Source organism: Eubalaena glacialis, chromosome 13 (assembly GCF_028564815.1).
Source record: "Eubalaena glacialis isolate mEubGla1 chromosome 13, mEubGla1.1.hap2.+ XY, whole genome shotgun sequence".
NCBI classification, from domain to species: Eukaryota; Metazoa; Chordata; class Mammalia; order Artiodactyla; family Balaenidae; genus Eubalaena; species Eubalaena glacialis.
Genome location: NC_083728.1, coordinates 21,911,282 through 21,966,547, shown reverse-complemented (window position 1 = coordinate 21,966,547; position 55,266 = coordinate 21,911,282). Strand labels below are relative to the sequence as shown.

Here is a 55,266-nt window from a genome sequence, read left to right as displayed (position 1 = left end):
TCCTGGAAATGAACGTGGGGTCTCTTTGTGGGAACGGGGGACAGAGAGTGTCACCTGGGCCCAGGCCAACCCATCCTCTCACCCGGGACGGCGACAACAGGCTTTTAAGTATGACCCATGACCCCAACAGTGTCGCAAGCAGGTTCCAGTCACTAGGCCTCCCCTTCGGATTCCAGGAACCCGCCCCACTCAGGAGCCGCCCCAGGCCTCAGGCCTCAGTTACTTAAGGGAGCTGGGCCCAGCCTGAGGCTGCGACAGACCTGGCCCAGCCCTCTGGGAACCCAGGATGGGGACCTCGGCTGGGGCCCTGTCCTCCCTCCTGCTGGGAATGATGCTCACATACACCCCCGGGGCCCTGGGTGCCAACCCTGGCCTGGTCGCCAGGATCACTGACAAGGGCTTGGAGTATGGTAAGGAGCTGCGGTTGTTGGCTGGACTTGGCTGACCCGCTTGGCCCCAGGCTGCTCTGGGTACGGCGGGGGACACAGAGGGGACTCTCTCCCTTCGCGTAGTGCAGACTTCCCGGTCAGGCAAACCTGGCTCGGGTTCTAGCCTCGTCACCCAACCCCTGGGCCACTTGGGCACGTTACTTGTCTTAGCTGGGTTCCCCACTAGCCAACAGAGATAAAGATTTGGGTGCGAGTAGTTGATTTGGGAGATGGTTCCAGGAAACACTGTAGGAGAGTAGCGATGTGAGATGGGAAAGGCAAGGTGGCCAGGAGAGGCGTATGATTAAACCAGCTACCGCCTCAGTGATGGGAACAGTTCCGCTGGAAAATTTTTGCTCAAGTTTGAAAACATATGCCTTAAAACTAGATGTCAGGGACTTCCCTGGTGGCGCAGTGGTTAAGAATCCGCCTGCCAATGCAGGGGACACGGGTTTGGGCCCTGGTCCCGGAAGATCCCACATGCTGCAGAGCAACTAAGCCTGTGCGCCACAACTACTGAGCCTGCGCTCCAGAGCCCACTAGCCACAACTACTGAGCCCGCACGCCACAACTACTGAAGCCTGCGCGCCTAGAGCCCGTACTCCGCAGCAAGAGAAGCCACCGCAATGAGAAGCCCGCGTACTGCAACAAAGAGTAGCCCCCGCTCACCGCAACTAGAGAAAGCCTGCGTGCAGCAACGAAGACCCAACGCAGCCAATAAATAAATAAATTAATTAATTTAAAAAAATTGATGTCAGAATGGTGGTTACCACCCAGAAGGGGCACAGGGAGCCTGAAGGGGTGCTGGGAATGCCCTGCATCTTGCTCTGGGCGGTGGCTACATGGGTGCATAAACATGTAAAAATTACCTGGCAATACCTTTAAGATTAGTGCCCTTTAGGTTATACCTCTATGGATGTTATACCTCAGTTTTAAAGAATGGGCAAAAGTAGGACTATATTTTATTTTTTATTGGAATATAGATGATTTACAATATTGTGTTAGTTTCAGGTATACAGCAAACTGATTCAGGCTTTTTTTTTTTTTGCAGATTATATTCCATTATAGGTTATTACAAGATACTGAATATAGTTCCCTGTGCTATACAGTAAATCCTTGTTGCGTATCTATTTTACGTGCAGCAGTTTGTATCTGTTAATCCCATACTCCTTATTTATCCCTCCCCCCACACCTTTCATAGCCATGTTTGTTTTCTATGTCTGTGAGTTTGTTTCTGTTTTGTATATAGATTCATTTGTAGTATTTTTTTAAAAGATGCTAAAACAAAGCCTCAGAAATAATCTGTCCAAGGGGCAAGGGATCTGGGGTATTTATATACCGCTCCCCTCAGTACTAGATGGAGGGCTGCTCCTCACATTTATGGAGGCTCAATTGCCTTATCTGTTCACTGGGGTGATAACATTCCCTCAGGTAGAGTCGTTGGGAGCCCAGATTGGCTGGGGACAGAGAGGGAAATCAAGGAAGGGTTCTTGGAGGAGGTGAGGTAGAAAAGATACGTTAACCAGGGACAAGAGAGAGCATTTTGGCAGAGAGACTGGCTCATGCATTTGCTGGAGGGAGGACTGCAAAGTGGAATGAGGCGGAGTCGGGGAGACCCCCGGTCATCTGTGTACACACACCCTCCCTGAGGGCAGAATCCTGGGTCTCTCATACCTCAAATAAACAGAAGGTCCTAGCGAATGCTGTTTATATTTAAACCCTAGATCAGGCAAAATTTGCCTTTGGCTCCTTTCCACTGTGTAAATGTAACCAGTCCTCCAGAGTTGGACATTTTGGTCCTTTCCATATTTTTAATGACATAAACCCTGCATTTACTGAGTACCTGATGTGTCAGGCACCAAGCAAGGGTGCTTTTTAAAAAAAATTAAATTAAATTAATTAATTAATTTATTTATTTTTAACATCTTTATTGGAGTATAATTGCTTTACATTGCTGTGTTAATTTCTGCTGTATAACAAAGTGAACCAGCTATACATATACATATATCCCCACATCCCCGCCCTCTTGCGTCTCCCTCCCATCCTCCTTATCCCACCCCTCTAGGTGGTCACAAAGCACGAGCTGATCTCCCTGTGCTATGCGGCTGCTTCCCACTAGCTAGCTGTTTTACATTTGGTAGTGTATATATGTCCATGCCACTCTCTCACTTCGTCCCAGCTTACCCTTCCCCCTCTCCGTGTCCTCAAGTCCATCTCTACGTCTGTTTCTTTATTCCTGTCCTGCCCCTAGGTTCTTCAGAATCATTTTTTTTTTTTAGATTCCATACATATGTTAGCATACGGTATTTGTTTTTCTCTTTCTGACTTACTTCACTCTGTATGACAGACTCTAGGTCCATCCACCTCACTACAAATAACTCAATTTCGTTTCTTTTTATGGCTGAGTAATGTTTCAGTGTATATATGTGCCACATCTTTATCCATTCATCTGTCAATGGACACTTAGGTTGCTTCCATGTCCTGGCTATTGTAAATAGAGCTGCAATGAATATTGTGGTACATTTATCTTTTTGAATTATGGTTTTCTCAGGGTATATGCCCAGCAGTGGGATTGCTGGGTCGTATGGTAGTTCTATTTTTAGTTTTTTAAGGAACCTCCATACTGTTCTCCATAGTGGCTGTATCAATTTACATTCCCACCAACAGTGCAGGAGGGTTCCCTTTTCTCCACACCCTCTCCAGCATTTATTGTTTGTAGATTTTTTGATGATGGCCATTCTGACTGGTGTGAGGTGATACCTCATTGTAGTTTTGATTTGCATTTCTGTAATGATTAGTGATGTTGAGCAGCCTTTCATGTGTTTGTTGGCAATCTGTATATCTTCTTTGGAGAAATATCTGTTTAGGTCTTCCGCCCATTTTTGGACTGGGTTGTTTGTTTTTTTGATATTGAGCTGCATGTGCTGCTTGTATATTTTGGAGATTAATCCTTTGTCAGTCGCTTCATTTGCAAATATTTTCTCCCATTCTGAGTGTTGTCTTTTCATCTTGTTTATGGTTTTCTTTGCTGTGCAAAAGCTTTTAAGTTTCATTAGGTCCCATTTGCTTATTTTTGTTTTTATTTCCATTTCTCTAGGAGGTGGGTCAAAAAGGATAAGCAAGGGTGCTTTTTATCCTGTCAGCCCCTTTTTGCTTTGCAATGATCTCTTTTAACCCTCATGCCACCCCAGTGAGGAAAGTATTATTATCATTGCTATTTAACAGACAGAGAACACCAAGGTTGAAAACTTGCTCAAGGTCACCCACCTAGAAAGGTGCCAACACCAGAATCCTAGCCCTAAAATCCTTACAGTCGCTTCTACACAGGCTAGATGCCATGAAGGACAGGAAAGAGGGCCACCCACCAAGCACACAGCACCCCTCCCTCTCGGAGCTGCTGACAAAGGCATTGTTTCCTCATCCATAACATGGGCATGAACGTAACTACCCCACCAGAAATGCAGTGATGCTCCTGAGTGTTTCTCTTGCTACTTGGTGCTCTAGAGGGGCTCAATAACCTGCAACTGTAATTAATGCTAATCAGGAAGTCGACCTCTTTCCCCAGGGCAGGTGTGAGCCACTGAAGGGTTTAGAGGGAGGCAGGCTGACTAAGCTGACTCCCAGCTTTTTCCCATCCACAGTGGCCCAAGAGGAGCTGGTGACTCTGCAGAGTAAACTGTATGATATCACACTGCCCGACTTCAGTGGGGACGTCAAGATCAAATACATCGGCAATGCGCACTATGAATTCCACAGGTGGGGCTCTGAGGTGACTGGGCAGGGGCCAGGGGGGTCCGGAGAGGAAGGGAGGGAGAGCCCCAGGACTGGCTCAGGACTTCTCTGGGGCAGATGGTGGGATGGTTCCTCGCAGAATTCAGAGGGAAGTTCTGGGAGGAACTTGGGCCCCTTCATTCATTCATACAACAAATATTAATGAAGACCCACTAGCTGTGTGACCTGAGCCTCAGCTTCCTTATCTGTAAAATGGGGATAACTTGCTACCTCTTTGGAGGGATAATCCAGGCTCTGGCCTGGCCACTGGATGTAGCCTGGAAGGGAAGATAGACCTTAAACATTGTTTTAAATAAACCTTAAATTTTAGATGTAGTAGCCCTCTTAGCCCTGAGGTTGGCACATCTGGAGGAGTCAGCTAAAGTTTCCTGGACGCGGTGGCATTTGAGCTGAGTCTTCAAAGGATATTTAGACCTGAGCAGCTGATGCTTTTTTAAAAAAAGGCATCAAACACTTTTTTGAAGGATTGACAATGGAGCGGGGGCAATTGAGCCCACAGCTCATCACGCACTTCTCTGCTCACCACTGATGGCTTCATTCAGTCCTTTTTTTATTCAGTTCATCAGTAAACATCTATTGGGCACCTACTGTGTACCGGGCAAAGAAGATGGAACTTGACCATTCTTTTCCCACTGATGGCTCCACAATACATGTCATCTTGGTTTGCTTCTCCCAGCCCTTCTGTGTCTCTTCTTGAGGCTGCCTTCAGCCTTCTCTGAATCTGATTCCCCCACCTGGAGGTGTGGAGGAAAGGGATGATGGGGTGCATCTATGCACCCTACTCAGGACCCCAGCCAGGGGCACATGAGCTCTGATCCTGACTGTGCAGCTCTGGGCAAATGCATCCCTTCTGAGAGGTTCTATGTCCCCCTCTGTGAAAAGGGAGCCTGAACAGTGCTGAACCCCTCTGTGAGACAAACTGACATAATGCATGTAAAATACTTGACATGGCTGCCTGGTCAGTGCAGGGCACACAGCAGGTAAGTGTGGGGAGCCAGAAGCCTGTCTGATGCAGGCTCAGCTGGCCTAGTCCCCGTAGGATGGGGGCGAGAGCAAGACCCCTGCTGAGGCTGGACCTGCCTCTGCCTCCGGGCTGATGCCGCTTCTGTGGGTCTTTCTCCAGCCTGGACATCCACAGCTGTGAGCTGCTCGGCTCTGCTCTGAAGCCCCTCCCCAGCCACGGCCTGCATTTCTCCATCTCCGACTCCTTCATCAGAGTCAAGGGCAAGTGGAAGGTGCGCAAGCGGATACTGTAAGTTGACTCTGCTTCCAGGCCCTCGGAACCTTGGCTTTGGCTTTCATTCCACCCTTCTTGGGTCCAAGGTGTTCCTAGCTTCCCCCATAGCAGACCCCAAGGCAAGAATTCAAGTGCAAGTACTTTATCTGGGGAGCGACCTAAGGAAACATAGAGGGGGTGTGCAGAAGTGAGGTGGGGAAGAAGGGGGTCGGCTTGGCAGCTACTGGAGCTCAACCCTCCCGGGGACCCCTGGGGACAGTGTAGGCAGAGCACACCTCTGAGGTACCCCAACCTCCTGTTTGCCATTGGTCAGGGGTAGCTCTCAGGGGCATGACCTCTCCAGCACTTTGAACTGTTCTCTGACCTCTGAGGTCCTTGGATGGAAGGTGGCTTAGTCTCCTTGGGCTGCCATAATGAAATGTCACAGACTAGGGGGTTCAACAACTGAAATTTATTTTCTCACACTTCTGGAGGCTGGAAGTCCAAGATCAAGATGTGGGCAGGTTTAGTTTCTTCTGAGACTTCTTTCCTGGGCTTGCAGATGGCTGCTCTGTTGCCATGTCCGCACATGGTCATCCCTCCATGAGCCTGCATCCCTGGTGCTTCTCTGTGTGTCCAAATCTCCTCTTCTTAGAATGACAGATTGGACTCTAGCCCACCCTAATGGTCTCATTTTAACTGAATCACTGTCTCAAATACAGTCACATTCTGGTTACTGAGGGACCTTCAACATTTGAATCTGGGGGGACACAATTCAGCCCATAACAGGAGGGCAACTATGGGCGACCTGGCCATATTGACACTGGAGACCTGCCCTGTCCTACACAGTAGCCTCTGGCCACATGTCCTTACTGAATACATGAAAAGTGGCTGGAACAAATGGGGATCTGTCGTAAGTGTAAAACACCAGATTTGAAGACTCAGCACAAAAAAGAACATAAGAAATCTCATTAATAATTTTTACATTGATCACATGTTGAAATGATAATCATATTAAATGATGATTCACTTTTAATGAATCATTAAAATGATTCATTTTAATCACTATTAAAATGATTCTCACCTTTTTCCTTTTGCTTTTTTTAATGTGGCTACTAGAAAATTTTAAATTACCCATGTAGTTCACATTATATTTCTGTTGGACAACACTGCTTTAGAAAGATGCTCAGTATATAGGTCACCTATATTTGCATATTTATTCAATTTCCATGACAGGAATCAGGCCATACTCTTCAAGATCTCTTATATGAGCATATGACTATCTATCTCATTCTTTTTTTTAAACTTTTTTTTAATGTAACTTTTTTTAAGATTTTTTTTTGATGTGGACCATTTTTAAAGTCTTTATTGAATTTGTTACAATATTGCTTCTGTTTTATGTTTTGGTTTTTCGGCCACGAGGCATGTGGGATCTTAGCTCCCCGACCAGGGATCAAACCTGCACCCCCTGCATTGGAAGGGGAAGTCTTAACCACTGGACCTCCAGGGAAGTCCCTGTAATATTTTTATTGAGGTGAAATTCACATAACATGAAATTAACCATTTTAAAGTATACAATTCAGTGGCATCTAGTACATTCACAAGATTGTGCAACCACCACCTCTACCTAGTCCCACAATATTTCCATCACCCCAAAATATGCTCCATACCTATTAAGCACTAACTCCCTATTTCCCCCTCCCCCAGTCCTGGGCCACCACCGACCCGCCTCTGTCTCTATGGATTTGCCAATCCAGGACATATAAATGAAATCGTATAGTATGTGACATTTTGTTTCTGACTTTTGTCATGTAGCATAATATTTTTGAGGTTCATCCACACTACAGCATGCATTAGTGCTTTATTCTTTTGTATGGATGGGTAATATTTCACTGTATAACTAGACCACATTTGGCTTCATTCTTTTTAAAGGCTGCATAGCATAGATGCCCACAACTTATTGAACCTATCCCAACTAGCTGACATTTAAGGTTGTTTTCTCATTTCTTGCTATTAGCCATGATGCTTCAGTGAGCTGCCCCACACATATATCTTGACTGGACGAGCCATAGAGTAAAGACTTAGAAGTAAAATTACTGGGCCAAAGATTTGTAGTTAAAATCAGGATAGATCCCACCAGTTTGTGTTCTAGATGTGCTTTCCCAACCAGTGTTTTGTTTTCCCATATCTTCACAAGCACTGGGTATGAAAACTTCTAAACTTTTTAACAACCTGTTAGGTGAAAACTGGCATCTTTGTTATTTTCATTTTTAATAACTTCTCATGTGCTTATTTGCAATTGAACTTCCTGTTCCTATCTTTGATCTCTTTTTTTTCCTTTTGTCCTTTCCTTATTTCTTTGTATAGGCTTGTTCTTTGTGTAGTAAGGAAATTAACTCATGTATTAGCTCACATGTTACGGAAATTAGCTCTTTGCCTGGATCAAGATGCAATTTGTTTTTTTACTTTGCATATGGCATTTTTTTGTTGTTGTTCACTAAAGTTTTAATTTTCAGTGCTGGTAAGTTTATCCACCATTTCCTTTATGGCTTCTGAGACCTGGATCTAACCGAGAAAGGCTTTTGCCCATCCCTGACCATAAGTAAAAGAACCCAAGCTTTCTTCTTGATCTTTTATGGTCTTATTTGTAATAAATCTTTGCTTTGTAATAAATATTTGTAATAATTTTTGTAATTAAATTTTTACTGCAGCTTCACTTATTTGGGGGTAAGAATTGAGATTTATATTTTCCCCCCAAATGGTGGTCGACCCTAGTCTAGGAATCAATTACTACTTCTCTTATCTCCTCTAGGAAACTAGACGGCTCCTTTGACGTGAAGGTCAAGGGCATCACCATTTCAGTCAATCTCCTCTTGGGCAGCGAGCCCTCTGGGAGACCCAAGGTCGCTGTTTCTAGCTGCAGCAGCCCCATCCATGATGTGGAGGTGCACATGTCGGGAGATTTGGGGTAGGTCACCATCGGGACACTGACCAGCTTGACCCCTGGCTGCAGCCAGAGGCCCATCCAGCCCAAGGCCTGGCCACCGATAAGCATGAGGGTCCAGGCGTAATGCATGGGTATATCACGTGCACTTGGAGGTAATTCTTTGGGGGACCTGCTGAAATTAACAGAAGCAGATTTAAGCTCGGAGTATTGGTGTGCCATTTCCACCAAAAAACAAACTTCACCACCAACAGGCAAGTGCAATTTGGCTACTGAAGGAACACAAAGGCTTTTGGCCAAAGGAGAGTTTGTGGAAAATATATAAACCCTTGAGCAAGTCTCTTCAAGTCTCAGTTTTGTTGATTAGAAAAACATGGATTCTCCAGCCCGTCCCCCAAATCTACTGACTTTGGGGCACAGCAGGGGGCTGGGATGCCAGATGCACTGAATCAGTGAGTGTGCTGGAACTGGGACTCTGCATATTCGTCCCATCCAGGATTCTGGGACCCAGCAGGGGACCAGAGTGGGGTGGGGAGGGCTCCCTTGGGGACTGGCCTGGCTCTCCCTACTGCCCCACTATCCCTGCATTCAGTGGCACACAGCTGATCGTCCACTGTGCTTCTCTCCCCAGGTGGCTGCTGAATCTCTTCCACCATCAGATCGAGTCCAAGTTCCGAAGAGTATTGGAGAGCAAGGTAAGAATGTCCAAGTGGCTGGCACTGCCGAGCCACTCAAGGGGCTGGGCCCAAGTCCTTAATGGGCTCTGGCCTTGAACAGCCCTAGGGGCTGGCCCAGGCACACTTGGGCTCAAGGCCCAGAGAGGACAAATCAAGGTCATGAAGCTGGTGTGCGGCAAAGCTGGGGGCAAAATGTAGGTCTCTGGACTCCGAGTCTATCCAGTTAGGCAGAAAATGGTTAGATGCTTGGCCAAGGGTAAAACAGCAGGGGCCAAATGGAGACACCTACTTGGACTTGCTCACTGCCCGCCCCGGCCCTGCAGGCCACAAACGCAAAAAAGAAAATCAACACTTAGGTGCCTGCAGAGACTAAGCAGGAAACTTTGGGAGTGTGTGGACCAGGTGGGAGTTCTGGTTCCTACCTGGGCGATGAGCACCTGCTTTGTACACGCAGAAGCAGCAACAGAGTGTCAGTTCTTCCCATTAAAAAATTATGTGAAATCTCCAAACTTTGGAATCTCTGGCTCAAAGAAAGAGGTTTCATGTTAACTTTCAGTTCTCCCACTCACTCACTTCACCCCAAGATCCCATTTCTGGGGTATCATATAGCTGGAGCTGTGTGTGCTTGGGAAGGAGAAAGTAACAAAGGAGGAAAAAACACGCGCACACACCGCTCTCGGTTCAACATCTGGTTTGGCTTTGAGTGCCTCCTGGTGGTTGAAGAGAGAATAGCATGCAGACCCCACAGATTGGATGTAGCAAGCTGCCTTCTGTTCCTTGTCTTATCCTGGTGTCCTGGGGTCTAGGTGAGCTTGGGAAATATGCCAGCCTCCTTCTCAAGCACCCCATTGCCATGTTGCCATGCCTTTCTGAGTGGGACATAATATTCTTCAGTGGTTTGGATTTATACTCCCCTGTTGATGATGGAGATAATAATGATTAATAATAATAATGCATAAAATAGTACCATATTATAATTAATAATAATATAATAATTATCAGGGTAATAAGTTACTCTGATAATTATTATTTTGATGAATTAATATAATTAATGTTATACAGAATGTGTCACTGTATAACTATTCTTATTTATAATAATAATGGTGGCTATTTGTTGAGCCTGTGGTTTGGCTAAGAATACTGTACTAATCACTTCACGTAGGCAATGCCGCTGGATCTTAACCACAGCCTCTGAAGGAGATACCATTTCCCACATTTGACGGAGAAGGCTCTGAGCGTGGAGTAACTTGTTCAGTGGTCACCTTGACAAGAGGCTAGATCAGGATTTGAATTTCCTGGAGCTTGGAGCAGCTTGTACCAAAGGCCTTGCAGGGGCTGGTGTCTCAGGAAAGATGGAGATCTCCCCTGACCCCTGATCATTTTTAAAAAATTAATTAATTAATTAATTTTGGCAGCGTTGGGTCTTTGTTGCTGTGTGTGGGCTTTCTCTAGTTGCAGTGAGCGGGGGCTACTCTTCGTTGTGGTGCGCGGGCTTCTCGTTGCGGTGGCTTCTCTTGCTGCGGAGCACGGGCTCTAGGCGCACGGGCTTCAGTAGTTGTGGCACGTGGGCTCATTAGTTGTGGCTCGCGGGCTCTAGAGCGCAGGCTCAGTAGTTGTGGCACTCAGGCTTAGTTGCTCTGCAGCATGTGGGATCTTCCCAGACCAGGGCTCGAACCCGTGTCCCCTGCATTGGCAGGCGGATTCTTAACCACTGCGCCACCAGGGAAGTCCTGACCCCTGATTTTTATAGGGTTTCAGAAATCTTCTCCCAGGACAACTAAGAGCCTGGTGCAGTACCGTTCGGATTCCCCATTCAGGGAGGGATGTGGTATCTGACTAGCAGGGCTAAGCATAATGAGTCCTTGCTGAGTGCTTACTCTCTGGGCGCTATACACTCATCATCTCATAACCTCACCCCACCCCCCCCGGCCAAACACCCTGGAAAGCACTGGGCCTTGTCACTGTATCCTGAGGTGAGGACCCCAAAGCAGAGAGAGATTCTACAAAGGTCACACAGCCAGTGGAGACTTAGCAGGATTTGAACCCAGGTTTTCAGACTTCCCTGCTACACCCTTAACCACTGCCCCAACCTGCCTCTCTGGGAGACCTTACTGCGTGTCTGGAGCCGGAGCACCTGAAGACCTCCCTTCCCCCACTGGGTGAGGTCGACAGGGTTTCCTGGCTCCTTTGAAACCAACCATGAAGGTTCCTCACCACCTCTTTGCTTTATTTCTGGCAGCTCCCCACTACCAAACTCTTCTCCCAGAAACTGGGCCAGCTGCAAAGGGAGGTGAAGATTTCACCCCTTGTCTGCCCAACCCCCAGCCTAGTCCTTCCCCACAACCCTGTGCCTGGTTTATGCCTGCTCACCGTTTAGCTTGCCCTTAAAATGCCACCTCTTCAAGGGAGCCGTCGGTGACCCCCTCACTAGGCCAGGGCCCCATCCATGCTCTTGGACACCCCTGCCCACGTGCCCCTCCCTCCGCTGTATTCCGTTTGCACCACAGGTGATAGCTGGTTAATCAAAAAAGCTGTTTAAAGTGCGGACTCACTCACACACACCTGAACAAAGAAAATATTTACATATGAATCCAAATGTTTTAAGATACAGTAAATGTAAATTCAGTTGACCTAGGCCCAGAACTGTTCTTTGTAAACAGTCTCTTGATTGGCATTGCACTGTCCCTCTTTCATTCAACATGCATCTGTTACAAATTCCAGCTCAGACTTCTTTAACCGCAATGAGAATCTAAAGACATTTGCAAAGCAATCCCAATGCAGAATCCTTCTCGAGTTTTATGATTGTCTTCCTTGTAAGCTTTTCTGGTCCACACCAATTTACCAGCATTTTCTTTAAGCAACTCACCTTTCCAAAACACTTACCATAGGTTTTTGGGAATTCCCTGGTGGTCCAGTGGTTAGAACTCCGCGCTTTCACTGCCGAGGGTGTAGATTTGATCCCTGGTCAGGGCACTAAGATTCCTCAAGCCATGAGGCATGGCCAAAAAAAAAAAAAAAAAAGAAGGAAAGAAAACATAGGTTTTCAGAGAAACAACTCTTGTCTCAGTCGTATTTCATGGGTTTACATAAGAAATAATTTGAGTGATTGCAATAACAAGGAAAGCAAACAGGTTAGAGAACACACATTTCCTTTTCTTGAGAAGCACGCAGCTCAACTGGGGCAAAAAATTCTGAGTGCTTAGTGTGTGTGGTAGTCTGCTGGATGGGAGGGTTCCGTCTTCCATGGGCAGCAGGGGACATGGGGACTAATGATCAATCCAGCTAACCTGTTAAGTGATGACATTTAAGAAGTATCTGCGTTAAGTATACACTTATTTGTGTGGCTATTGCTACTTATTGTCTAGTTCTGCTATTTCAACTCTAGACCCTGGGAGACCAGGGCATCCCAAAGGAAAAGGTCCTTCATGATGGAGTTTCAGGTGGTGCCTCTAGCCATGTCCCCTCATCCGCTGCTTAGGTGACTACCTAGCTCCGATTTCCAGTCCTGGGATGGACTTTGACAGGTCCAACTGGACCCTATTGGGGTCTACATGGGGGCCGACATGTTTTTGATCATTTCTCCTTTCTCAGTACCTGGCACATCATAAGCACTTATACATTTTTGTAGAATCAATGACCAATTAGCAAATAAGTGAAATAATGGAACTAAAGCAATTAGCACAGGGCCAGACCAAAGCCAGGGAACTCACTCAGGCTTTCTCTTCCCATATTTTTCAGATTTGCAAAATAATCCAGGACTCGGTGACCTCTGACCTACAGCCTTATCTCCAAACTCTACCAGGTAGGACACCCCACCCATCCCTGGGATACTTGATTTTTACTAATGTTTATAAGTGCATACATGTACCTTTTAAAACCTTACATGGAATAGAAGTGTTGAAAGTTAAAATTAAAATCCTCTTTTCTCCCCAAATTTTCTTCCAAGAGGTAACCTCTGTTTTGGGTGTATACTCTCAGATATTTCCTTTGAATGTACAAATATAAATATACACATACATAAGCATATGACTATACATTCACATATGTATTCCTTTTGTTCATGAATATGCATAATTATGAATATATATATTAGTCTATAATAATAGAGACAGTGTTCTTTTGTAACTTGTATACTTTGGAGATCTTTTTACATCAGCACATATAAATTGATCTCATTTTTTTAAAACTTTTGTGTAGAAGTTAATACAGAGAGAAAAGTGCTCAAATCATAAGTGAAGAGTTTTTAGAAATTTTTCACGAACTGATCACACGCACGTACCAGCTTCCAGATCAATATACAGAACACGACTGTCCTTTCAGAGTCCTCTCGTGTCTCCTTCTGACACTACCCACCCCTCAGGGTGACCACTAACCCAGCTTCTCCCAGCAAAGATTAGTTTTGCACTTTGTACATCAATGGAACCATACAGCAGAGTCTTTTATCAAGAGCTGGAGGCTTTCTCTATTCAACTTTTTTTTTTTAAAGGATACACATTTTATTTATTTACTTACTTATTTATTTATTTTTATTTTATTTATTTATTTTTGGCTGCGTTGGATCTTTTTTGCTGCGTGCGGGCTTTCTCTAGTTGCAGCGAGCGGGGGCTACTCTTCGTTGCCGTGCGCGGGCTTCTTATTGCGGTGGCTCCTCTTGTTGCGGAGCACGGGCTCTAGGTGCACGGGTTTCAGTAGTTGTGGCACGTGGGCTCAGTAGTTGTGCCGCACGGGCTTAGTTGCTCCGCGACATGTGGGATCTTCCCAGACCAGGGATCGAACCCATGTCCCCTGCACTGGCAGGCGGATTCTTAACCACTGCGCCACCAGGGAAGCCCTATTCAACTTTAAAATATGAGGTCAATCCATATTGTTGCATATCGTGAGTTCATTCATTCTCCTGCTGTGTAATCCACTGTGTCCACGTCTCTCCATTTATTTATCTATTGTACTATTGAAGACCATTTGGGTAGTTTCAGTTTTAGACCATTGTGGGTAGGTGCTGTGAACATTCTAGCTCCTGTGGATGCACGTCTTTGGGTACATACCCAGGAGAGAAATTACAGGTTCTTGTGGTGCGCATAGGTTCAGCCTTACCAGATCCTGCCAAACAGTTTTCCAAAGTGCTTTTAATAGACCTAATTTTTTTTTTTTTTTGGCTACGCCACGTGGCTTGCAGGATCTTAGTTCCCTGACCAGGGATTGAACCCGTGCCCCCTGCAGTGGAAGCACAGAGTCCTAACTACTGGACCACCAGGGAATTCATTTTAATAGCTGCATAGTGTTCTATCTTAACGGATGTCTCCATTTATTTAATAAGTCCCCAGCTGCTGGATAGGTAGGTTTGCTGCCGTCCTTTGCTATTGCCAACAGTGGGGCAGGGAGCGCCTCACACCACCTCTTCCCCTTCACATGTAGCAAGTGGAGGCCCCGGATCTAGGCTACACACATAAAGTTGGCAGAAACAGGCCCTGGCAAATTGTTGAGGTGTTCTCTCATGCCTTGGCCCCCAGGTCCTCCACACTCACCTGTTGACATTCCCCTTCGGCAGAGACCCAGGCAGGCACAGACACCCAAGTGCTTGGGACAGAAAACTCCCGTCCCTCCAGGGCCTTGGAGGGGAGTCTCTGGGCCCTTTGGACATGGCCCAGCCTTCCTGGTTATTTGGTTCGTACTGGTAGGAGGCTGGTTTCCCGGAAGATCAAGGTCTCGGTTGTAAACTTGGGGAGCAATAGCTTCGGCTGGAGAGTTTTTCCTATTGTGTGGCTTCCTAGGTGTGGAAGGGCGACCAGACCTGAGTTCCTCCTGCCCTCAGGGTATGTGTGTGTGTGACTGTGTGTCTGTGTATGTGAGACTCCGGAAACTGCTTACCAGCCCCCTTGTGGCTAAATCACCAGTGGAACCGAAGAACCCATGTCATCTCTTTCTTGGCAAAGGAGCTCTTTGCCCCCAGCACTGGGCTGGGTGGAGGGGCTTAAGATGGAGGGGCAGGGGGCTCTGAAGAAAGTCACAGAGAGTGTGGGTCAGCCAGAGCCCTCACCCCTTCTCCCTCGCCGGCCTCCTAATTCTGCCCTTCCCCCCCCCCCCCCCCCGTTCACAGTCACCATGGAGATGGACATTTTCGCTGGGATTGATTACAGCTTAATGGAGGCCCCTCAGGCAACAGCGGAAATACTGGACGTGATGCTTAAGGTAAAAGGGGTCTGGGGCGGGGGCTTGGGTGGGTCCAGACCCGGTGTGTTGTCGCCTCAGGGTCAGCCCTTCCTGGGGCCTCTTGTTCTCCTGGCTTCAGATCTGTCCTCATCTCCCTGTGGCTCGCACTGTGTCAAGGGCAGGGCGATATGGATTGCTGCGGGGTGTTCCCAGAGCCAGGATCCGGGTCTTCGTTGTGGGGCGCGGGCTTCTCATTGCGGTGGCTTCTCTTGTTGCGCAGCATGGGCTCTAGAGAGCAGGCTCAGTAGCTGTGGCGCACGGGCTTAGTTGCTCCGCGACGTGTGGGATCTTCCCGGACCAGGGCTCGAACCTGTGTCCCCTGCATTGGCAGGCGGATTCTTAACCACTGCGCCACGAGGGAAGCCCTCCCAGGCTGTCTTACATCACTTAGGCCTTGAAACTTCCCTTCCCCCTCCCTCCCCTCTTTCACCTTTCCCACTATGCAGGTGAGGTCAATCAGAGCTGGCCCTCAGTGGTGTAGAGGAGCCAGCCAGGAGGTCCTATAGGTTAATAGACCAAAAGCTTCTGCAGATCGTTTCATTAAGGGATTCTGGATATACACTTTGATCCAAAGGAAAACATCCTTTTTATTCTTTAATTTTTATTGGAGTAGAGTTGATTTACAATGTTGTGTTAGTTTCAGGTGTACAGCAAAGTGTATCAGTTATACATATACATATATCCTCTCTCTTTTTTTTTTTTAAGATTCTTTTCCTATGTAGGTCATTACAGAGCATTGAGTAGAGTTCCCTGTGCTATACAGCAGGTTCTTATTAGTTATCTATTTTATATATAGTAGTGTGTATATGTCAGTCCCAATCTCCCAATTTATCCCTCCCCCCCTTATCCCCTGGTAACCATAAGTTTGTTTCCTACATCTGTGGCTCTACTTCTGTTTTGTAAATAAGTTCATTTGTACCCTTTTTTTTAGATTCCAAGGAAAACTTATTTAATGGTGGAGTTTCAGGCAGTGCCTCCCGTCCATGTTCCCTCATCAGACTCTATAGGCAACTACCTAGCTCAGATGTCCAGCCCTGGGATAGACTTAGAAAAGTTCAAATGGATTCTATCTCTCTCTCCAGGGTGAAATTTTTAGCCGTGATCACCGCTCCCCGGTTGCCTTCCTTGCTCCTGTCATGAGCCTTCCTGAGGAACACAGCCGAATGGTCTACTTTGCCATCTCTAATTATGCCTTCAACACCGCCAGCCTAGTTTATCACAAAGTGGGATACCTGAACTTTTCCATCACAGATGACATGGTGAGAATCATAGCACAATAGCTCCCACAAATGACACTGTCTCCTTCCTTCTTTCCTTTCCACGCATTTACATCAGTGAAATAGTAAATTATGACTAAGGAGAAAGATCAAGAGCAGGAAAATATAAGTTAGCACGATTTCCCTTTTCACTTTGGCTGCCAGAAAGCTCAAAGTCAAAGTTCTTTCTCCCTTAGAACAATTGTGGAAGACTTTGTGGCTTGCTTGTCTGTCTTTTACTCTTCCCTTCAGACTAGATCTGTTATTCTAATTCATACTTTCTTTCATCCTGATGGTCTGTGGAGGTTTAAAAAAAGATTTTAGTGAATGAAGCAGGACAATAGATACACTGATAAATGCATAAAGTTACATAGATTAGAAAATAAAGACCAAGTTAAAAGTAAAGCACAATTTTATAAAGACACTGGGCCCCAAAATTGATTTTTTTAAAAATCACGAATCTGTGCAGGAGCTTCCTGTAGCCAAAATGGAAAGGGTACATGATTTAGTGATTCACAGCAAAAAGGAGAGACGAAGTCTTCCGAGCACTTAGCTCTAAAATAACTGTCTCAGATGTGGCTTCGTATAAAGGTTACTAAATTTGAGAGTGGATCACATGGTTAATATTTCTTTCAGTTTCATTAATATTTCTGGGGTTTAGATGGATGTTTCTTGTAGCTCTTTGTAAAAGCTGGGCCTCGTGAACAATGTAGGGATGGTGGGGGAAACACAACGCAGTCCAAATTGGATGGTCCAGCCTACCCTGGTAATAAATTGAGGACCAGCAGTGATGGATGGGGTGACATTTGTCCTTTGACTCACCCACACCCAGGCCTTTTGCTTCTATTGCCATGTTTGAGTCACCCTTCCCACCTGTGGTACAGTCCTTTCTTTCAGTGGGTGGGATCACGGTAGCTGTGTTTTATTGAGCGCTCACTGTGTGCTAGGCCTTGGGCTAGATGCTTTGTACCCACCATTTCACTTAGCCCTCACAGTGACCCAACAAGTGGGGACTATAATTATCTCCATTTTATAGGTGAGGAAGTTGGGGCTCAGAGAGGTAAAGGCACTCACCTGAGATCACATAGTCACGAAGCCAAGAGTCAAACTTAGATCTGCATGATTGCAAATCTCACCCCTGTGGATCCTCTCATTGAGTCCTGCATGTCACTTATGGCCCAAGAAGAGCAGTCAGGATCCCAAGGACTCGTGTGCTCATGGTGAATGCAGAACGGGCATCTCGCCGTTGCCATGGTAACCCTGAGCAGTCAAGAAGCTACGTTATTGAATATCCCCCCACTTCCCCATCTCTCTTCAGACCTTCGGCTCTGGCCGGAGCACCTAAAACTTCTTTGTGTCCCTTTGCCGCAGGTTCCGCCTACTTCTAACATCCGACTGACCACCAAGTCCTTCCGTGCCTTCTTCCCCCGGGTAAGGCTTCCCTCAGCCCTCAGGGTGCAGGCTGAGCCCCCAATACTTCAGGGGTCTTCTTTAAAACCTCCACACTCCTCTCAGCTTGACCAAGAGTCAGAAGGCCAGCAGTGGGACCCCCAGTGAAGGCCATGGCGCTGCAGGTTTGGGGACTCCCTTCCCTTCAAGGCCCAGATAACAGAGGCCTGAGCCCTGTGTCTCGTGGGACCACAGGCTGCCCAGTCTTTTGCTGATGATCTCTGACAATACCAAGGAATGCCAACATGTCCCACAAAATGTATCCTAATTAATAACACCAAGCAATTACAGAGGGTGTACTAGGGGTCAGGCACTGTTCTTGGTGCTTTAAAAAATTATTTTTTGAATGGATAATAAATTCTCATTGTTCAAGATTCAAAAGATATAAAAGGTTATAGAGTGGAAAGTCCCATCCACTCCTGTCGCCTAAACATCCAGTTCACACCCCGAGTCTATCAATATTATCAGATCGTACACATCTTTCTGGGGCTATTCTATGTATATGTGAACAAATGTATGTCTTTCCTCCATTTTTTTATACAAATGGAGGTATATTTTACACTCCATTTTGTACCTTACTTTTTCCCTTAGTATACCAGGAGATGATTCCATGTAGGTAGATAAAGAGCTTCCTCACTCTTGTTTTCTTGGGAATCCAGTCTGCCATTGTATTATGGATGGACCATAGTTTGGGTAAATCAGTCCCCCATGGAAGGACATTTACGTTGTTTCCAGTCTTTTGCTACATCAGTGTTGCAGTGAATAACCCTGTAGCTTGGTCTTTACTGGACTAAGCTCTTCATGTTCAATATCTCATTTAATCCCACAGAAATCCACCTGTCCTGTCCCCTCTCCCCTACCTTCTGAGTCCCCCCAAGACACAGCTCAGACAGGTGGTAGTGTTTAAGTTCCTTGCAGAAGGCTTGATGATGGCTGAGAGGAATTATAATGGTGGGAAAATGGTTGAACTTTAAATACTGCGGTACCTGGGTCACGTCCTTCCATAACATACCCTCACAGCAGGCCCTTTCTCTCCCTAGAGCCCCACAAAAGCCCAACCTTCCACCATGTTGTCGGCGCTAGCTTTAGAGGGACCTTGGCTTCATCCTGGTTCCAACATCCCTTTTGCCCAGAAAGAGGAGGAAACTCTCCCTCTCCCTTCCTGCTCACATCATAATCAACCTGACACAGAAGCAGCTCAGGTCACCTTCTTAGTCAAGTGGTTTACCTCCTCAACCTTCTAAAGATCTCCCTTTTACAACTGAATGTAGATTTTATATTTGCATAACCAAAAGGCTCATGGGACTGTCGTTCCTCCACCAACTTCCCCCGTAAAAGGAACAGTCTTGACCCCAAATTAAATTCTAATTAAAAGGAAAATTGCCAGCTCTTTGAAATGGTGGGATCTAGGTGTGCTGTGCTTCAAAAACATTGGTGTCTGGTCTTTGCGTGTGCAGTTACCTGAGCGTGATGGGGGTATAGAGAAAAATATAGCTCTCACCCATTGCCCAGGGAGGGGTGTGGAGTGAAAAAAAAAATCAGCCTAATCTTTCTGGAGGACAGTTTGGCAATCAGTAACTGGCAGAAGCTTTAAAAATATCCCTGCCCTTGGACTCAGCAATTCCATGTCTAGGAATGTATCCCCCAAAATAATAGCCAAGGGTATACAGAGAGTGGTCTTTAAAATGGCAAAACCTCGGAGACAACTTGATGTGCAATAATGTTAGATCAATTGCAGTACCCATGCACAGTGGAATACAATGCAGCCATGAGATAAATGACACAGACTCCATATGTCTGACGTGGAAGGATGTCCAGTTATACCTTCAAGAGAAAAAGGCACAGAGCATTTTGTGGAAATTAAACCAACCAAGAAGTGTTCTCAGCTTGATCTGACTCCCTCAAGGTTCTCCCAGCAAACCTGCATGTTTCCTTCTCTTGACATAATTTCTTCATTCTGCCCTCAGTTAGCCAGACTGTACCCCAACATGAACTTAGAGCTCCAAGGCACAGTGGTCTCTGCCCCGTTCCTGAACTTCAGCCCTGGGAATCTGTCCTCAGCTGCCCAGTTGGAGATTGAGGCCTTTGTGCTCCTGCCCAACTCCGTCAAGGAGCCTGTCTTCCGGCTTGGTGTGGTAAGGTTCAAAGGCTTGGCAAACATTGTTCCCTTTTCCTACATGCTTTTTCCCCCACTCCCCACCTGGCTAATTCCTTAAGATAGATCTCAACTTAAGTATCGCTTCCTCAGATAGGCCTTTCTTGGTTGCCCTTACCCCTGATCTACCTTAGGCCCCTTGTCATTTTTTTTTCTTGTGGCACCCTATTATTTTTCCTCATAGGACTTATTGTAAATATACCAATGTAGCTGTTTGCAGGTTTATTTGCTTAATGTATGTTTGCCCAACTAAGTGAGTCTGGGCTATTGTGGGGAGGAAGGCATAGGGGATCTTTGACCTGTTGCTCTGCTCTGTATCTATATCTGACCCCTGAAGACTACATTTCCCAGGCTTCCTTGCACTGACTTCCAGCTAGGTCAGCCAACGGAAGACACTGTCAGGAGAACAGAGGGTGGGAGGAAGGAAGAAGCCAGAGTATTTCTTCTTCTCTCTTTATCTTGGACAGAGACTCAGGCACTGACTGTGTCTCCTCCAGGGTGCCTCCCCAATTCCTCTCTCTGTTCCTCCAGTCCTGGGGTGGAAGCAGCTTCCCACCTCTGCTCATCTCTGAGTTGCCTCTCCAACTCTTTTTTAACTTCTCAGCAATTCCATCATTTGTATAACCAATCCCCTGTATGAAATTCCCTCTTGGTTAAATATTGAGAGTTGTGTCTCCTTTCTCAATGGACCCTGTCAAACAGAGAAGGGATTCTGAGTTTTTTTGGGGTCCTGCTCACAGGATGGAGAACTTTGCTCTCTTGTTCCAGGTTTGAAACTCAGCAAGACAAATTTCTAGAAGAGTAATTGCTCCCAGATGTTATATCTGCAATTTGATATTGTTGTTATTGTTATCAAAATTGTTGTCAATATATTTTATTTTATTATTTATTATTTTTATTTTTATTATTTTGGTAAAGTAGAAAAGGATAGCTTTATTGCTTTGCCAGGCAAAGGGGAACACACCAGACTTCTGCCTTGAAAAACTATGTGTCCCCAATATATTTTAAACTAAAACATAAGCTATTATTATTACTATTATTATTTACTAGGGCTGAATCTTGGCCCTGAGATAGCTGGAAATGGTCCCTTTAGAGATCTCCAGGGATAGGCCTCTATACCTTCTCTAGGTAGTATGTTCAAAGTTTAATTGCTATCATAGTCAGCAATTTCAAGTAAAAATGTTCAAGTCCAAGTTCAAATGTTTGTTGAGCACCCATGATGAGCTTCCTGGGAGTCTAATCTGGTGGGCAAGTTCCTGCTTTAACTCAGTGAGATGTTTACTTAGAGGAGACAGCCAGTCCTCATAGTTATCCATTCTGTACATGACAACCTCCTTCATTTAGACCTGTTTCTTTCTACTGGAATTACCAGGCCACTAATGTGTCTGTCATGTTGACCTTCAACGCCAGCAAGATCACTGGATTCCTGAAGCCAGCAAAGTAAGTCAGCCTTGTGACTTACATGGGGGGCGCTCAACTGGGCTCCATTTGACACTGTAGCTGATTCCCTGTAGCTGGAGGTGGAATGTAACCAGATCCCCCTGTCAATGTTAGGGGCCCATGGTTTGGGAAGGAAACTTAAATTTTACCCCAGTTGGCCCAATTTCTTGGGCCAACTGGATCTGCCTCCATAAACTTCCTTTTCACCTAACCCCCATTACTTCCAAATTTCTAAAGAATTTACTAATGCTGCTTTTTCTTAATCTATGAATTTTAGACATCAGCAATATTGACTTCCTGAAATTATAGAGACTGAGTTCTTTTATGCTACACACTTCCCCTCTGCAAGTCTTCCCAATAAGGTTGTATCATTGTTTTTGGTTCCTCAATCATATTTTTCACTCTCACTGCTACCACACCCTTGGCCCTGTACCTTCTCAAGCTGGTGTCTCCTCCTTTCTGGGGATCCCTACATTGCTTAGGTTTCCCTTGAACATAATGCCCACATCTCTTAATCTTCTCTGATTTGTTATAGGATGCAAGTGGAACTGAAAGAATCTAAAGTTGGAGTATTCAATGTAAGTTGTTATTGTTTTTATTTATGAAATGATTAGGCTAATAATTAATTTAGAGTATTTACTAAGCAATGCTTTGGCACCTGTAATAGAAAATAGAAAAGGAGAAGAGTTACTCTCTGCCCTAGAAAAACATAGAAGTTCTTGAGGACAGGAACCATAGGGCAGAGGAAGAGTTACCTCCCAATATAAGACAATATAATTAAATCATCTATTGGACAGAATTCTTTTAACTGCAAAGAATAGAAAGCCAACTAAAAGTGTCTTAAGCAAACAGGAGGAATGTATAGGATCATAACCAAAAAACAAAAACAAAAAAGCTAAGGCTAGAGGTTTCAGGCATAGCTGGATCCAGGTGTTCAAATTAGTACACCAAGAATCTCTCTCCAAGGGAAGGGGAGAGGGGCGATATAGGGATAGGGGGAAAACGGTTATTATGGGATTGTATAAAATCACGTGTGTGAAACTTTTGAAAATTGTAGAGCACTACACAATTTAACGAATCTTTCATTCAATTTTTTAAAAAGAAAAAAAGAATATATTCCAAAAAAAAAAGAATCTCTATCTCTCCATTCTGCTTTCATCTGTGTTGGTTTCATTCTCAGGCAGGTTCTTCCCACTGGTGGAAAACTCACAAATTTCCTGTAGTTTCTTTTTTTTTTAACCCACCAAAAAAAAAAAAAAAAAAAAGCCCTCGTTGGATTAATCTTAGTCATGTGCCCATTCTTTAGCCAATCACGTGGTCGGAAATTGGACAAGGTCAATTGGCTGAGCATGGGTTTAATCTACACTCCCAGAGCCAGGGTTTGCAGTCCCAAACCACATGGACTGAGGAGTGTTCCCCAGGAGAAAATAGGGACTATTATTAAAACAAAAGGAATTGAGTGCTGGGCAGCCAAAACCAAGAGATGATTTCCACAAAGAGGAAAAAGTGGTGAAATAGATGGCGCCATATTAAAGGAGGAAAAAGAATGGGAAGTTTTGTGTGGGCTGAAACAATCGAGGAGAGATTTCTGAAAAGAGGGAAGGTGGGGTGATGGCAGCTGCTCACAAGCCAAGGAGGAGATGGAAAGACTTTATAGTAGTTGGCTTCCTTTTTACCATCCTATGGATACTGGTTCCCTCTGACCACACTTTACCTGCCCTCCACTTCCCAGACTTTCCCTCAAGTAGAAGTGGAAAAAATACATCAAGTGTGGGGAGAAACATTGCCCACAGGGACCCTGAAGGATGACTCCTTTCAGAGAACGAAGGCTAAAGTGAATAATGACACACTAATATTGTATCTGTGCATGGCATGTAAAAATCTTCTATGAAGTAAATTATTCATATGTAAAGAGTCACAAAAAGGGCTTCCCTGGTGGCGCAGTGGTTGAGAATCTGCCTGCCAATGCAGGGCACACGGGTTCGAGCCCTGGTCTGGGAAGATCCCACATGCCGCGGAGCAACTGGGCCCGTGAGCCAGGATTACTGAGCCTGCGCGTCTGGAGCCTGTGCTCCGCAACAAGAGAGGCCGCGATAGTGAGAGGCCCGCGCACCGCGATGAAGAGTGGCCCCCGCTTCCCACAACTAGAGAAAGCCCTCGCACAGAAACGAAGACCCAACACAGCCAAAATAAATAAATAAATAAATAAATAAATTTAAACTGCTCTGCAACATACTAATTAAGTCTGGGACCCGATTCTCAGATTTAAAAAAAAAAAAGAGTCACAAAAAGACATCCTATCATGTTTTCAGAACATCGACTGTAAAAAATAAGACCTGTAGAATCAGATAAATCTGGATTCAAATTCAGACCCTGCTGCCCGATTTCTAGCAAGTCACTTAAATTCTGTGGGCCTCAGTTTTCTTATCTGTGAAATGGGGACATTAATATTAACTTCGAAGTGTTATAGTGAAGATTGAATCAGGTGTAGATGTAATGCTCTGAGCCCTATACCTGGCACATAGTGAGTGTTAAAAGTTGGGTTTCATAATTTTTGTTTTGACTTAAAAATCTTTTATATTATATAAGTAACTTGGGAAAAGATTTCCACTGTAAAAAGAAAAATTAAATACTAAAAATAAGGCTAAGCCAAACCTTGATGTTCTTCCTGGAGGATAGATAGTTGGGCGTGTAGTCTTCCAAATTTTTCTATCCCTTTGTACACATATAAATGTGCATCTCAAAATAGTTTTATCTTATAAAGTAGTAGCATGATGTAGGTATCTACCTGAAATTTGCTTTTTTTCAAGCCTTTTGCCATGTCAGCGCATACAAAACCACCCCACCCACGGGGTGGCCTCTGTGGAGGTTTGTTGGTGGGAAAGATGGTACATGTGGTTATGGTGTACCTCTCCTATTCTCCACCAGGTGGAGCTGTTGGAGGCGCTGCTCAATTACTACCTTCTCAACACCCTCTACCCCAAGGTCAATGGTAAGTACCACTATGGATTTTTCCAAGTCAAGAGTGGACACTGCTCTTTAGGGGAAAGAAAGCTGGGACCAGGGCTCTCCTGCAGGCTGTGTGACTTTGGGCGAGTCACTTCTCTGAGCTTCAGTGGCCTGTCTGTGAGATGGGAGTGTTGAAGTCGGTCTCACCTCATTCCAGGCCTCTAAGGAGGGTTGAGGATAGGGGCAGTTTTTGGAACACAGTAAACCTCCTCCTAAGAGAGAAAGAGGGGCTCACAGAAGTGCCCACACACACCCTGAAGTGACAGGTGAGACTGAGAACCAAGTTAATATACAGGGTACAAGGCAGCCCACCTCTAAAATCACATTCCCCAGTTAGTTGCCATCTCCCTGGTCAAAAAATAAAGCTTAAAGACCTAAACCCTCTTTCCATGAGACCCTGCTTCATTTGGCTACAGTAGAAAGCAGGATGCAGGTGGGGGGCAGAGAACAAATGCCCACTGGATTCTTATCATGAGTAGACGCTGCCCCATCCCTGCCACTGTCTCCACAGAGCACCATGGCTGAGGGCTCAGGCTCCCCTGTCAGTCTGCCTGGCATCAAATCCCAGTTCTTCCACTTTCTAGCTATGTAACCTAGGACAGGTTACTTGGCCACTCTGTGCCTCAATTTCCTTATCTGTAACATGGGAATAATAATCCCAATCTTTGGTGATAATTAAATGGGAATATACTGTGTATAGAGTTTGCAGAGAGGAACTTTTTGGTGTAAAATTTTCTCTGTAATTATTTATTAACAAATCTCTCTTGATGTTCTGCCTCAACCTCCAGATAAGTTGGCAGAAGGCTTCCCCCTCCCTCTGCTAAAGCGTATTCAGCTCTATGACCCTGTTCTCCAGATCCACAAGGTCAGTGGGTTCAGCGGGGTTCTGAGGAATTGGGGAGGGGGATTGGTTAGCTTTCCTGGTTTGCAGGCTATAACTCAGTGGGTGGGACACAGCCCAACCCTGCAGCTGGGAAAGCCTCACCGGGGGTGGGTTGGTTCAGGGTCAGCTGGATGCCATGAAGCCGTCCACGTGTCCTTTAGAAGTGACACCTCTATGGGGGCAGGAGGGATTTGACACAACCTGTGTCACCACTTTCCACCCCCCACCCCCCTGCCCCCCGACCGTGGGTGACCTGGGAGAACCTCAAGAACAGCTCGTTTTAAAAATACAGCAATCCTAGCCAGGCCAACAGCTCAGGTTTTGAAAGCCATTTGTAAGTTTTTAATATTTCTTCTAATTTCTTGGGAATTCCCTGGTGGCCCAGTGGTTAGGACTCGGCACTTTCACTGCTGAGGGCCCGGGTTCAATCCCTGGTCTGGGAACTGAGATCCCACAAGCCGTGTGGTGAGGCCAAAATTAATTAATTAATTAAGTAAAATAAAATTTCTTCTAATTTCTTAAGTGGAAGAGCTTTGATGTATTAATAGATACATGTTTGGTGTGCCGTCCCTCATAGACCCATTGCCCCACCACACTCATAGCTTGACTTCTGGTGTACTTCCTTCCAGCCTTTTGTCTCCTTTAAGCATTTTTTGAAATTGTTTTCTTGTTCTGAATAGTTGCCTTGCTAGCGCTCAGACCTGTTTTCTTTCTTTTCTTTTGGTTGCAATCTAGTCTCCCTTCCCCCCCACCAATGTTAAATTCTGTCCCAAGCATGCAAGGGACCATAATTTACTGAACTATTTGAATACCAAGGAATATGTCTGATTCTTCACCAGACTCTCCACTCTTCTGACCAAGCATTTTATGCGCCATCTGTGCCCCACGGTTCAGGTTATCTTTCTAGAAGAGCATCCGTAAGGTGGGATGACTGGGTTGGCAGGCTTGTGAGCATTAAAGGAGATGCTGCTTTGTGCCTGGTACATAGTCAACATCCAGCAAACAACAGCTACTAAAGAGAGGGCCAGGCAGCAGAGTGGTCAGGGACATTGAAACAGGGATCAACTGAGACATTTGAAAAACAAATATCCACAGCCCTTTTGCGACCAGAGGTCCTCAACACCCAACTATTGTTGAGAGTTTATAAGGAGTGAGACAGATCACTGTTCAAAGCAAGGACTGAGTGACAATTCACGCAGCTGGCCTCAGTTTTCTCCTGTGTAAAGTGGGGTGTAGCCCAAACCTCACTGGGCAGTTATGAAGATTAGAGCTTCTAGCTCAGTTGGGCACAATGGAAGTCATTAGAAGATTTGTTAGATTGACCCTTGAACAACATGGGTTTGAATGGCCCCATGTCCGTGTATACGCAGATTTTTTTCAATAATAAATACAATACTATGGTACTACACCATCTCCGCAGTTGGTTGAATCTGTGTATGAGGAACTGCGGCCGCGAGGAACCGCGGATATGGAGGGCTGACTATAAATTATACGTGGATTTTTCCACCCATCGGCGCCCCTAACCCCGCAGTTGTTCAATGGTCAACTGTATATACTATCATATTCATTAAAATGTTGAGGTCAACTCTGCGCATGTGTTTGACCCCCAAAGGCAGGGGATGGGTTGCTGTGGGAAAGAACTGGATTTTGCTCTGAGTTCAGAATTCCCACCCCTTTGGTGATGGAAACTTACGAGGAAGTAGGAGAATAAACCCCAGCAGCTCACAGTTTTGTCTTGTTCACCAAGGAGAGAGAATTTAGGTGACACAGGGGACATTTATGAGGTCTGCCAGGAAGCAGCAGCTTGGGAAATGACAGATAAATTGCCACCTTAGAGAAGGTAGCTGGCAAAAGCTGTGCTTTATGGAGACCTTGGGGACAGAGGTACACACTCGATTTATGCACTGACCTGGTTTCTGGCAGAGCTTGTGCTTCCCCAGACGTGGGCCTCCCTTTAAATCAGAGATGCATCTTTTTGGAGTAGAGGATGCTTTTACCATCCTGTCCTGTCTTGTCTCTCCTAGGACTTCCTGTTTTTGGGCACCAACGTCCGGTACCTGAGAGTTTGAGGACAGGGCGAAAGACAGGGCTTGGGGGCCACAGCTGGATTGCCAAGTTGCATTTCCAGATGTGCAGCATATTCCTGGAGATTCTGGGAGGATGAAGACCATTTCTGTTATCAGCTCTGGGGGCCTGGCCTCGGTCCTCACACTCCTCCTTTTCAGCACGTATACCCACACCCCCTCTAACTCTGGACTTTACTTTCCCACCAGGACGGACCGTCCTCCCCCACTAGCCTGTACTATCTTTAAGGGCAGGCACTGTCTTTTTTATTCACCATCGGATCCCTGTGCCTAGCAGAGTGCTTGCACTTAGTAGGTCCTCAATAAATATTTATTGAATGGCTCAATGAAGGAACCATCTGGTACTCTAGCTGAACCTCCCTACTGCCAACCCTCTCTTACTTAAGGGGTCCTTGGATGGTCAGCTCTATCTGTGGTCTTCAAGGATGAACCCTGACCACATTCCCATTTCTCAGCGCTGCTGCTGTGGGAACCTCAATGAGAGAACGTGGGATTCCACTCCTTGCTCAGCCCTGGACCTGGTGCTGATGCTGGCTCTCTAAGACAATTGTCCGTCTCAGTTTGGGGGCAGTTCATGGGTAGTTCATGGGCTCATTTCAGTACATGCTCCCTCTCTCCCTCCCTCTCCGTCTGCTGCAGACACAGGAGCCAGTGGGTCTCCGGCAGCAAAAATTCAGCCTCCTGCTGCTCTCCCCATTGAAACGGGTGTAAATTAGGAGGAAATGGATCTGTCTAGGTTTTGAGTCCGACCCGAATAAAAAACTCATCCAACTGTTGTTTATGAGCCCCAAGCCTGGAGGAAGAGGCCGTGATTTCTAATTACTGAACAACCAGCCTTTGATCAGACTTTACCAAACAGTCATTTCCAAGTTATGTGGTTGGGCCCCCGGGGACTGGGAATCAGAAGGCTCATTGGATGCTTTCTTAATTGTGTTAATGAGCGGATGGATGGAGCTGCCGGCTAGCAGATAATTCACAGGGAATAGACCCATTTACCCTGTGTGTGACAGAGATGCATTCCAAGATGGGACGATGCACTGTCCCCCAGCTGGAGGCGGGGTGAGCCATGGCTTCGCCGCATCCCTTTTGTTCACTAGTCTGCCACCATCATCCATCCTGTGATGGACTGTGAAGGGCTCGGCTTCATCCAGCACTGGCCACGTGGCCTCGGACCGGTCCCTTTCCCCCTTTCCCCCACTTTATCCTATAAAATAAGGATGATAATAATAGTAGCCATGTCCTAGGACTCTTATAATGATGATATTAGGTAATCCATGTAAAAGGATTTATTTAACCCTAGTGGGAATTCAATATTTATTGGCTGGACGTGCTTACTGAGCATCCTCCTGTTTGCAGGCACTGAGTTGGTCAGCACAGGGGAACTAGAGGCAGCACAGACCCAGTTCCTATGTCTGTTTTTCAGAACATTGCCTCACCGTGGGAAGAGCCAGTCTTGATTCCAACTTACTTGCTTTGGGCCTCTGGGAAAGGCCTCTCTAAAGCCGTAGTGTCCTCCCTTGTCAAATTTGCTGGGAATACCTCCTTGCAGAGTGACTAGGGACTCAGTGGGTTCACGTCCAGCTTCTGGGGGTAAGGGGAGGATAGGGCATAACCAGGTCCTGGTAAACAGCTGATGCGACTATCACCTGCCTTCCTTTGGGCTCCCCAGAAGCAGACTCTGAAACAAGGAGGTGGGTACAAGTAGTTTACTGGGAAGAGGATCCCAGGGAAATAACCAGTAGAGGAGAGAAATGTGATGGGGAAGGGCAGGCAGCCTTTAAAGTGTTCATGATCAAACCAATTACCACCTTAATCCCACTCGGGAAACTCTGGGAGCCAGTGTAGAACACTCAGAGTATCCACCCAAGGGCTAAGATTGCCGGGATGCTTGTACATCATCTCCCATCAGCCACTGTTTGAGGGGAGCTCCTGGGGACATTAGTTCTCTGGTTCTTCTACTCTGGGCAGGGCGGGCTCTAGCAGCTGTAGAAACCTCTCAGGCAAAGAAACGCAAGTGCCAGCAAGTAGAACTCAGGTTGGCGTGCGCTGACTGGTAAGATGGGCGGGGCCCGCGCATGGCTGTACAATGTGGTAGGAGTTCACCAACTCAAAATTCTGGATGTGATATGAGACTGTTTGCCACATTGCCTGGAAAAGCTGTGGGTTGGTCTCCTCTGCATATTTGAAAAACTTTACCCATACATCATTTCTTATTCATGCATCCATACAAACATAGGAGCAGGTACATCTGTGAAATAAATGTCCAGAAATGGAATCCAATCATTTAAAGAGACCCTTCCATCAATTTAGCGATGGGGTATTTGCTCTCAGTCTCTCCTCTTTCACCCTCCCCCCTCCTCCTGAGTATACAGGGGAGGGGGCTCATGTGGTATCACGGCAGTGGCGTTGGGGAGGGTTATGTAGTAAAGAATTCAGCTTGGCTCAGAGAGGGGGCTGGTCTTTGCCCTCAGCCCCTGAGAAGTCATCTCTAGGCCCTTGGGAAGTCCTGCCTGATCAGTGTCTTGTCTAGCTGGGGGCACTGGACATGCCCGACAGTTAACGGTGTGATCTATGGTGGGGGCTTTGGGTGACATGGTACCATCTGGACCTCCAAAGGGGCTGTAGATGGGGGTCAACCACGTGGGTGGTCAGCCATGTCTACAGATGGAGCCCCAGTAAAGACTGGACACCAAGGCTTGGGTGAGCTTCCCCAGTTGGCAACACTGTGCATATTGTCACCCTGTGATGCTAAGAAAGTAAGGCCATCCACGGATCCACAGGGAAAGGCCAACTGGAAGCTCGGTGTTTGGAACTTTCCTGGATTCTGTTCTCTGCCCCTCTTCCACTGGCTGACTTTAATTGATATCCTTTCCCTTTAACAAACTGTAATCAGGAGTGTAACAGATTTCCGTGAGTTCTAGAGTCCTTTTAGCCAATTATAGAACTTATGGGTGGTCTTGGGGACCCTCAAACTTGCAATTGATATCAGAAGTGAGGGTGGTCTTGTGACTGTGCTACCTCTAACTTCACAAGGGGTCTTGTATTCTCCGGCTCCGAAACACTGCTGGCCTCAGACACAGAGCACGAGGCCAATGACACTGATATCTGTTCTCTGTGGTCTGACCAGGCCTGGAGGGCCCCCGTCTCCTGCCCCCCTGACTCATCCCCAGCTCTGCTCTTTTTGGTGCTACAAGTCCTGTACTGGTCAGGATCCCTAACTGCAAACTTCAGAATCCACTGTGGTTAATATAAGCAAGAGGAGGTTTCAGTCTCCAAGGATTTGAAGACCATCAGTGGTTGCCATGAGCCCCGAGTGTATGCCTTTGGTCCAGACCTCTCTTCTGAGATTCCGACCTGTCCCATAACTATAAGCTTGACATTCACCTCCAGCTGACTGGATTAGGGGGCTGCACCTGGCTCATGTGACAAAGGAATCTGTCAAGGTGTCCTGAGGATTTCCCTTGGAGTCTGGTACATAACTTCCCTCACAGCACACCTACGTGGGCCGGCTTCTCCCAGCCCACAGAGGATTAAAACACAGCAGGATAGATGGCTGCTTTATGGCCACTAAAGAACCCAGAGCTGGATTCTCTCCATCCCTTAGAGAAGGCTTTCCTCCCACCTCAAGTGATCTCATGGGGCCCTTAGTGCAGACCTATCATCACAAACCCCAGGGACAGGTAGGCTGTTTTTAAAGGATGCTCTCACCACTGCCATCTCATCTTGGGGTGCAGGGCTAGTCCCAGGGCCATCACTGGCATCCCCCAGACCCAATCAAGCCCAGCTTTCTTTCAGCCCTACCCCTCCACCCCCAGCTAGCTTTCTAGGACCTGCGTTTCAATCAAGAGTGCCTCTCTAAGAACACCCCCTGACAAAATCCGGGTGTTATCAAGAATGTGGAGTAACTGGAACACTTGTCCACTGCTGGTGGGAATGTAAATTGGTACAGCCATTGGAAGGATCTGCTACAGTTGAACATGGATGTGCCCCATCACCCAGCAATCAGACACCCAACTGAAATGCCCACCTATGTTCACCAAAGACACATACTGGTGTGTTCATATACACTCTTCATCATAACCCCCAACTGAAAATAACCCAAATGTCCATCAGTAGTGGATGGATACGTGGTGGAATATTCGCACAACAGAATATTAAGCAGCAAGGAGCGCAAAAGAACTTCAACTGCATACAGTAACGTGGATACCTCCCACAAACAGAATGCCGCGTTAAAGAAACCTGACACAAAAGAGTACCTGCTGTACGAGTCCATTGACACAAAGTTCAAAAGCAGGCGAATCTAATTCCTGGAAGCAAAAGGCAGGAGCGTGCCCATGCTGCCTGGGAGGAGGACTGACCAGAAAAGGACACGAGGAGCTCCTAAGGGGGTTTGATAATATTCTACTTCTTGATCTGTGTGCTGGTTACATGGGTGAGTTCACTCTGTGAACATCAATCTATCTGCACACTTATTATTTGTACACTTTTCTGCATGTATTCAAAGAAGTGTACATAAAATGAGTCCATCTGTATTTATGAGACTTCTTATAGTGTCTTTTATTATGTAGGCTCCCCATAAACAAAGTTCGATTTTTCTGGGTTTATTCATCTACTATACCAGAGCTGTATGGGCTGTTTATTGTGGCATTGTTTGTGATAGCAAAACAATAACCAAACCCTACGAAACAAAAACTGAAGGCAACCCCTGTGGCCCTTGATAAAGACTAACAGATAAATTATGGTGCATCCACACAAAGGAATACTATGCAGTCATTGAGAAGAATGACTATATATGCAGACATGAAGAGACGTCAAGGCGTTATTAAGTAGAAAGCCTAAGCTATAGAACAGTAGGTACAGTATCATCTCCTTTTATTTAAGATGATATAGACATATGAATGCTTATATGTACACAGGAAATTTCTAGGAGGTTACCGGTTACTGGAAACAGAGGTTACCTCTGAAGAGTGGAAATAAAGCGTTCATTAGGTTGGGAAGTTTTCATTTTCCTTGTTGTGCCATTTTGTAGTTTGGATATTTTTTACAAAAGCAAATATTACTTTTTAAAAATAAAAATTTTAAGATAATCAAAGCAAATTTAGGCACATGCTTTAAAAAAAATCAATGTACAAAATGGATAATCAACAAGGACCTACTGTGTAGCACAGGGAACTCTACTCAGTATTCTGTAATAAGGACTTCCCTGGTGATCCAGCAGCTAGGGCTCCCCGCTCCCAATGCAGGGGGCCCCGGTTTGATCCCTGGTCAGGGAAGTAGATCCCACATGCCGCAACTAAGAAGTCCGCATGCCACAACTAAAGATCCCACACGTGGCAACGAAGATCCCACATGCATCAACTGAGACCCAGCACAGCCAAATAAATAAATAAATATTTTTAAAAAATATTCTCTAATAACCTATATGAGAAAATAATCTGAAAAAGAATGGATATATGTATATGTATAACTGAAGCACTTTGCTGTACACTTGAAATTAACACAACATTGTAAATCAACTATACTCCAATATAAAATAAAAATTAAACTAAAAAAAAGAACCAAAACATCAATGTACAAAAGGGTCCATAATAAGCAGCAATGGTCTCAGAGGGAACAACTTTTAATTCCTTAAACGTTTCTGTTTTTAGTTCTGGATACCTCCAAATATTAAGTAATGTTCTTATTTCTCTCTCTCTCTCTCTCTCTCTCTTTTTATTTACCAATATTAAACAAAATTACTGACTTCATTAACCCGCCCCACTTACAGTCCCTCTCTCAAAATAGTTATGTAACTTCATATTTTTGGCTTCTCTGTTCGTCAGTTTATAATTTCAGATACTACGTTCGCACATTTGTTTTTTGCTCCATCAACTATATATAGCTAGGGTCTCTCAATTTCTCTACTCACTGTGACCTAGCACCTCTCTGAGCCTAAGTTCCCTCACCTGAAAAAGAGCAGGTATGAAAGAGTCTGACTAGATAGCTAGTCACAAAACCATTTCTCTTTCTTCCTGGGCTCACAGCTGTTTCCCAGCCTCCCTTGCAGTTAGATGTGACCATGTAGCTGAGCTTTGGCAAGTGGAATGTGGGCAGAAGTGATGTGTGCCACTCTGGGTGTAGCCCATAAACACCCCTATTTGAGTCTCATTCTCTCTCTCTCTCTCTCTCTCTCTCTCTCTTTCTCTCCCCTCCCCCATCTGGATTTGACACCAAGGTAACTTGAGATAAATGTACTGACGATGACAGAGCCTCCAGCAACCTGGATCCCTGAATCATTCTGTGTCACGGACTTCCAGTACTATGTTGAACAGAAGTGATAATAGTGGGCATCCTTGCCTTATTCCTAATCTTAGAGGAAAAGCTTTCAATGTTTCACTAATGAGTATGATGTTTGTGGTGGGCTTGTCACATATGCGCTTTGTTAGGTTGAGGTCGTTTCCTTCTTCTCCTAGTTTGTTGAGGGTTTTTATCATGAAAGGGTGTTGAATTTTGTCAGATGCTTTTTCTGCGTCTATTGAGATGATCATGTGATTTTTATCCTTCATTCTGTTAATGTGGTGTGTAATTTGCATATGTTGGACCGTCCTTGCCCCACACAGGTAAACCCCACTTGGTCATGTTGTATGATAATTTTAATGTGCCGTTGAATTTGATTTGCTAGTATTTTGTTGAGGATTTTTTTTTAATTTATTTATTTTTATTTATTTATTTTTGGCTGTGTTGCGTCTTCGTTTCTGTGCGAGGGCTTTCTCTAGTTGCGGCGAGCGGGGGCCACTCTTCATCGCGGTGCGCGGGCCTCTCACTGTCGCGGCCTCTCTTGTTGCGGAGCACAGGCTCCAGACGCGCAGGCTCAGTAATTGTGGCTCACGGGCCCAGTTGCCCCGCGGCATGTGGGATCTTCCCAGACCAGGGCTCGAACCCGTGTCCCCTGCATTGGCAGGCAGATTCTCAACCACTGCGCCACCAGGGAAGCCTGTTGAGGATTTTTACATCTATAGTCATCAGAGATATTGGCCTGTAGTTTTCTTTTCTTGTACTGACTTTGGTTTTGACATCCGGGTAACACTGACCTTGTAAAATGAGTTTGGAAGTATTCCCTCCTCTTTGGTATTTTGGAAGCGTTTGAGAGGTATTGGCATTAATTCTTCTTTAAATGTTTGGTAGAATTCTCAGTGAATCCATCTGGTCCTGGGCTTTTCTTTTTGGGGAGATTTTTGATTACTGATTCAATCTCCTTACTAGTTACAGGTCTGCTCAGATTTTCTACTTCTTCATGATTCAACCTTGCTTGGTTGTATGTTTCTAGGAATGTTTCCATTTCTTCTGGCTTACCCAATTTGTTGGCATATATTGTTTATAGTAGTCTCTTATCATCCTTTTTATTTCCGTGTCATCAGTTGTAATGTCTCCTCTTTCATTTCTGATTTTATTTGGATCTTCTTTTTTTTTAAGTCTAGCTAAAAGTTTATCAATTTCATTGATCTCTGTAAAAAAGCAGCTCTTCGTTTCATTGATTTGCCCTGCTCAGTTAACCCTTCGTTTCCCCCCAGCAAGAAAATATGCAGCCTATCTAGACCATAAATAATCAGATAATCTCTCCTGATTCAGAATTCTAAAAGCTTGTCATCAGCTCTACAGTTCACTTAGCAAATGATTGTATGGCACTGTGAATTGCTATTTAGATATCTTGTTATCTTACTTCTCCTGAGTCTTATGTCTAACCTCTGTAAGTAGATTATACTTTCCTTGAGGGCAGGAAACAGATATTATATGTCTTTGTATCACCCATGCCTCATTGCAGTACTGAGTTGGGCACTTAATATGTATCTGGTGATTTGATTTGAAGTCTCTTGTCACTTAACCTAATTTTCCAATCTTTTCCCCAGCTATGGGCTGCCCCAGGCCCTTTTCACATAGCTCCTCCAATTTAGAGTCTGCTGTTAATTGTCTCCATATCTTTGCCTCTGCTGTGCTGCACATGCTCAGTGCCCCTGCATTTGACTTTCATATCACTCCTGTTCAGATCACAGAGCTCCCCAAAAGATATCTCACCCAGTTCTCGCTCTTTCTGACAGGTCTAAGTCCTCTGTTGGGGCTCCAGAAGGTATTCGGGAGGTAGATGAGCCATGAAATGTTAAGTCAGGAGTGTGGAAACCCAGGTCAGCAGGAAACAAGAGAGGATCTGAAAGGCCTACATTTTAAAGGGTCATCAAGGGTTGCAGGGGTTAGCATAGTTAATATTTTGGTGAATTTCCTTGGTGACTTTCCATTTTAGGAGAGCCTGGGCGTGGTTAAGGTCATGCAAAGAGGAAGTATAGAGTGGGGTGGCTTCATAGAAAAAGTCCCTTTTAGATCTAATACTCCATGATTCAAAATTACTTACCGTTATGTGTTGAATTGTGTCCTCCAAAACAGATACGATGAAGTCCTAACCTCCAGTACTTCAAAATGTGACTTTATTTGGAAATAGGATCTTGATAGAGATAATTAAGTTAAAATGAGGTCATTCAGGTGGTCCCTAACCCAATATGACTGGTGTCCTTATAAATTTGGACATAGAGACAGACACCCACAGAGAGACAAGATGATGACAGAGGCAGAGATCAGACATGCAGTTTCAAGTCAAAAAATGCTTGAGGCTACCAGAAGCTAAGAAGAGGTAAAGAAGGATACTACCCAGAATCTCTGAGGAAGCATTGCCCCATAGATATCTTGATTTCAGAATTCTGGTCTCCAGAACTGTGAGACAATAAATTTCTGTTGTTTTAAGCCACCCAGTTTGTGGTACTTTTTTGCAGCAGCCCTAGGAAACTAACACACTTATCTTCTCCATGCTTCCTTCCCCCATCCATAAAATGGGCACCTAATGTCAACCTCACAAGAGTGGGAGGCTTTTTGCTGAGATAAAAATACCAGTGGATTTTTATTTTTTAAACATTTATTTATTTATTTGACCGCGCCGGGTCTTAGTTGCGGCATACGGGATCTTTGATCTTCATTGTGGCATGCGGGATCTTTAGTTGCGGCATGCGAACTCTTATTCAAGGCATGTGGGATCTAGTTCCCTGACCAGGGATCAAACCCAGGCCCCCTGCATTGGGAGTGCAGAGTCTTAGCCACTGGACCACCAGGGAAGTCCCACCAGTGGGTTTTTAATTAGTTATGCAAAAGTCAGCTTCTCACTGAGTTTGCAAAATAAGCACAGCTGTTCCAAGTATGCTTTTTTTTTTTTTTTGGCTGTGTTGGGTCTTCATTGCTGCGTGCGGGCTTTCTTTAGTTGTGTCGAGCAGGGACTACTCTTCCTTGCAGTGCGTGGGTTTCTCATTGCGGTTGCTTCTCTTGTTGCAGAGCACGGGCTCTAGGTGCGTGGGCTTCAGTAGTTGGAGCATGCAGGCTCAGTAGTTGTGGCTCACGGGCTTAGTTGCTCCACGGCATGTGGGATCTTCCCGGATCAGGGCTCAAACCCGTGTCCCCTGCATTGGCAGGAGGATTCTTAACCACTGTGCCACCAGGGAAGTCCCTTGACTATAGTTTTTTATTCTTTAACTATATTACTGGATTCTACCTCTTAATCTTTCATGAAGAAGTTCTGCTTCAATATTCATAGATTAAATTAGTCTGTGAATTTCTTTTCGTTGTTTTGTCAGGTTTCGATATTTATCTTAGTCAACTCAGGCTGCTATAACAAAACACTGGGGTGGCTTTAACAACAGAAACTAATGTCTCACAGTTCTGGAGGCTGAGAAGTCTAAGATCAAAGTCCCACCAATTTGCTTCCTGGTTAGGGTCTAATTCCTGGCTTACAGATGGTCATCTTCTGGCTGTCTTAACATAGCAAAGAGAAAGGGAGATGTCTCTCAGGACACTTTTTATAAGGGCACTAATCCCATCATGAGGGCTCCATCCTCATGACCTCATCCAAACCTAACTACCACCCAGTTGGAAGGCCCCACTTCCCAATACCATCACATTGGGAGTTAGGGCTTCAACCTATGAATTTGGGGGGAGGACACAATACAATCCGTATCAATATTAATACCCTTCCAAAAAAAATCACTGGGCAGTTTCCTTCTTTCTTTTTGCTCTGGAAGAGTTTGGTGAGCTTTGGAATTACCTGTCACTTGTAGATTTGAAAGAAACCATGGGGTTGTCTTGGACAACTTCCTCAGCTACTTCCATAGTTACTAGTCTGTTCAGGTTTTCTATTTCTTCTTAAGCCAGTCTTGGGAATTTTTATTTTTTAAATTTATTTTGGTTTTAAATCATCCAAATTTTCAAGAGGATTAACATTGCATTGTGTTAAATGGGCCTTCATAATTTCCCCCTTACCTTTATACTGTATAATATCATGCAACAATTAAAGAGAATAAAGTAGATCTATATATGCTGACATGGAAAGATCTACAAGATAGAATGGGGAAAGAAAGCAAGTCTCAGAAAAAGAGAGAATCCATTTTTTAAAATAAGCTTTTATTTTGGAATTAGAATCTCCTTTTTATACATTAAATGGATGTAAAATAGTCTAAAAAGATACCCACTAATATCTAGTTGTAGCAGTATTCCCCTTAGACCTGAGCAAGAGGGACCTCTCCCTTGGGCTTGCTCTTTAGAGGAGCTGCTCATCCTCCTTCCAGATGCACCACATCCACAGAGGACATGCCCATCTAGAGTCTGAACCTTTCTTCTAGACCAGTCTTCCTATTCCTGGGACCCCAGCATTCCTTTCAGAGTCTGTGGGGACCTTGCCTCAGGTATGTCTTCCTGAGGATGGAGTGTACCACTGCTGTGACCACAGCTAGGTCCTGTTTGAGGGGTGTGTGGAGAAACCTGGATGTGCAGGTTGGAGTCTCCATCTATGTATGCATGAGGCCCTGGTGGTGTAGACGGAGCCGGGCAAGGGAAGAGAAGGGAGGCCCTACACCACATTCTAGAAGAAACTCTGGAGAGTCCAGGAATTCTACATCCAAACGTGGTTTCTCAGGTCAATGTGAAGGTATATTTGTCCAGGTAGGAGGATAGAATGTTTCTATTTAACAGTTTGTTAGCTGGATTTACAAAAAATATGTAGATATATGGTATGTGGGCCTTGGTTTGACTCTTGTCCTGGGCCCCGCAAATGTCATGGGGTTAATCATATTACTTCTGGGAGAGACGTGGAACTTGAGGGGGGAAAAAGGAGAGAGGGTGTTATGGGCTGAACTGTGTCCTGCAAAATTCATATACTAAAGCCCAAAACCCCACCCCACCCCCTGTACCTAAGAATGTGACTCTGTTTGGAGATGGGGCCTTTTAATGTGGTGATGAACTTAAAATTAGGCTGGGCCCTAATCAAACTGACTGGTATCCTTATAAGAAGAGGAAACTTGGACACACAAAGAGACACCAGAGGCTCATGTACAGAAGGGCGAACGTGTAAAGAGGGGAACTGTCTGCACCCCAAGGAGAGAGGCCTCAGAGGAAACCAACCCTGTGGGCACCTTGATTTTGGACTTCCAGCCTCCAGAACTATAAGAAAATAAATTTCTGTTGTTTAAGCCACCCAGTCTGTGGTATTTTGTTCTGGCAGCCTGAGCTGACTTTAACTTTTTACTCTATTTTTTTCTTCTTCTTTGACTTTATTTCTAATGCCTATGTATCCATGCATTATTTATGTAATTAAAAAATACATATTAAAATGTTCTTTATCATGCTTGTCTTTCATTTCTCATCCTAATTATGTGTTCTCTGTATGTGGTCTTTTTCCTCTTGATTAGGCTGGCTAGTGGCTTCTCTATTTTACTGTGTAGGGTTTTTTTCCACAATGAATCAGCTCTTCCATTTACCAATTCTACCTTTATTTCGTACTTTAATTCATTAATTTCTGCTTGTCCTCATTCTGCCTTTCTTTCCTTAGATGTATTTTGTTGCTCATTTTGTATCTTCCAGCTTTGAATGCTTGATTCATTTATATTTGTCTTTCTTTTTTCTTTTTCAGAAATATAAGTGTTTAAGAAGAAATTTCCCTCTCATAATTTTTTTTTTTTAAATTTTATTTATTTTTGGCTGCGTTGTGTCTCCATTGCTGTGCGCGGGCTTTCTCTAGTTGCAGCGAGCGGGGGCTACTCTTTGTTCCAGTACGTGGGCTTCTCATTGCGGTGGCTTCTCTTGTTGCAGAGCACCGGCTCTAGGCGCACGGGCCTCAGTAGCTGCGGCTCGAGGGCTCTAGAGCGCAGGCTCAGTAGTTGTGGCTCACGGGCCTAGCTGCTCCGCGGCATGTGGGATCTTCCCAGACCAGGGCTCGAACCCGTGTCCCCTGCGTTGGCAGGCAGATTCTTATGCACTGGGCCACAAGGGAAGTCCCTCTCATAATGGTTTTAGCTGTATCTCATTGCTTTAGACACATAGTGTTTTCATCTTTGTTTTCCAATCTTGTTTGAACTTACAGTTTTGACTTCCTTTTGTTCTCAAATGGAGTTTTAAATTTTGAGGAGGAGATGCAACTAGAGATTATCATACTAAGTGAAGTAAGTCAGAAAGAGAAAGACAAAAACTATATGATATCACCTATATGTGGAATCTAAAATATGACACAAATGAACTTATCTATGAAACAGAAACAGAATCATGGACATAGAGAACAGACTGGTGGTTGCCAAGGGGAGGGGGTTGGGGGACGGATGGAGTGGGAGGTTAGGGTTAGCAGATGTAAGCTTTTATATAGAGAATGGATAAACAACAAGGTCCTACTGTATAGCACAGAGAACTATAGTCAATATCCTATGATAAACCATAATGGAAAAGAATATTTTAAAAAAGAATGTATACATGTGTATAACTGAATCATTTTGTTGTATAGCAGTAATTAACACAACACTGTAAATCAACTATACTTCGATTTTAAAATAAGTAAATAAATTTTGAGGAGGGTTTTAAAAAATATTTTATTTATTTATTTATTTGGTTGCACTGGGTCTTAGTTGCGGCATGCGGGCCCCTTAGTTGCAGCTCCCTGGCTCCTTCGTTGTGGCATGCAAACCCTTAGCTGCCGCATGCATGTGGGATCTACTTCCCTGACCAGGGATCGAACCCAGACCCCCTGCATTGGGAGTGCAGAGTCTTAACCACTGCACCACCAGGGAAGTCCCAAGGAGGGGGTTTAATTTTTCCATGTGGTTGGGTTTTTGTCTCATTTCTACTTTTTTTTTTTTTAATGTATATACTAGTTTTTTTGTTTTTGTTTTTTAAATTATTTATTTATTTATTTATTTATTTATTTATTTATGGCTGTGTTGGGTCTTCGTTTCTGTGCGAGGGCTTTCTCTAGTTGCGGCAAGTGGGGGCCACTCTTCATCGCGGTGTGCAGGCCTCTCACTATCACGGCCTCTCTTGTTGCAGAGCACAGGCTCCAGACGCGCAGATTCTCAACCACTGCGCCACCAGGGAAGCCCCTCATTTCTACTTTTTGTTTTAATTTCTGGTTTTATTACTTGGTGGTCAAAGAAGTCTCTACTATTTCTATTTGGGGGAAAATTACTGGTATTTTCTTTATAGCCATGGTCAAGTTCTGTAAATATTCTCATGGGTGTTTCAATGGAAGACATATTAGCTGTTTACATATTCATTTGTTTGCACGATGCCATATTATCACTAATATCAACCTGATTCATTGTTTGATTCGGATCCTCTGTATCCCTTTGTGACCTGTGGCTCTTGGTAAAGCCCTTTAGCCAGTGTGGTTGAGCTGATTCACCTCTGTTCAGCTGGCATTGTACAAAGGTGATATCAGAGTGTGATTCTCACCTCTCTCTCCTCACCTTGCCCTTAGCTTGTTGGTTTGATATAGGAGCCCAGCTCAGAGAATTACAAGGGTGGTAAAGTTACAGGGTCATCCTTACAGCCCTGGTTCCTATCACCCCGGGGCTTGAAGACAGTCACAAGGTGTGACCTTCACTAACACTCTTGAGTCCTCTTTTGCTCTGAGTTCTCATCTTTCCAAGTAAAGATGTTGGCCAGACCCTTCCAGACCCTCTTACTTACTTTTAGGAAACCTGTACCTACTTAATATCCGGGAGATAGGCAGGGACTCTCCATGTCTTCCTTAAATGTGTTACAGATATCTCTGTGCGTCTGGAAGGGTACTCTTGCCAATTTGCTCAACTCTGCCACATTCATTTCAGATGACACGTTCTTCTGTTACTTGCTCCGTCAATTTGTCTCTGCTGCTGCTGTTGTTCACCTGAAAGGTGTTGGAGAGGGTCAGCGGGGCTTTCACTCTGCCACCTTTTCCTCCTCATACCCATCAAAGCCAATTGCTTCTGTCTCTTGCCACTTTCTATGAAAGCCAATAGCTGGATCCTCACTAAATTGAGAGACTGTGTGCTGAAGTGTCTGACTCAAAATAAAAGCTATTAACTTTATGGATCCTTGGGGACACCTCAAAGGTCATTCTGAAACTAGAGTTCAGTGGGAAGCCCATGTGCTTGCTGATGAGGACAGACAAGGCGTGTTAAGGTGCCTTTGAGAGAGAGCACAATGGCTTCAATCACATGTCTTGAGGACGGAGAGATGCTCCCTACTGTGTCTCCCACAGGCAATTCGAAGTGGCTTCTAGATAAGCAGCAACCAGGCTGCTCTGGTTTAATAATATTCCTCTTATTTTCCTGAGCAATACCAAGGAGTCAGTTGAGCTGTCTATAAACACAGTATTCTCAAATTTTCTTTGTTTTTTCTTTACTGTTTTACCTTTCTCTTTCTCCTTCCCATTTTGTTCTTTTTTCTTTCTTCTCCTGTTCCTGTAATAAATTTGAAAGCATCAGTGTTTCTAATGTCCAGGAAGTATTTTTACAACTCTTTTCCTTTGCTTTAGACCTTATTGGCTCTTTCTTTAACCATAATTCTCACCTCCTCAAAGTATTTTACAAAACAGGAAATTTCTATTTACTGTAACTGGCAATTATTATATAAACATTCTTCATGTGTATTGGTCAGGTTTCAGCAGGTTGTGCTGCAGAACAAACAACCCCAATGTCTTAGCGGCTGACCACCACAGTGGTTTATTTCTCACTCACGTGACATGTCAGTTGCAGCTCTCTGCCAAGTCCTCTTCATTCTGGATCCAGGATGCAGGAAGAAAGGGAAGATCAAAGGGCAAAAGGGACAAACTAGCCAAATCTAATCCCTTTTAGAGGGCTTTTCCAGGAGCCCACCCTTTCCTGGTTCGGGTGGGTCACTCAGCAGCCTCCTACAGCACAGGCAGCTGCTCCAGCACCCGTTCCTACAGTCTACAGCAGCCAGAAGCACTGAAAGGCCAGTAGCTTCCCCCAGCATCCCCACCTTTGGCAATTTTGTATTCAAGTGCTTCCATTGAGATACCTCAGTGGTATCAGGATAGCTTTCCCTGGTATGATAGAGGGCAGTTTTCTGGCAGGTTCCACCAGGGCAGACCTCAGTAACTTCTCTGCTGTTCAGTGAACCACAGCTGTGCCCAATCCAACAAAGTCTGGACCTCAGCCCTGGGGGGAGGGCATAGGGGAGGGGAAGCTCTATCTCAGCCCTGAGAGTCATCACTGCTCCTTATATCTGCTACTTCACCTGTCTTCTTCAGAGTTCTCTTTACCTCTTACTAGGCAACCCCTCATTACTTCAGTCCTCTGTTATAGTCAATAATTCTTTATATTACACTTTCCCTATTCAAATTACCATGTGGTTTTTCTCTCCTGATTGAATCCAGACTAATACACCAGCCCAGCTTTGTTGGCTCACATCTCATTGGCCAGGACTAGCTGCCAGTGCTGGGAAATGTAGCTCTTTAGCTGGGCAGGTGGCCACTTCAACTAATCCAGGGTTCTGCTAACAACGAAGAAGGGGAGTTGAGGTCTTGCATAAACAATGTGCAGCGTTGACCTCAACAGAAGTACATATTGATAAGGATGCCTTCCAGATCTCCAGTCAAACTTCTCTGCTTTCTAGGACAATTCCCTTGACCACACCCATTGGTGAAAATCCCCACCTGCCCACGTCTCCAGGTAAACATTCTTACCTGTCCACGTCTCCAGGCTCATTTTACACCATCCTCCCCGATACCATGGATACCTTCCCTTGAAAATCCCCTCAGTCCTCTTAGAAAAGGATTAAATAAGCAGAAACAAATTCAACAAGTATGATTTGCTCTATTATGAGCATTACACAGACTGAATGTCCCACAGTGTCCCCCTGAAACAGGTGGGAAGGGGGCAGGGCACAACCTTTAAAAGAATGACATAGCCTTTGGATATGACATAAACTGGTTAGAACCAACTACGTCCAAGATGGCAGAAAATTTGACTTCCAGTAGACCTTGAGCTTCATTTTATGCTCATTGTAATACATTAGCATATGCTAAATGACACCAGGGCCATGACAGTTCTGAGGCTAACCATAAAAGGCCAAAAAGTGGGCGGTGGCCCAATTCCTGGACATCTCCACCCCTTCTCCAAGATAGTTGGAATAATCCTCCCACTCATTAGCCTATGAAATTACCCAGCCCATAAAAACTAACCACCCCATATTTCGGGGCCTCTCGCCTTCTGAGATGGCCCGCACTCTGTCTGTGGAGGGTGTTTCTCCCAGGGCCACTCTCGCCTTTTGAGACACACCATGCTCCGTCTATGGAATGTGTATCCCTCTAAGTAAATCCACTTTTTACCTATTGCGTTGTCTCTCACTGAATTGCTGAGACATAAAGACCCTGAACTTTAGTAGGTCCTGAGACCAGATGTGTGATTTTAATTAAAAGACAGTGGATTCAAGTCCCCATCTGGGTTTTGACCAGGTTCGAGTTCCAGCCCATGGGTTCAAATCCCAATTTGAGTTGTGCGGTTTCACCCCCAGTCTTTGAAAGCCCCCCAGTCCCTCCAGCCTCTCAGAGTCTAGACAGCCTGCCCACTGGCCCTCCATGTGCTGTGACCCATGTCGTGTCTGCTTCCCTAAACAATTGAAGCCCCCTTAACAGGGGGACTGACCCTGTGTCTGTCCCTTGCAGCTCCCAGCCCAGTCACCCTGGCTCCCAAGGCAGGGAAGGGCATCCTCTCCTTTCTCAGGACGCTCCCCAAGCTCTCAGAGCCTGGGCCTGGGACGCAGATATTATTGCTCCCCGTCTGCTCCTCTGACTCAAGCACAAGTTCCAGCCAAGAAGGAAACAGGAGGTAGTGATGGGAACTTGCTGTGTGACTGTGGGAAGGTTAACAATCTCCTTCCCAGGGGTAGCTGCGAGCGTTAAATGAGAAAGCGAGAGTCTTGCTAGTCACACAGTAAGTTCTCAGTAAATGCTAGCTGGGGTATTATTATTTTACAGTTGCTGGCTAGCTCTTCAGAAAGAGGGGTCTCTCACCTCGAGGAGTTTAGGAACCTCCAAGTGAGTTCTGACCACTTTGAGGTCCTGGGGCATCAAGAGAAGTCACTCTGAAGGAACAGCAGGGGAGAGCAGCTTAAACAGCCAAGCTCTCCTGGTGGATGTTAACTTGAATTCACAGGAAGTTTCACAGGGAGATCTTTCCAGAAATGCAGAAGCTGCATTGAAAGTGCAGACTGCACCGCCATCTACTGGCCATGTCTTGGAAGGAACGTAGACAAGTAGACAACTGGTCACACTGTTGCTGGTTAATCACGTAGATTCCTGGCCCACACTCTCAGGGGTACTGGGGTGTCTGCATGCTTATCGAGTCTTTCAGTGGATTCTTGTGCAGGTGGTCCAGTGCCCCCCACCTCTTCCCATGAGGGGACCTTATTTTAAGGCATGAACAAAAATATTCACAATGATGTGATGCACTGAAATGCACTCTTGCCCAAAACACCTAACCTGAATCTAATTATGAGGAAACATCAGACAAACCTAAAGAGAGTGACTGGCCTATACTCTTCAAAAATGTCAAGGTCATGAGAGACAAGAAGACTGGGAAACTGTTACCAGGAGACTGTTACAAGGAGACTAAAGAGAAAGGAAAACTGAATGTAATATATGATCCAAGATTTTCATTCGTTATGTAGGATGTTATGGGACAGTTGACAAAATCTGAATATAGTCTGCTGAAAATAGTATTGTATAAGTGTCAATTTCATGATTTTAATCATTGTACTATGACTATATAAGAGAATGTCCTTGCTTTTAGGGAATACACACTTAAGTGTTTAGGGGTAAAAGGCCAACAGGTTTGCATCTGACTTGCAAACAGTTTAGGAGGGAAATTTAGGTATATATATGTATAATCTTGATGAAGTGTGTTCAGGAATTCTTTGCACTCTTTTTGCAACCTTTTTAGCAGTCTGAAATTATACTAAAATAAGAAAAATTTTTTCACAGCCCTACTGAGAAAATAGTAACATAATGCCACCATAAATCAGTTACACATTAAAACCTCACCTTTTTACAGAGCCCTTAGTAGGTGCTGGACATGTGCTTTTCATGGTTTATCTCATTAAATGCTCACAGCAATCCTATAAGAGAAATGCTACTATTACCCTCCAATTTTCACATGAAGAAAGCTTCACCTCAGAGAGGTGAAGTAATCTGCCCAAGATCACACAGCCAGTAGGTGATAGAACTGGGATGGGCTCTCTCAATCCAAGTCATAAGAATCCAACTAGCAGCACGTAGGATCCACAACACTAGAAGACATGGTTCTCATTATTGAAAGGACTGGGGACCACTCCTGCAGTTGCCAGATTGAACTCTACCATATCCTCCAAACATGGTCTGCCTCTGTCCAGACCATTGCTCCTGACTGCTTTTTTTGCTGTCTTAGATGTCCCTCCCCTACATCCTCTTCTGGCCTGAGAAACCTCTTCCCCCATAGTTCCTTCCCAAGCCCTGTACCTAGGAGGGACCTGTCCCCACTCTGCAGTCCCACAGCCCTATACTTGTCCTTCTCTCAGAGAATATCCTATTCTCCATCTCCCGCTATAATCCTTTGACAGAGGCAGAAGACAGAAGCTATTGCTGGCTCCAGCTCTGCACTCAGACAGACCTGGATTCGAAACCTGGCTCTGCCATTTACTGGCTGTGTGATCTTGGGCAAGTCACTTCACCTCTCTGAGCATCTTATAAGTAAAACAGAGCTACAATAACCCAACTCATTATAAAGAGAAAGAATGATGAGCTATACAAGACATTTCCTATAATATCTGGCAAGCAGCAAGTACTTAAAAATGTTAATTACTATTCCTGTGTCCTACCTCCATAATGACTGTTTTAAATTTTTTCAGATAAATTAGTTATAAGCATGTGTCAAAGTTTTATTTTGATCATGCCACAAAGCCAAGTCAGAGTCCCCTTGTGTTAAGGACATTTCCCAGGAAAAGAGAATGGTTGGATAAGCATTATTAAACTGAATACAAGATAAAGAATGTCTGATAATCAGCTAAGTGTTTGGGTAGCTGATTTCTCCAAGGAGGTTTTAATCTTGTTAGAGTTTATCAGAAAATTGCTTAAGCATTTATCAAGAATGCTAATTTCCTCCCAGAAGGAGATTGTGAATTGCATCAAGCAAGAGAGTTCTATACCAGATCGTGATGGGAACACTTTTCTCTTAATCAAACTCATAATAATCAAGGCTGACATTTCGTGAGGGTTCACTATACACCCAGCATGGAGCTGTGTCACAGGCCTAGCCTTGAAGCAGATCCTGGGTGTATTTTGTCATTGTGCCCTGTTCTGACTTAGTTCAGAGTCAGACTATGCAGGAGGCTACAAAATGCTGGTGGAATGTGTGAACGGGAGTAGCGGCCATCACGTCCCAGGACTTTGCATGATGTGGGACACACACCCTCTCCTGTCCTGCACACCACCAAGATGGAAACAAACAGGTTTCTGAGAGTAGAAACCATCCACTGTCCCCCCAATATAATGGGATGTAAGTACGTGACTTGGTTAGGCTTTCTGGTTCAATACTATCAAGAAAGTCCTTTACCGGCCAGATGACAAAGTGCTTAATTCTGGCCACAGAGCCTGGCAGAGAGACCAAAGGCTCATTACCAAGCATGGATGCCTTTCCTCTGGCAGACAATAAAGAGTTGGATCCAAGTTGCTCATTAGTTTCTTTAGGGATTTGTTGGACATCTTGCTACTATGTGAACAAGCAGATGGACTTGGCTGTTGGCCACAAGGATATTTAATAAGGAACAGATCTGCCTACCCATTGTGAGAAGCAAAACGCTGTGTCTGAAGGGGGTGCACTGCCTTCCATATGGTTTTGGGATGAAGTCAGTGGTCTTCAAAGTGTGGTCCCCTGACTGGCAGCATCAGTATCACCTGGGAATTTGTTAGAAATGAGAAGTCTTGGTCCCCACCCCAAACTTACTGAATCAGAAACTCTGAGGTGGGATCCAGCACTCTGTGCTTTAACAAGCCTTCTAGGTGATTTGGATGCACATTCAAGTTTGAGTTAAATTGGGTTAAGTTGTAATATGTTTTCCTCTTTCTGTCTTCTCTGGCTTCCCCACATCTTCTCTTCCTCCCCATCATCTCCCATCCTTTCTCCTCTACAAACCAACACCTTCTCAGAATCTCCTGGGATTGAATGTAAGTACTCAGCTGGGTTGTGAGACCATCCATGGATCATCAAGAAAGATGGAAGATTATCAAACTCCAGAAAATTGTCACATTCTCCCAGCTGAACGTTTGAGAGCAGGCCTGCCTGGATGAGCTAGAAGACGCCTTGATGGCATCTGAGACCACAGCACCACATGCTTCTGAGGCAGAAACAAGATCAGACCAGAGTTTGGAGTCTGTGCTGTCCTGGAGCCAGCCATGGCTGCTCAGAAGATGTTCAGAGCAAAATAGCTCGGGTAAAGAACAGCAACTGGGAGAAGAGGTGAAGAAACGGCTGTAGGTGACCACAAAGAGGCCTGCCACAATGGAGCCATTCAGAGAAAAATGCAACAGCTACAGGATGGATCTATGGAAACACATCAGCATGTACTGGGCTCTTGAATGGATTTCCTGCAGATCTGGGAGCTGATATTCAGTGGATGTTCAAGGAAAGGGTGACTCCTGAAGGCTGGAGAACTTGGGACACTCATGTGACACCCACAAAAAGAAGGCACAGTCAACTGATTCTTTTAATAAACATTTGCAACTCACCATGGCACATGCTGAATTTTAGGCAGAGGGCAGATCTGGTACCTCACTCTGGTACCGTGGTCCCTTCTAGTAAGCTCTCCAGCCAGCTCCACAGCCATCTGTAGGTCTACTTAGACCACTCAGGATCCCAGGCAGCTCAGGGAAACTAAATTTTAAAGCCTCCTGCTATGGACAGAGTTATGTAACCCCAAAATTCATATGTTGAAGCCTAACCACCAGTGTGCTGGTATTTGGAGTAAGGAACTAATTAAGGTTAAATGAAGTCATAAGAATGAAGCCCTAATCTGGTAAAATGAGTGTCCTTATAAGAGACACCAGGCATATATACAATGGAATATTACTAAGCCATAAAAAAGAATGAACTTTTGCCATTTGCAACATCATGGATGGACCTGGAGGGTATTATGCTAAGTGAAATAAGTTAGACAGAGAAAGTCAAATACTGTATGTTATCACTTATACGTGAAACCTAAAATATAAAACAGGTAAATGAATACAATAACAACAACAAAAAGAGACACCAGGGAGGCCACTCTGTCTCTCTCTGTCTCTGCTATGTGAGGACATGGTGAGAAGGTGGCCATCTGCAAGTCAGGAAGAGAGACCCCACCGGAAACCAAATTGACTGGCACCATAATCTTAGACTTCCTGGCCTCCAGAACTGTGAGAAAATAAATTATTTTATTTAAGCCACCCAGTCTATGGTATTTTGTTTTGACAGCCCAAGATAATGAAGATAGCTCCCTCTGTCTGATCCCACCAGGCTGTCCAGTTGTCCTGGATATACTACAGGGTAGGACAGGGGATAGTTCAAGAAGTGGCTTCTTGGGGCTTCCCTGGTGGCGCAATGGTTGAGAATCTGCCTGCCAATGCAGGGGACACGGGTTCGAGCCCTGGTCTGGGAAGATCCCACATGCCACGGAGCAACTAGGCCCGTGAGCCACAATTACTGAGCCTGCGAGTCTGGAGCCTGTGCTCTGCAACAAGAGAGGCCGCGATAGTGAGAGGCCCGCGCACCGCGATGAAGAGTGGCCCCCGCTTGCCGCAACTAGAGAAAGCCCTCGCACAGAAACGAAGACCCAACACAGCCATAAATAAAAAATTAAAAAAAAAAAAAAGAAGTGGCTTCTTTCAGATTGCTAAATGGGAAGCAGAGTAAATGATTTCCCTCCTGTCCTCAGTGTTCCCTCTAATGCACCTTTCCCCCTGCAAGCCAAAGTCCACAGAAGAGACACCTTGGACCCCTCAGCCATCTGTCCAGGAAGCGCAGAGAGTCCCAAACAGGATCAACACTAAGAGGACCACACCAAGACACATTGTAATTAAAATGGAAAAAATTAAAGGGAGAATATTTAAAGCAGCAAGAGAAAAACAACTAGTTACATACAGGGGAACTCCAATAAGAATGCCAGCTGACTTTTCAGCAGAAACTCTGCAGACCAGAAGGGAATGGCATGATATATTCAAAGTGATGAAAGGGGAAAGCCTACAACCAAAAATACTCTACCCAGCAAGGCTCTTTTCATTCAGACTTGATGGAGAGATCAAAAGTTTTACAGGCAGGCTGGGCTTCCCTGGTGATGCAGTGGTTAAGAATCCGCCTGCCAATGCAGGGGACATGGGTTTGAGCCCTGGTCCGGGAAGATCCCACGTGCCACGGAACAACTAAGCCCGTGTGCCACAACTACTGAAGCCCGCATGCCTAGAGCCTGAGCTCCCAACAAGAGAAGCCACCACAATGAGAAGCCTGCACACCACAACGAAGAGTAGCCCCCACTCGCCGCAACCAGAGAAAAGCCCACGTGCAGCAATGAAGACCCAACGTAGCCAAAAATAAATAAATAAAAAAAATAAATTTATAAAAGAAAGAGATGGTGGGCCAGCTTTGGCCCACAAGTCATAGTTTGCCAACCCCAGGTCTAGAGCCAACTTAGATATCATCAAGATGGCAGGTCAGATTTGGATAGCAAGAATAGAGTGGACAAAATGTTGTTTTGGGGATCAGGGAATTTGATTTCAAACCTCTGCTCTGCCATTTACTAGTTGTGTGATCTCAAGCAGACACATATTTTCTAAGTCTCAGTGGATTCATCTGTGAAATGAAGAGGCTGTGACCTCATCAGATGGTCATGAGAATTGAACACAATCATGGATACAGAGAAGCTCTCGGTAAGCCATAAATAAGATATATGTGTGAGTAATTGCTCAGGAGATAGATTCCCCTGAAAGACAGTAAATATTATCCCCTCTACCTGCAACATGCTTCCTCCCTCCACCCACAGCCCTCCTTCCTCACCGGGCCTGTCCCCATCCTTCTGGTAGGACCCGTAGCTATTCACATGAGGAAACACATATGTCTGTTCTCTGTACTGCTTGTCTGCCTTTCCCACTGGACCACACAGCAGGACTCATCTCATTCCCAGCTCTATCTCCCCCTCACCAGGCCAGTACCTGGCCTGGAGTCTTCTCAACAAACACTTGCTTAATCTTTTCTTGAGTTCTCTTCCCACAGTCTTCTATTGGGGTGGCCAATAGAAGAAAAACGTTCATTTGGGTTTTTCCGTAATGAACTTTTTGGCCAACCCAGTACTTAAATTTCAGATACTCTGTGAAGGAAAGTTGGATGGAGACAGTGGAAACATTTCCAAGTTCGTGGGTTTGGGAAAATTCCTTATAAAAGCTGGATGAGAAATCACTGCCCAGGATTCTGAGTGTCAGAGCCTCTGGAAATACTCTGAGAAGCGGGAGGCTACATGTGTCCAAATGTTCCCACACTTCTCATTTCTGTTCTATTTCCTCCTTCTTTAAGGGAAAGGACCTCTACACTTTCCCCCAAGCATCCTTGGGGGAAACTTCAGCATATATGTGGGAAGTCCTTAGAGATTTTTTTTCTTACATTTTTTAAAATCTCCCCTCACTTCCAGGCAAGCAAGTTATACAGGTAGCCTGAATAAAAGGGAGTAATTGGCCCTCCTGCAGTTCCCTTTCCTGCTAAGTTTCATTGAGCATATGCCTACAGTCCGCCCGCAGAAGCATATGGGGAAAGTCTTCAGCCTAGTAGTGAAGTAATGGAAGAGATCACCCCCTACACCAATTGTTTCCCCTTGTGAGTGCCAGGGGGAAAAAGTCCCTCAAGGCTGCAGCCAGGGAATGCTTTGCTTCTTATGAGCAATTGGTATTTTTTTTCTATGCCATAAGTCTTGTTTGCCACTTTGCTTTGGCTGCAGGGAAGCTCAGCATCTACCTCTAATAACCTACATGTGAACTTTTCTTCCAACCTCACCTCACTCTTCTACCCTTATTTTCCATCAGCCTTGATTTCTTTATCTATTTTCAGCTTATCATAGTGTTATTCCTTCTGTAGGTTGCTTTAAAGCCTATTTAAGTGAATTGATTATAGACACAAAAACACTTTGAGCCTGGTGTGTGTTACTGCCCAGAATTCATCTGGGGCACCTGGAAAAATTGACTTGAATACATCTGACCACAGATGTCTATGTCTTTGGAAGCAGAATCTCCTCCCTACAATTTTGGAGAAATCCTGGTGGGCTTACATTCTCACTTATTCACTCAACTTACATTTCGTGAGCAAGTAACCTGCTCCCTCTGTATCCAGTGGTGCCACACATATAGCCTCAATCCTAAACATAAAAGTAACTCCTTGGATCCAAAAAAAAATTAACCATAGAATTGCCATGTCATTCAGCAATTCCACTTATGGGTATGTATCCAAAAGAATTGAAAGTAGGAACATAAATGGCTATTTGTACACTGATGTTCATAGCAGCATTATTCACAATAGCCAAAAGGTGGAAACCACACAAATGTCCATCAGCAGATGAATGTATAAACAAGATGTGATATATACAAACAATGGAATATTATTCAGTGAATACAACTGACATATGCTATAAAAGGATGAACCTTGAAGGCAGTATGATAGGTGAATGAAACCAGTAACAAAAGGAAAAATATTTCATGATTCCACTTATATGAGGTACCTAGATTAGTTACATGCATAAGACAGAAAGTAGAACAGTGGTTACCAGGGGCTGGGAGGAGGGGAAAATGGGAAGGAGGTGCTTGATGGGTACAGAGTTTCAGTTTGGGAAGATGAAAAAGTTCTGGAGAAGGATGGCAGTGATGGTTGCACAACGATGTGAATGTACTTAATGCCACAGAACTGTACACTTAAAAATGTGTAAGTGGTACATTTAAATGTTAAAGTGGTAAATTTCATGTTATATAAAACATATACTTTACTGCAATAAAAAATGTTTAAAGTAAGTCAGACAGAGAAGGACAAATATTGTATGATATCACTTGTATGTGGACTCTAAAAAATGGTACAAATGAACTTATCTACAATACAGAAATAGAGTCACAGGTGTAGAAAACAATCTTATGGTTACCAGGGTGTAAGAGGCAGAAGGATAAATTGGGAGATTGGGATTGACATATACACACTACTGTATATAAAATAGATAACTAATAAGGATCTACTGTATAGCACAGCGAACTCTACACAATACTCTGTGATGACCTGAATGGGAAAAGAATCTAAAAAAGAGTTGATATATGTGTATGTATAACTGATTCACTTTGCTGTACACCTGAAACTAACACAACATTGTAAATCAACTATACTCCAATAAAAAATTTTTTTTAATGTTTAATGCAGCTCCTTCACCACTTTCCACCAAAGGAATACACTAAAATAAAGATCCCTAAATATCTCAGACCTTACCAAAGAGTTAAGGGAGGTAAAAAGGAGATCGTGTAATGCACCACCCAGAAAAAAGATGTTCTAACCTACATTCAGCATTGCCATTCTGAAAGGTCCCTTGTGGCCACTTTGCAGCCTGAGTTTTCTTTGACATTTTCACCACACTCATCTCCTCTTCATTTTGGTTCCTCTCTGGTCCCTCCACTCCTCTGCATTTCAACTCCTACTGTTCTGAAATTCCAATCCCCCCTCCTTAACTATGTATATAAGTTCGGTTGTCGCCAATGTCTACATACTTACATAATCAGTGCCTTCCATTGAATGGAAGCCACCTCCTTGGAAGGCTGATGTGGTTGTATGTGCCATTATTTCCTGGGGACCAGATCAGGTTGAACTTGAATGTAAGTGTTCAAGGATATGAGTGGCTGAACAAAAGGTCAACTCACTTCACAGCCCGGATAGTACAGGTAAGGGGATGGTCAACCCGTCAGCATAAAGACCTGCTCCAAATGAAATAGCCTACAAGAACCAGATAGATCATTCTGTCTTTCCAAGGCAAATGCCTCCACCAGAAAGCTTGCTCTCCTTGAGATTCTGTTTTATTGATAATTACCTCTCTCAACTCCATTTTCTCCTCTCTCCTCCCAGTGGCTCTATATGTCAAGTGAACACTGGGCTCAAGCATTGGGGTTCAGATGTCCAATGAACTAAAAAACAAAAATAATTTTTCCTCAACTCCACCAGCCCAATGGTTCATTATCTCATCTCATATTTCTTTAGAAAGAAGAAGAAACCTGTAGGGAACGTCCTCAACAACAGAGTCTGCATCTGCAGAGGTCAACCTCCCAGGGCACAGTTAGGGTGGAGAAGGACGGAGGGTAGATATAGAGAGGCCAGTGGACACTATCCAGCCACTTTACTCCAGCAGGTTTTCAACACCATCCAAATACAGAAGATTCCCATATTTATATCTTCAGCCCAGGGACTTCCCTGGCAGTCCAGTGGTTAAGACTCTGGCGCTCGCAAGGCAGGGGGCACGGGGAACTAAGATCCCATGTGATGCATGGCATGGCCAAATAATTTTTTTTAAAAAAGTATATATATTTTCAGCCCAGATCACTCCCCTGCACTCATATATCCGAATTCCTGCTTGACAGCCTCACCCCACTGAACCATAGGCCTGCCAATCCAAATATGTCCAAAACAGAGATCTTGATTTCATAACTGGTGGCTCCCTGATCTTATCCACCCCAATGAATGGAACCACTAAACATGCACTACCTAAGCCAAGAAAAGCAAGAATTATTGTTGATTCCCCTCCCTCTTCACCCATATCCAACACATCAGAAATCCCCAGCTACATACACTGCCACCCTAATCCAAGGCACAGTCGCCCCTCCCCAGATCTAATACCCTCTTAATAGGGCTTCCTGCTTTCACTGTCAGCCTCCTCCAGTCTATTCTCTTCTCAGCGGCCGGGGCGTTTGTTTAAAAATGTTAACCAGAGCATCAGGCTCACCTGCTTTAAACTCTTCATTCACAGAACAATATCCAAACTCTTCATCATGGCCCCAAAGCCCTATAGGAGCTGGCCCCTGCTGATCTTTCTGACTCCATCTCCTACCTGCCTGGCCCTTCTCATCTTACTCTTCCTCATCCTCGCTCTTATTCAAACACCGTGAGCCCTTGCACATTTGCACTTGCTGTTCTCTGTGCCTGTAGTAATCTTTCCCCAGCTAGACCCTCCTTACCCTTCAGTCTCCTCCGAGACACCTTCCCTGACCACCTTATCCAAAGTAGACCTCCTTCCAGCTCAGGTCCTAGCTTATCACCCTATTTCTTTTGCAGAATCTGCACGATCTATAGCAGACATTGTCAGCATCCTCCCAGAGCCCTCAGACCTTTT

General features: G+C 44.8%; 1 protein-coding gene across 1 annotated transcript; it reads left to right on the top strand.

Annotated features, from left to right (window-relative positions):
• The first annotated feature begins 248 nt into the window (after nt 1-248).
• On the top strand, nt 249-27,866 carry LBP (lipopolysaccharide binding protein). The gene is made up of 15 exons (XM_061207903.1): nt 249-410; nt 4,070-4,184; nt 5,344-5,472; nt 8,249-8,404; nt 9,012-9,075; nt 12,796-12,859; nt 15,152-15,243; nt 16,347-16,523; nt 17,892-17,951; nt 19,937-20,104; nt 21,497-21,564; nt 22,100-22,142; nt 24,493-24,556; nt 25,362-25,438; nt 27,481-27,866. The coding sequence occupies exons 1-15, from the start codon at nt 287-289 to the stop codon at nt 27,523-27,525; spliced, it is 1,446 nt and encodes a 481-aa protein (XP_061063886.1). The 5' UTR covers nt 249-286; the 3' UTR covers nt 27,526-27,866.
• Nucleotides 27,867-55,266: the final 27,400 nt, after the last annotated feature.

Excerpts from the sequence above, each read along its gene's own strand:
- LBP (XM_061207903.1), top strand. The coding sequence starts at position 287 with ATGGGGACCTCGGCTGGGGCCCTGTCCTCCCTCCTGCTGGGAATGATG. Across the intron at positions 8,405-9,011 it reads CACATGTCGGGAGATTTGGG|GTGGCTGCTGAATCTCTTCC; the intron begins GTAGGTCACCAT and ends TTCTCTCCCCAG. Across the intron at positions 15,244-16,346 it reads TACTGGACGTGATGCTTAAG|GGTGAAATTTTTAGCCGTGA; the intron begins GTAAAAGGGGTC and ends CTCTCTCTCCAG.